We start from the raw sequence: 70,512 nt of genomic DNA, 5'->3' as shown, positions 1-70,512 counted from the left end.
ACGATGGCGGGGAGCAAGCAGAGAGTTTCCCCAACCCATCCAGGGGGAGCAAGTATGCCTCGTCCCTTTCTTGCTGAGGGGCCTCGGATTTCCAATCCATCCGTTCCTCCGTGGGCTCCTGGAGCACTACGACCTCCTGCTGCATAACTTCACTCATGCTTCCCTACTGCACATCGCAGGTTATGTCGCCCTTTGCGAGCTATTTCTGGGCTGCGAAGCTCATTTCAAGCTATGGAAGAGGCTATTTTGCCTCGTCCCTCGCAATCAGGAGGGATCAATATACCAAGTTGGCGGAGCCGAAGTATGGTGCATCGCCGGAACCGGATACCTATCCGGCACCCTGAAGAAGACATCCAAAGACTGGCCTTCAGAGTGGTTTTATATAGAGGACGTCCCCCTTCCGGACCTTATCCGGGTAGGCCTTCCCGAGTTTGCCAATGCCCCACTGAAGAAATGCCGTAGCTGGCATCCTCGGAGCCCCTAGGAGGAAGATAACAAAGAGGTCCTTTATCTGATGGGCCAGATAAAAACGCTGGCCAAATCAGGATTGACAATAATCGAGGTTATGTCAATATGCATAATGTGGGGGGTACAGCCACTTCAGTATCGGGGGAAAACCCATGTGGCACTTCAACGGAGAAGACGATGCCACCCGCTGCGGTCGTAAAGGTCCGGACTCCACCACCGCTCTGGCTAAAATACTGTCCTATTTGTATAAAGGAGAAGAAGAGGAGTTTCTCCGCATTAAGCCGCAGGATGGATTTTCCATGTACAACCCCCCAAGATGGGTGAGCTGCTATGTTTTTCTTAACTCCATCCATTCCTGCATTCTTCATCACAAATATTTACCTCGCTAATTCATAGCAGGAACTACAAAAAGCTGTGAGGGAGGTGCACAGCCCGTCTCCACAGCCAGAGGACCCTGACCGGGCCCTCGACCCCAGACTCGAAGAAGATCCGGACATATTTGTGGAGCTCGTCGACAGGACGTTTTACTAGTTAAGCTGTGATGGTGCCTTAGTGGCCATCATAGCTGATTATCCCGGCCTAATCCTTGCATCACGTGTAAGTAAAACCGGAGTCCTAACCTCCGAGATGGATCCCTTCTTTGTGCCTTACCCACCACACATGTATTGTGTTTTACAGGGAAGGCCGTCAGGGCGCCATGCCGAACCCGCGGGGACTCATCAACAGGGGGCATTGAAGCTAGGTAGCTTAAAAGGAAGGCGGTCAGGACCGAGACGCCATCGCAGAGTTATGATTAAAAACCTGCTCCGTGATTGTCATTTTTAAAATATAATAATGTTCGTGGTCTCTGGCAGAAAAAACGCTCGCCGGACTGTGTCTAGAGAGCCTGCCGGCCACGCCTCCACCAGTCGGACTCCAGAGCCAGACTCAGGGGCGAAGGCTAATGTGGGGACAACGCCGGACGGTCCTCCTATAGAGGATGCAGATAGAATGTACGCTACGAATTCTGAAGTGGAGAGCGCCATGAATCACAGGCGTCGACGGGCCGTACTCCGCGACCCTAATTTCTCCGAAGAGGCGTTCAATGCCTTCAATTCAGGGGATGCGTACATCCGAGCTGCTCAAGGTGGCCTCGCTAGAGCCACGGACCAATATGTAAAGGATATACGGGTAAGAAAATCTGATAATTATGTATATCAGTAGCCCTTGAGACTTGAAACAGTTGACACAACTGATTTAAGGATCATTGTATGCATAGGTTCTTATGGAGAAGAATACCCAGTTGTCTCAAGAGCTGGAGGAGTGCAAAGCCCAGCTACGGGCCGCAGTTGCCAGAATGGAGGAGTCCAAGAAGGCCTCATCTGGTAATACTTGTCTTGATCGAAAAGAATGTAATGACATGTACCAGTTAGTATTCGGCAAGCATTCAAATCTAATAATAGATTCTGCAGACAATCCCAGAGGTAATCTGAAGATCATACCGGGGGATGAGAAACATGCTCAACGACAGCTAGAGGCTAGCGAGCGCGTGCTTACATGGGTTATTCGAGAGAAAAATGATCTCCAGGATGCCCCTACCCAGCTGGGCGTTGAACTGGGAGATGTTCGGGCCCAGCTTTCAGACTCCATGAAGGAGAACAAGAGGCTTCGATGCGGCATTTTTAGTATGTGCTCAATTGAACCTTTATACAGTTCGGCGAAGAAACGGGCTAACAGACTTATGTCTGTAGGTATGCTGATAGGTCGCCCCGAAGAGGAGATGCCCGGATCCGCAGGCGATCTTCTGCAAGAGCTTTCACAACTACACGAGCGAGCTCAGCAGGTGATGCAGGTATTGCCCAGGCCTTGTGGCCATCCGCCTCCCTGCTAGGAGGCATGGAGGAGCTTGTAGAGATGCTCAAGGGAGCGCGGCGGCGCTTCCGATTATGGAAGATATCGGCCTTCCGACAAGGTGCGAGGGAAGCCTGGGCCATGGTGAAAATGCGGTACACCAAGGTTGACCCGAATCACATGGCCGAGGTCGGACCTATAGGGCCAAATGGGAAAGAGATCCCCGTTAGTCTGGTATATGACCAGGTAGGTTTAGCCACAAAGTATTCCCAACAGGATTGTAGGCTAGACAACCTGTTGGATGGTATAGAAGAAGAATTTAGTCACTCTAAGTGACTGTGTACTTCAAATGACATATTTCGTCTCTAGCCGGATTGTAAATCATTTGTCATGGCGGACCTTTTCGCTTCAACCTCCGAACCCGACAGTCCGGAGTGTATCTGAATACCCACTCAGTTATGTAAAAACCGGGGTACACGTGGAAACCAGGCGTAGGGGTCATAAGTGCTTGAACAGACAAGTACCCAACTAGCTATGTTATCTTATATGGATAGTAAGAAACATCTTCCAGGGAGAATAGTTCCCTTAAGGGTTCCTTTCCCTGGGCATGCATGCATTAATGTGCATGTTCGAACTGCGAAAAGAGACGCAAATATAAACATCTGGAGGCATGTATTGTAATAGATAAGAAACATCTTTTGTTCACCGACCGAATATTCCCTTAAGAACGCTAGCTTTCGGCTTCACCCAGTCTGAGGTACACATCCAGCTGATCCGGCAGTAACAATAGCAGAGGTGCTCCCCTTATGCCCTAGCCGAACTAACGGGAACGTAGGGCATAAACACAGGAGCCTGGCAACCCAGCTTGGCCAAAACTTAAGTCATATCGATGCATATAATGGCGAAAAAGGTACATATGGAGAAGCGACACATATGTAATGGGCATAAAGCCCGGGAGATAATTATATTAAGCTTCTGTATAAGAAGCCCCCAGGTATAATGAGCGCGCAGGGCGCATCAAGATTGTGTAGTCAAGACACACTTTAAGCTTTTAAGGCCATAAAGAAAAAGGAAGAAAGAAAGAAAGAAAGCATATATAACTTAAAAAGGCAGAGGTAAGGAGACGAACACAGAGTCCGGCACTAGGCGTAGAATCTTCGGAGTCTGGCCGTGTTCCATGGGTTTGGCTCGAGTCGATTATCAGATGCATCACGCAGACGGTACGCTCCTCTGGTGAGAACTTTATCAATGATGAAGGGACCCTCCCATTTGGGCTTGATCTTGTCCTTTTTCTTCTCCAGTAGGCGTAGAACGAGTTCGCCAACGTTATAAGTTTTGGCCCGTATTTCTCTGCTTTGATACCTTCGAGCCTGTTGCTGATAGAATGCGGAGCGGGCTTTTGCGACATCACGCTCCTCCTCCTGGGCATCTAAACTGTCCTGCCGATCAAGCTCGGCTTCTCCCTCTTCGTACATGCGCACTCGAGGTGAGTCATGAATGATGTCGCAGGGCAATACCGCCTCTGCGCCATACACCATAAAAAATGGTGTGTATCCGGTAGTGCGATTCGGCATGGTCCGCAACCCCCATAGTACGGAGTCGAGCTCCTCAACCCAGTGCGTATCTGATTCCTTCAAGGATTCACTAGTCTGGGTTTGATGCCGCTCATAATAAGACCATTTGCTCGTTTGACTTGACCGTTTGTTTGGAGGTGATAGACGGAGGCGTAATCGAGCTTGATGCCCATGTTGCCGCACCAAGTTTTCACCTCGTCGGCTGTGAAGTTGGAGCCATTATCGGTGATGATGCTATGGGGGACACCGTAACGGTGTACGACCCCTGATATGAAGTCTATCACTGGTCCGGATTCGGCCGTTTTAACTGGTTTGGCTTCTATCCATTTGGTGAATTTATCCACCATGACCAACAAATATTTTTTCTTATGGCTTCCTCCTTTAAGGGGTCCAACCATATCGAGGCTCCAGACCGCAAAGGGCCAAGTTATGGGGATTGTTTGGAGAGCGGTAGGTGGCATATGGCTTTGATTTGCAAAAAGCTGGCAACCGACACAATGTTGGACGAGGTCCTGTGCGTCTGCTCGGGCTGTCGGCCAGTAGAAACCTGTACGGAAGGCCTTGCTTACAAGGGCCTGAGCTGCGTCGTGGTGGCCGCCGAGTCCAGCATGAATTTCAGCCAAAAGCCGTCGTCCTTCCTCTTCGGAGATGCACCTTTGGAGTACTCCGGTAGCGCTTTTCTTATAAAGATCTCCCTTGTGAACCTTGTAGGCTTTAGAGCGCCGCACAATGCAACGTGCCTCATTTTGGTCCTCAGGGAGTTCTTGCCTATTTAGGTAGGCTAAGAAGAGTTCTGTCCACGGGGCGATGACAGCCATAATCACGTGGGCCGAAGGTGTTATTTCGGTGGCGGAGCCTCCGATTATGTCAGAGTGTTCAGGATCTGGGGTTGTGGTCGGATCCGGACTGTTATTGCCGGTCTCCCCTTCCCACATGACGGATGGCTTGAACAGCCTTTCCAAGAAGATATTAGGTGGGACGGGGTCGCGCTTAGCGCCGATGTGGGCGAGGATATCCGCCGCTTGATTGTTTTCTCGGACCACATGGTGGAATTCGAGCCCCTCGAACCGAGCTGACATTTTGAGGACGACATTGTGGTAAGCCGCCATTTTTGGGTCCTTGGCGTCAAAGTCTCCATTTATTTGAGATATTGCAAGGTTCGAATCCCCACGCACTTCTAGGCATTGAATGCCCATGGAGACTGCCATCCGAAGACCATGCAACAGAGCCTCGTACCCGGCTGCATTGTTGGAGTCTGTGTATAATATTTGGAGTACGTATTGGACTGTGTCTCCAGTGGGGGATGTCAGGACAATGCTTGCTCCCAGACCAGTCGGCATCTTAGAGCCGTCAAAGTGCATGATCCAATTGGAGTACGCGTCGTACTCTTTAGGGAGTTCGGCTTCTGTCCATTCGGCGATGAAGTCAGCCAGTACTTGCGACTTAATGGCTCGCCGTGGTTTGTATATTATGTCAAACGGGAGGAGCCCGATAGCCCACTTAGCAATCCGGCCCGTGGCATCGCGGTTATTTATTATATCGTTGAGTGGTACTTCAGAGGCCACCGTGATTGAACACTCTTGAAAGTAGTGTCGTAGTTTCCGGGATGCCATGAAGACCGCGTATGCTATCTTCTGATAATGTGGGTACCGTGACTTGCATGGAGTGAGGACAGTGGATACGTAGTATACCGGCTTTTGAAGCGGGAACTTATGCCTGTCCATCTCTCGATCGACGACGAGCACTGCGCTTACAACCTGGTGTGTTGCAGCTATATATAACAGCATGGGTTCGCCGATATTTGGCGCGGCCAGGATTGGATTGCTGGCCAAGAGGGCCTTTATTTCTTCCAGTCCGGCCGTAGCCGCATCCGTCCACTCAAAGTGTTCGGTGCGTCGAAGAAGGCGATAAAGAGGTAGTGCCTTTTCTCCCAATCGGGAGATAAAGCGGCTTAGGGCAACCACACATCCAGTTAATTTCTTGATTTGCTTGAGGTCTGTTGGGGTAGCCAACTGTGACAGAGCTCGGATTTTAGCCGGATTTGCTTCAATTCCTCTATTGGAAACGATGACGGCCAAGAGCTTTCCGGCAGGCACGCCGAAAACGCATTTTTCCGGATTGAGCTTGATGTCATATGTTCGGAGATTGTCGAACGTAAGCCTCAAGTCGTCTATTAAAGATTCGACGTGTCTGGTTTTGATGACCACATCGTCTATGTATGCCTCCACTGTCTTGCCGATTTGTTTTTCCAGGCATGTCTGAATCATGCGTTGATAGGTTGCACTGGCCCTTTTGAGCCTGAAAGGCATGGTGTTAAAATAGAAGGGGGCTTATGGTGTGATGAATGTCATTGCGGCTTGATCGGACTCCGCCATCTTGATTTGATGGTATCCAGAGTATGCGTCGAGGAAGCACAATGAGTCGTGTCCTGCGGTAGCGTCGATGATTTGATCGATGCGGGGGAGGGGGAAGGGATCCTTGGGGAAAGCCTTATTGAGGTCCTTGAAATCGACACATAGGCGCCAGGATTTGTCCTTCTTTGGTACCATCACCAGGTTTGCTAGCCAGTCCAGATGTTTTATTTCTCTGATGAATCCTGCCTCGAGTAACTTGGCTAGCTCCTACCCCATGGCTTGTCGCTTAGGTTCTGAAAATCGCCGAAGAGTCTGCTTGACCGGTTTGTATCCCTTTAGTATGTTTAGGCTATGCTCGGCCAGCCTGCGTGGGATACCTGGCATGTCTGAAGGATGCCAGGCGAAGATGTCCCAATTCTCGCGCAAGAACTCTCGCAGTGGGCGTCTATTGTGGGGTTCAGCTGTGCCCCGATGGATGATGTTTTTGTAGGGTCCGTTGGGTGGACCTGGAATTTTACTATTTCATCCGCTGGTTTGAAAGAGGTGGACTTGGGTCGTTTGTCGGGTATCACGTCGTCCCTGTCCACTGTGGAGCGCAGCACAGTTAGTTCTTCGGCCGCGAGGGCTTCGGATAATGCCTCAAGGGCCAGTGCGGTGATTTTATTTCCGGTGCGGAGTGCTACATCCGGATCACTAGCTAGAGTGATGATTCCATTGGGCCCGGGCACCTTGAGCTTCATGTACCCGTAATGGGGTATAGCTGGAAGCTCGTGAATGCATCCCGCCCTAAAAGGGCGTGGTATCCGCTACTGAACGGGGCCACTTGGAATGTGATTTCTTCGGACATATAATTCTCCAGCGTGCCGAATACCACATCTAGTGTGATTTTTCCCGCACATCGTGCCTCCCGACTAGGGATGATTCCTCTGAAGGTCGTGCTGCTTTGCTCAATGCGGCTCTTGTCTATTTCTATTTTGTTGAGAGTTTCCTCATAGATGAGGTTTAATCCACCGCCGCCGTCCATGAGTACTTTAGTAAGCCGGAAGCCCTCCACAATTGGACTAAGGACCAAAGCGGCTGGTTCTCGGACTGTTCGGAATGGAGGTTCGTCACTGGCATTGAAGGTTATGGCCGTGTCGTTCCATGGATTTATTGCGACGACGTGGCAGACTTCAGCGAGGCTGCGGAGTGCTCGCTTGCACTTATTATTTGAGGCGAAAGTCTCGAAGACTGTCAATATTGTATTGTTATTTTCCGCGGGATGATGCTCTGCGGTATTGTTGATGAGGAGATTCTCGCCGCTCTTGGCCACCTGCCGGAGTATCCAACATGCTCTAAGGCTGTGTGTTGGTATGGTATCCGGTGTACTGTGAATTTTGCATGGCTCATTGAGCCATCCCTCCAAAACGGTTCCCCGCCCTGTAGTGGGCTTTGGTTTCTTTGTAATTGGATCGGGTGACTCGCGAGAGTGCACCCTTTTAGTTCGGACGAGGGGTTTAGTGAGAGCCGGAGGATCCTAGAATTTTGTTTGGGTTTTCCGAGCGCTTTCCATCGCAGAGTACTTCTATACTATGGCCGCCAAGTCAGCGAAGTGTGCTATGTCACGGCGAATTATGGCATTGAGGATTCCCTAGTCCATGCAATTTTTGCAAAAGAATGAGATTGCGTCTTCCTCGCAACAGTCCTTGACCTTGCTCATTACAAGGAGGAATCTGGCCCAGAAATGATGTACTGTCTCTTGGGGCTCTTGTCTAATGTGGGAAAGATCACTTGTATCTGGGTGGGTGGGATGATTTAAGTCCAAACCCTGACCTGATCTGAGACCCAAGGGCAGAGGAGCTTCCGAGCTTGGCAGTTCAGGCTCTGGGATGTTGCCCAATTTTTCTGGCCCGCTGTCTGATTCTAGGTTCGGAGCTTGTGCCATGTCCTCCCATAGATGGGTATCCGGCTCGGAGAACTCGGGAATCCGGACATAGTTCGTCCTCAAAATAGAGGAAGAATTGTTGCATTGCTCCTCCACCACCGCTATCTGATGGGTGACCGGCGGAGAGTTAATCTTCCTTTTGTCGGGTTTAAGCCCGATCCGATCATAGTCTATAGCGACTCCCAGGGCGGCGATGCAATCCAAGAGCTTGTTCAGGGAGGAGAGCTCCATTGAATTCATCTGATCGGTGAATTCCGAGTTGACGTGGAGGCTGTTTTTGATGACCTGAGAAGTCATCGTCGGCGCGGCGGCCGAACGGGCGGTCATGACGAAGCTGCCTAGTCGGAGAGTTTGGCCTACAACCAGGGCTCCCCCAGAGGTGACGTTGTCCTTGACAACAAGGCGAGACATCAAGCCTTACCGTGACGGTACAGTGGAACTCTCAATGAAAGCACCAATGTCGATGTCAAAACCGGCGGATCTCGGGCAGGGGGTCCCGAACTGTGCGTCTAAGGCTAATGGTGATAGGAGGCGGGGGACACAATGTTTACCCAAGTTTGGGCCCTCTCGATGGAGGTAATACCCTACTTACTGCTTGATTGATCTTGATGATATGAGTATTACAAGAGTTGATCTACCACGAGATCGTAGAGGCTAAACCCTAGAAGCTAGCCTATGATTATGATTGTCCTTGTCCTACGGACTAAACCCTCTGGTTTATATAGACACCGGAAGGGGTTAGGGTTACACAGAGTCGGTTACAGAGAGGGATATCTACATATCCAAATTGCCAAGCTTGCCTTCCACGCAAAGGAGAGTCCCACCCAGACACAGGACGAAGTCTTCAATCTTGTATCTTCATAGTCCAACAGTCCGTCACAAGTACATAGTCCGGCCGTCCGAGGACCCCCTAATCTAAGACTCCCTCAGTCCCCTAATTCCATGTCAAAATTAACACCTGGATAGAAAACATGACGTTTCATTTAGGCAGAAAATAAAGCTAAAATTAGCAAGGTGTCCGAACAGTGATAACTTTTATTTAGGGGTATTCGAACAGTGATAGCTAAAATTACAAAAAAAAGTGATAACTTTTTTTGAGACAATCACACGAAGCTCTTATTATGATGTCACAATGTTTACAGGGACGAACAAAAGATTTCTGAGGTGTCCTAACCAGACATGGCGACCCACCCCAAGAGCATGCTTTTCTGGATTTATGCTTCCAAAGGTGTAACTGGGATGGATCAAGTCCTATCTAAAGTAACCGTTAAAGTAACTCGACAGATGAACGATATTCTGCTAGCCCCATACACCAATGAAGAGGTGAAGACAACCCTTTTTCAGATGTTTCCGACGAAGGCACCGGGCCCGGACGGCTTCCTTGCTCACTTCTATCAGCGTCATTGGGATATTTTTGGAGAAGAGGTGACCCGGGTTGTGCTCAGAATAGACAGAGGGGAGGAAAGTGCGGCATGCATAAATGATACGGTTCTGGTACTTATTCCGAAGGTTTTGAATCCAACTCAACTTGCACAGTTTTGTCCTATTAGCCTTTGTAATGTTATTTATAAAATTGCTTCTAAGGTCGTTGCAAATAGGCTCAAGCAAATTCTTCCAGATATTATCTCTCGTGAGCAGTCAGCTTTTGTTCCCGACAGGCTAATTACAGATAATATAATATGTGCCTATGAGTGTCTACATTTCATGAAGCGGATCAAGGCCAAGTCCAACAGTTTCTGTGCACTGAAACTTGATATGATGAAAGCCTATGACAGGCTTGAATGGGACTATCTGCAGGCATGATGGAGAAATTGGGTTTTGCACAACCATGGGTTGACACAGTTATGAGTATGGTTCGGTCCGTATCTTTTTCATTCATGTTCAATGGAGAGAAGCTTGAGCATTTTATACCATCCAGAGGTATTCGGCAGGGAGATCCCATTTCCCCTTACCTTTTCTTAATTGCAGCAAAGGGCCTTTCGTGCCTGTTAAAATCCAGTTCTGAGTCATCGGATGTTGAGGGAATCAAGGTGACTCCTACAGCTCCGGTTGTGAATCATCTCCTTTTCGCCAATGATAGCCTGCTGCTTTTTAAGTCAAGTAATGAGGGTGCAATGGCGGTTTCAAGCCTGTTGGAGAAATATTGCAATGCATCGGGTCAGAGAATCAATCATGAGAAGTCATCTATCTTTTTTAGCAAGGGGTGCCCACAATAGAGAAGGGATAGTATCAAAAATATTCGGCATGTCCATAATGAGTCGCTAAGTGATAGATACTTAGGTATGCCCATGGATGTTGGACAATCCAAGATGGGAAATTTTAAATACCTAAGGGACAGAATATGGGAAAAGATAAGAGGATGGATGCAGAAGCTACTATCCGTTGCAGGAAAGCAGGTGTTAATAAAGTCGGTGGCCCAAGCTATACCAGTTTACTCAATGGCATGCTTCTGGCTACCGAGAGGACTGTGTGAGAACATAACCTCGATCATACGTCAGTTTTGGTGGGGGGGTAAGCAAGGGAAGCGGAAACCAACCTGGGTTTCTTGGGATGTGTTGACACACCCTAAACACTTGGGAGGCTTGGGTTTTCGAGATATGGAGATATTTAATCTGGCTTTGTTGGCTAGACAATCATGGAGGCTTCTGCAAGATCCCTCCTCTCTTAGTGTGCGACTTCTGAAAGCTGCTTACTACCCCCAAAGCTCGATCCTCAAAGCGGAGTTGGGCAATCATCCATCACAAATATGGAGAGCTATCATCGATGGACGGGATATTTTGAAGCAAGGGCTTATTCGTAGAATTGGCAATGGGGCTACGACGGACATCTGGGAGACCAACTGGATCCCCAGAACAGGCCCGATGAGGCCCATCACCTCGCTGGTTGCAAACCCTCCCACCCGGGTTGCTGAGTTAATTCATGTCACCACGGCCACTTGGAGGGAGCAGCTCATCCGTTCTGTCTTTGTATCTTTTGATGCAGATGCAATTCTAGCCATCCAACTATGCACGCGCAATATCGACGATTTTTGGGCCTGGAGCGGCGAACGCCGGGGTACTTTCTCAGTCAAATCAGCCTACCACATGGTGCTGAACACCAAATATCAGAGGGAGAATTGGATAGAAGAAAATGCTGGGATCTCAGAGTTGGCTTCGGAAGGAAAAGCATGGACGTCGTTGTGGCATACAAAGGTCCCATCGAAGTAGAAATTTTTTGCATGGCGTTTAGCCCAGCATTCAGTACCTACAGCCGACATTTTGCACCACCGTCACATGTCACAGTCTCCCCTATGTGCTCTGTGTGGAACCCCGGACTCGTGGAGGCATGCACTGTTGGACTGTACCATGTCAAGGTGCATTTGGGCACTATCGGATGAACACTCGGTGGAACAGATCAGTTTGAACACCGATGCAAATGCCAGACACTGGTTCTTCGCGATGCATGAGGCACTGTCACAACCAGAGTTTGTAAGACCGATCATAACACTCTGGGCTGTTTGGAGAGCGAGGAGGAAGGCAATATATGAAGATATTTTTACCAGCCCTATGTCCACTCACCAATTTATCAATGCTTATTTGGGTGATCTTCATGACATTGCAGCCCCAGTAAGGAATGCTCCTGTCCAGCCTGTTGTGAGGCCAACACAATGGCAACGCCCACCGGCGAGCCTGGCCAAAATCAATGTTGACGCAACAACTAGATGTACGCAGAGGAGGGGGGCGGTTGCTGCTCTTTGCCGGGACTATGATGGAAATTTCTTGGGGGCATCGGTGGTCAACTACGAAGGGATTGGGGATGCTGCAACACTAGAGGCGTTGGTTGTCAGGGAGGTTTTAGCACTCGCTTAGGATTTGAATGAACAAAGGATACATGTAGCTTCTGACTGCAAGGTGGTTGTGGACAACATCAAGCATCAAAGTATGACAAGTTACGGAGCGATTATACATGAAATCATAGAGTCTAGTAATACCTTTAGTATTTGTAATTTCGTCCAAAAAACAGTGATAACTAACAACGCGACTTTATCACCCTGTACTATAAAATGCACTCTGGCCCACACGCATCCCCATTACCGTCGTCGTCCGCAACGAATAACGGCTGATGCAAGGTCGGATCATCGTGCAACCGCGAGCGGCCGCGTGCTCCGTGGAGGATCGAAATTTCCACGTCCAGTCGACGCGCCTGTCGCCCCCAGCCTTAACACCCTCACTCGACTCTCACGCGTTACGATCGCGCCAGCTTAGTCGGCGCTCCTCCCCTACCTCCCCTTCTTGCTCATCCGCACCGCCGCGATGCCTCCCCTGCTCCTCCTCGCCGTCCTGCTCCTCTTCGCCGCGGCCAACGACTACCCATCCACCTGCGGCAATGCCACTTGCGGGGACCTGACCATCGCCTACCCGTTCTGGCTCAACTCGTCCTCGGCCTCCAGCTGCAGCTACCGCGGCCTCGGCCTTGCCTGCGAGGACAACACCACCCAGATCCTCCCCGCCCAGTCCCACCACCGGTACAGAGTATCGGGCATGGACTACGACATGCGCTCGGTCTTCCTCGTCGACGACGTCGAGGCCGAAGCCTTCAACACGGCCAGCTGCCCGTACCTCCACTTCAACTTCACCATCGACGCCGGCTCGGCACTGCAGCTCACGCCCTCGGACTCCAACGTCACCTTCTTCTACAACTGCAAGAAGAACGCCTCGTGGCCCTCCGTCGCGGAATTGATCGGTTGTCCAGATTACAACAAGAGTTCGTACGTGTCAACCGGCGATGATGGTTACACGGGTGAGGCCTACGAGTACGGGTGCGAGGCGGCGGGTGCCAGGCCCGCATCTACCATCGAGCAGTAGCTCGCGACACCGACATCGATGTCGCCGCGAAGGCTGCCGCCACTGCCGCCGTGTAGTGCGCGGCAGAGCCGACTCGTAGGTGGTTCACCCGGCGCTCGTGCCGGGGTCCGACGTGGTGTAAAGCGAGCAGGCGGCCGGAGCTCCCTTGTTTCCGTCTCATGCACAAGTGGTGTTTGTTGAAATGACAAAGAGAGAGAAAGGGAGTAAGAAGAAGGTTGACGATGACGTGTGGGTCCCACGTGTCATAACGGTTAACTTGACGGTCAAAATAAGCAGAGTTGACTTTGATGCAGGTCCCACATGTCATAAACAGGTTTAAAATCATAAAAACGGTCATCAACTCAAGTTGGTAGTTTTTGGTCACAAAATTAGTATTAATCTTGGAGTTTTCGGTCACTTTTCAAAATGTGGTAGTTCTGTGGGATGGATACGTGAAATGTGGTAGTTTTTGTCAATTACTCGATCTAAAATGTATAGTGCGTCGTTTTGGCCATATAATTTTGGATGTTGGTTAGCATAGGAAGTACCCAATTAGTTTATCAAGTTCACTGGAATACACTAAAGAAGGGATAAGGCAATCTTCTACCTAATTTAGCTTTTTTGGACACCAATTAAACAGAGTGACCGCCTTGGGATTGATTATTCGTTGTGTCAGTGGTCAAAAGGAGAAGTGGCAACAAGATAATAAGTCATTAATGTGTGCTAGATTTTGTTTCTCCCGTTGCAACCCACGGACACAATTACTAGTTATTCTTACGAACAACCGTTGTCAACAGCGATAACTAACAACGCGTCTTTATCATCCTGTACCGTAAAATGCATTCCGACCCTTCCCGCAGAAGAAAAAACATTGCATTCCGACCCACGACCATCCCTATCACCGGCGCGCGGTGCGGGCCCGTCGTCGTCCGCAATGATTAAAGGGTGATGCAAGGTCGAATCATCGTGCAACCGCGAGCTGCCGTCGAGGCTCGAAATTTCCACGTCCAGACTAGTCGTCTCCCCCAGCCCTCACTTGACGCTCACGCGCTACTCCTGCCAGTCCCAGTCCTCACCTCCCCTTGCCCATCCACACCGCCGCCATGCCTCCCCTGCTCCTCCTCCTCCTCGTCCCGCTCCTCTTCGCCGCGGCCAACGGCTACCCATCCACCTGCGTCAGCGCGACCTGCGGGGACCTGACCATCGCCTACCCGTTCTGGCTCAACTCGTCCTCGGCCTCCAGCTGCGGCTACCGCGGCCTCGGCCTTGCCTGCGAGGGCAACACCACCCTGATCCTTCCCGCCCAGTCCCACCACCGGTACAGAGTCGCGGACATCGACTACGACATGCGCTCGGTCTTCCTCGTCGACGACGCCGAGGCCCCCTTCAACACGACCGGCTGCCAGCACCTCCACTTCAACTTCACCACCGACGGCGGGCTGCAGCTCACGCAGTCGGACTCCAACATCACCTTCTTCTACAACTGCAAGAAGAACGCCTCATGGCCCTTCGCCGAGGAATTGATCGGCTGTCCGGACTACAACAAGAGTTCGTACGTGTCAACCGCCGATGATGGTTACACGGGTGAGGCCTACGAGTACGGGTGCGAGGCGGCGGTGGTGGCGCCGGTGCTGGACTCTCATAAGAAGGGCATGATGGATGTGCCTCGGGAGAGAAGATACGCTGAGGTGCTCAAGGGCGGGTTCGAGCTGAGGTACAGCCCGCACTCCGTGCAGTGCGGCGCATGCGAGCGCTCCGGCGGATGGTGCGGCTACCGGCAAAACCTGGCGCACGGCGGGGTGGGGTTCGTCTGCTACTGCGATGGCGAGCCCACGGCGGATCAGTGCGGTAGCGGTACGTACGTATGACTTTTCTATCGCTCACTATATAGTCATTACTTTTGTTTGAACGAGTCCGTGATGTGGGCGCGTGGACGTGATGACTGATGATCGAGCTCTTTGCACTTGCGCCACACATCTTGTGGTGTGGCGCAAACAAGAGGGCACTTACGGAGACGTACCAGTCTCCCTGCTGATTGATGCATCACCGGTACACGCCAGGCTATACACGGCCATATTCGTCAGAACCAAAAGCGTGCAGGATCTCAGAGCTAAAACAGTAAAAAAAAATTTGAAGCAAACAGTCTGGTTTGTGTACATGTAGCTTTTTTTTTTTAAACAAGCGTGTACGTGTAGCTTTGTCCGACGCCCATTCTGTCCAGCGCCTTGCCTTTTACTGTACTGATCCCCGGAGATTGGGTAGCTGCGTACCCGAACCCCGGGAAGTTATGCTCAACGCACCAACCACACCAGGCGCGCAGAACCCGGCCTCGAGCCAACCAGAGAAGAAACTGGCCATGTCTCTCCACTACCGCCGCATCATCGTCCTCCTCCTCGTCCTCTTCGCCGCAGCTTCCCGTGGCGATCCAGCCGGTGGCGCATACGACCGCCCGACGTGCCAGCTCGAGCCTTCCACCTGCGGCCATGTCAGCGTCCGGTACCCGTTCCATCTTTACAACGGAACAGATGAGGCAGTGCCGGAGCACTCGTCGCACTGCGGCTACCCCGACCTGGCCATCATCTGCGACGACGACAAGCCCGTCATACGCCTCGGGGGCCACGACTACACGGTCTCGGACATCGACTACACCAACCTCACCTTCTCCCTCGTCGACGCCGATGTCGGCGGCAACTGCACTTGCCCCATGGACCATGGTCGATCACAACGTCACCGTCCCGAAGCAGTTCCATCTGCCCACCTCCACCGTCGCTTACCTCTTCTTCTTCGTCAACTGCACCTTCCTGTAAGAGGCCGATTTCGCTCCCAAACCATTACGCAAGCCGCCGAGCATCCAGCCAGTCACCTGCGGGAGCTCTGGGCAAGAGCCTGCCATGTCCTTCGTACTGCCGGAACGCGAGATCCCTCCCAAGGACTGGTGGCAGGCATGCCGGTCAGTCTACACAGCCCCGGTGCTCAAGGACGCCCTCCCGGCCGACGCAAAGGACCCTGGATGGAGAGAGGGCGGGTACGCGAAGGCTCTCCGCGGCGGCTTCCAGGTGAGCACGGACCGGAGCTCCGGTCCGTGCAGCCTGTGCGAGCAATCCAGCGGCAAGTGCGGCTACAACCGCACCGGCGAGTTCTCAGGCTGCTTCTGCGCCAATGGCGTCCTGGTGGGCAACGACGGACGCAGTGAGATATCTGACACCACCGCGCCACTCCCCGCCGGTAAGCCGTTCTGATGGAACTGTCGCAACTCTTCTGGACAACTAAAAATCCGGACACACTCTGGCTAACTTCGCTTGGCAATTTTGAACTAAAACGCCGTCACCTATTTCGAGTATTACTTTGGAGTCAATTACACCATTGATGCTTAAACTTGGCTAGAAAAGTCACTTCAGTGCTAAAACTTGTGGCGTGCATTGAACGAGTGCCAGAACTTGGCTCGGACGTCCATATACGGTGCAAATCCTGGTCATATACGCACGCGGTGCTGACATGGCACTGTATATATCTACTCTGCCAACGTGGCAGTGATTCGGTCCCACTTGTCAGCTAGCAGTACGAATTATTAATATAATTGCCTGTGTGGCATCGGCTGGGTCCCACCTGTCAGACAAAAAATACAAACAACAGGAAAAAGTAAACATACTATATACACCGTCAAGGTTCGAACTTGTGAACTCGGCGTTACGAGCGAGGGCCAATAGCCAACCAGCCAAGTAAATTTCATTAACTAACAAAATGCGCATCCTTCTTATCTTTCCAGAATCAAACGGGCTACTTCCATTGCCGCCCATTTTGTACCCGTTATTTTCTTATAGAAATTTGTAAAACATATGTAAATTATGATAGTGTGTTACAAATACTATATACGTAAATAAAATATATTACATAATAAATATTCATATTAATTTAAAAATTATTCTGTCACATATGAAATATGCATATAATTAAATTATGAATTAAAAAACTTTAACAATTTGCATGTTTAATAAAAATATTAAAGTATTTTTTATTTTTTTATCTATCTAAATAAATTACCATATGAGTTTAAAAATATTCACTGTTTTAATAATATAATAATGTACTCCCTCCGTTCCTAAATATAAGTCTTTGTAGAGATTCCACTATGGACTACATACGAAGCAAAATGAATGAATCTACACTTAAATGCATCTACATACACCCGTATGTGATTCATAGTGGAATCTCTCCAAAGACTTATATTTAGGAACGGAGGAAGTAGTGCACAAAAGTGTTCAACCTTTAAGAATTTTTATGTTGCTTTAAAAAGTGTTCACATGTTTTTATAAAGTTAATGTGTTTTTATAAAGAACAATATTTTGTTTAATTAAAAATAAATATGAGCCTAGTGTGCGCACAAATTGCGGATCGTCAATTAAATTTTGTTACCTTTTAATAATTCATATTTTTTATGTTAAATGAATATGTTTTCAAATAATATGTGATTATTTTAATGTATGCTAGTTCCTTATTCTTTGGATAACAATTTCAATGTAGGATGTTTGGTTGAAAGGATATAAAACATATGTATGCACTGATATTAAAATATCAAAATTTATTGGTCATGTAGCTCTTAGAAAAAGAGTTATTTGTCTTGTTGGGTAGCTATGCGCACTGGGAAAGTTTTGTTATGGTTCGAACGGCCGCTACTTACTTTTCCTTTGGATTAAACATATGAAGGCTCTGCGTCCAGTTATGATAACTAAGGTCGTTTGCCCAGTCGGCTAGACTTGAGTGCATGTAAGGCCAAGGTTGCTGGTTCGAAACAGGAGAACACAGTATTTTTTTTTCTTGTTAATATTATATACGCTCTTTGACTCACAGGTGTGACCCAATCACTGCCACGTGGGCAAAGTATAGATGTACAAAGCCATGTCAGCGCCGCGCGCGTATACGAGCGAGATTTGCACCGTATGTGCACGCGCCAACCAAGTTTTAGCACCCGTTCAATGTATGCCGCAAGTTTTAGCACTAAAGTGATTTTTCATGTCAAGTTTAAGTACCGGTGGTGTAATTGACTCATTACTTTGCATTTCATAACTGAATCCATAGGCTCAAAGCTGGCTTTTTTATCGAATCATGCACAGAGCTGCATGCGATAATTAGATAGGAGTAGAAAGAAAAGTCCACGCCAGGTCTATATACGGCCACATTCGTCATAACCAAACGCGTGCATAATCAGAGTTTAAACAGTCAGATTTGTCTGTCTCCTGACTCTCGTCTCGCCATTCGCCAATGGCTCGCCTACCACCACACTTGCTCGTCCTCCTCTTCCTCGCCGTCCATGTCTTCGTCGCCTGCCATGGCTCCCCTCTTCCGCCATCTAGTGCCTACAATGATTCTGTGTGCTGGGAGTCGTTCAGGTGTGGCGGCGTTGACATAAGATATCCATTCTATCTGTCAAACGCGACTCAAGCAACACCCGATTACACATCCCAGTACGCATGCGGGTACACCGATTTGAAGATCTTCTGCCAAGGCGAGGGGGCAACCGCGATCCCAATCCTTCAGCTCGGCCAAGACGCGTTACACAACTACACCGTTCGGAACATCATCTACGAAAATCACGCCATCATTCTCAGGGACACTGAAGCCCTCATTAGCGGCGGCAAGTGCCCCACGGTCGCCCACAACGTGACATTCGACAGGGAGTGGCTGAACTACACCGAGTCCTTGGAGGAGCTCACCTTCTTCTTCGGCTGCCACTCCCCGGAGAGCGATCACCCGGCTCCGCTAGAGAAGTTCGAGATCGACTGCAAAGGGTTCAATCCGCCTCCAGGCAGTGGAGACGGTGTTTCCTTCGTCTTCACCTCCGAGGAAGGCAACGTTTCTCGGGAGCACGAACTGGTTGAGTACTGCAGGCAGAAGGTCATCGCGCCGGTACTCCAGGAATATGCTCTGAGAAGTGATCCGCCCGTGTTGTTGCCGAAGGATTACGGTGCCGTGCTTGGGCAGGGCTTCGAGTTGGAATGGAAGCAGAGCAAGGATCAGCAATGCGACCTGTGCGAGAAATCTTATGAACGCTGCGCCTACAGCGAGAAGAAGGAATTCCTTGCTTGCTTGTGCTCCGGCGGGTACTGCGGCAGCAGCAGCGGCGCCACCACTGCGTATCCGAATCCAAACCCTCCATCAGGTAAATCCTTCACAACTGGTCCTTCAATTTTATTCCATCTGAAAGCAAACGGCCAATAGCATCCCTCGCTTGCCAATTGCCGTTTCGCCGGAAGACAAACCTAATTGTCTACATCAATTAAAGTTGTGCAAAACTTATCTTGTCTACAAACACAACGTTTTTTTAGTTGTTAAATAAGTTGTGATACGTCAGTAACAGGAGGCTAGCAGTGGCTCTTGAGCCTTTGAAGCTGTGGTTCGGCCCCCTAAAAAAACTGTGGTTCGACTGGTTTGTTTTGGAGTTTTGAACCTGGGCTCGTTTATGATTTCCGTCGGGGACACCCTTTTCAGAAAGAAAATTTGTCTCAAAAAAATGAAAGAAAATAAAAACTGTAAAAAAACACCAATTAAAAGCTCATTTGCCGCATCCTGCTCTCGGCACTTATTTTCAAATCTTGTTTTAGCATGCTAAGGTTAGTCGGAGTGTGTCGCTTATATGTATGCACTTGGCAAATCCAAAATACGTAGATAATTTTCATTGGGAATGGAAGGAAATGCCAGTCTCAGGAAATTATTATGTGGGTGTAAATCAGTCAAATTATCCCTCGCAAAAAAAAATCAGTCAAATTATACACGCGCACTAGTCTCAACTCTCAACAGAACAAACTCGAGAGATAGAGATGGTAGACGACTGACTAGTCTGGCGCAGAGATACGGATGACCGGCAAGATCATGCCCATTCTTCCCCGAAACTTCTATCCAGGACCAAGAGCCCTCGCAACATGTGAACGAAGGCATGGGGGTAGGCAGCAAACCACCAGTTTAAACTTTAAAGATCAAAGCAAAGAATGGAACACTACTGCTGACTTAGCTAGCTAGCCAAGCAGACATGCCTCTCTTGCTAAGCCACCACCACCTGCTGCTGCTTCTCCTCTTGGTTGCCGTTGCCGCCTCCCATGGCGATTCATCTGATGATGGTGCTTACGACCTCTCCATGTGCCTGAATCAAAATTACACCTGCGGAGGCGTGAACATCACCTACCCGTTCTATCTCGCCGGGGAGACAAAAGATGTCAAGGGCAACGCCAACTCCTACTGCGGCTACCCTGGCCTGGGGATCCTCTGCGACGACGAGAAGCCCATCCTGCAGCTCAACGGCGCCGCCAACTACACGGTGACGAGCTTCGACGACGCGCTCGCAACGCTCACTCTAGCCGATCCGGAAGTCGAAGACGGCAAGCCCTGCCCGAGACCAAGAATCAACCGCAACATCACTTTTCAAGAGGGATCGCTGCTGTTCTTTCCTGACAGCGCGGTCGATTACCTTATCTTCTTCATCGGCTGCAACTTCAACTTTACCTTCTACAAACCGAGTAGCATCTACCCGATCAGCTGCGAAAGCTTTGACGATGGTCCTGGTCCTGGGCTATCGTTTGTGCTTCCGGATGATGCAGTGCCCGCCGGCAACTGGGTGCAAGCGTGCAACCAAGTCATACAATTGCCTGTGCACAAATACGGCGAGATCAACCTTACTGACCCTGGATGGACAAACGGGAGTAGATATGCCAGTGTTCTTCGTCAGGAATTCCAGCTGGGATGGAACGAGAGCGCGAAGCCCCCAGCATGTACCCAGTGCGAGGGATCCAATTCCAGGGCAAGGTGTGGTCACAGCCGGACCGGGGATTTCATCGGCTGCTTGTGCCCTGACGGCCGAGTACACTCCGATAATAATTGCAATAAAGCCCGTAAGTTCTTTGAATATGAAGCTTTCTCTTTCTAAGAAGGGTCTGTCTAGGACACATCTAGATGTGACATAGTATCAGATATGGTATCAACATGGTATCAGATACTAGGTTAGCCCCTTCCCCCTGCACGCCGCAACTCCGTGCGCCCCTTCCCTAGTCCGGCCGCCCCCGTCTCCGGCCATCTCCGACCATCTCCGGCCGTCACCCGTCCGGCCTGGACGACGCCCCGGTCCCCAGGCGCTGGACTCCTCGTCCCCGCTCCTTCCAGCGCCGCTCTACTTCAGGCCCGGCCGCCCCCGACCTCTCCTCCTCGCCTACGCTAGCCGCGCACCATCCGCGCCCCACGCCGCGCGCCTCCTCCTCAACGGCGCCACCCCGCTCCTCCTCTGCTTCGGTCGCGTGCGAGGCTGCTTCTCCTCTGCTTCGGTCGCGTGCGGGAGCCCCTGGCCCTCGAGCGCTGCCGCCCCATCTTCAGATCGGGCCTCGCTCGATCCAGATCGGGCCTCTCCGATCTCGCGAGCGCTGCCTGTTCCTGCCCCGGATCGGGCCCTGCTTGATCCCCCGCTCGCTCTCTGGCCTCGCGAGCGGTTGTGCCTGCTCCAGATCGGGCCTACAGTAGCAGTTGACTCCAAAAAAAAAAGAGAGAGAAAGAAAGGCAGCAACTTCCTCATGTCTTCTTCGGGTTATATTGTTGTTCCTCGGTGCTCAGTGATCTTCGATGGCACCAACTATGCTGAGTTTGTGGGTTTCATGCGCATCCATATGCGGGGTCTCCTTCTGTGGGGTGTTATCTCTGGCGAGGTTCCCTGTCCGCCCTGCCCGGTTGCTCCAGTGGCTCCTGTTCCACCGGTTCCGCCGGTGCTTGCTAATGATGCTTCTCAGGCTGATCGGGATGCAGCCAAGGCTCTTGATGATGCGGCAGTTGATGCTTATGATCAACAGGTATCTGCATATTCGGATGCTCTTTCTGTCTACCGGGATGATCTGTCTGCTTATACTCAGTGGTGCAATGATGATGCTCGAGCTGCTGCAGTTCTTACTGCAAGTGTCCTACCTCAGTTTGCTTCGGAGTTCATGGGCCTCGGCACTATTGCAGCGATGTGGTCCTATCTTTGTCAGCGCTATCAGCCCTCTAGTGATGCTCTATACCTCTCTGTGGTGCGTCAGGAGCATGCTCTTCAGTAGGGTGACTCGTCTGTGGATGAGTTCTATTCCCAGTGCTCTGCCATCTGGCGTCAGCTTGACTCACTGAGGACAGTTGTTTGTGGCACTTGTTGTTGTTGCCAGACTACGAGGTCTGACTTGGAGTTTCAGAGGGTCCATGAGTTCTTATCTCGTCTCCGCTCTGAGTTTGAACCTCGCCGTGCTCACTTGCTTGCTCGTGGTCGTGTTCCTATCTCAGAGATACTTGCGGAGCTTCGTGCCGAGGAGACCCGTCTTCGCTCTGCTGGGCTGCTTCTGGTTCCGTCAGTTTTGGTTTCTCGGGCTCCTGTGTCGTCTGCTCGCCTCACTGCTCCGCCGCTCCTGCCCACTCCTTCAGGGGGGGTGAGCCGTCCTCCTTATGCTGAGAAGGGCACGTCGCGCCGTGACACCGTCTGTGGTTACTGCTCCCGGCCAGGTCACCCAGAGTCTGATTGTCGCCAGCAGAAGCGAGACCAGAGGCGCTCCTCCTCCAGCGGGCCTCCTGTGTCTTCCTCGGCTCCGTCACTCACTGACCAGGACATTGTTCGCCTCAAGCGTCTTCTTGCTTCCTCAGGCTCCTCGTCAACTGGCTCTGCTGCTGCTGTGACTGCATCCTCCTCCTCATCATCACAGGCACCTACACAGTCAGGTACATCTTCGTGGGTTCTGGATTCTGGAGCCTCCTTTCATATGACTTCTGATTCTTCCGCGTTGTCTTCTCTCCGACCTCTTGATTCGCCTGTTAATGTTTTTACTGCTGATGGCACATCTCTTCCTGTTGCTAGTCGTGGTATTCTTTCCACTCCATCCTTTTCTGTTCCAAGTGTTTCACATGTTCCTCGCCTTACCATGAATCTTTTTTCCGCTGCCCAACTTACTGATTCTGGTTGTCGGGTCATTCTTGACACCGACTCTTGTTCCATTCAGGATCATCGCGCCAAGGCTTTGGTTGGTGCTGGCCCTCGGCGCCGTGAGTCAGAGGGCCTTTGGGAGGTTGACTGGCTTTGTGTTCCTTCCGCTGCCATCACTTCTGCCAGCTCTCATGCTCTTGCCGCCTCTTCGTCTGCGTCCTTCCAGCAGTGGCATCATCGCCTTGGTCACATCTGTGGCTCTCGCTTGTCTTCTTTAGTTCGTCAGGGCCTCTTAGGGTCTGTATCTGGAGATGTCTCCTTACATTGTAATGGTTGCAGACTTGGCAAACAGACTCAGTTACCTTATCCTACCAGTGAGTCTGTATCTCAGCGTCCTTTTGACTTAGTTCATTCTGATGTCTGGGGTCCTGCTCCCTTTGATTCGAAAGGTGATCATCGCTATTATGTTTTGTTTATTGATGATTTCTCTCGCTACACTTGGCTCTACTTCATGAAATCTCGTAGCGAGGTTCTCCCTATATACAAACGTTTTGCTGCCATGGTTCGCACCCAGTTTGCCACGCCCATTCGCACTTTTCGTGCTGACTCCGCTGGAGAGTATATCTCTCAGCTGTTGCGTGGTTTTCTCGCGGAACAGGGTACTCTTGCCCAGTTCTCGTATCCTGGTGCTCATGCTCAGAATGGCGTTGCCAAACGAAAGCATCGTCATTTGCTTGAGACGACTCGTGCGTTGATGATTGTTGCTTCCCTCCCACCCCATTTTTGGGCTGAGGCTGTTTCTGCATCCACCTTTCTCATCAACATTCAGCCCTCGTCTGCTCTGCAGGGTGGTATTCCTATGGAGTGTCTCACTGGTCGCTCTCCTGACTACTCTGCTCTTCGTATGTTTGGCTGCGTGTGCTATGTGCTTCTTGCCCCCCGAGAACGCACCAAACTGGCTGCTCAGTCGGTTGAGTGTGTTTTCCTTGGCTACAGTGATGAGCACAAGGGATATCGATGTTGGGATCCTGTGGGTCGTCGCTTGCGCATCTCGCGTGATGTGACTTTTGACGAGTCTCGTTCTTACTACCCACGTTCTTCCTCCTCGAGTTTCTCGGTGGACAACCTTTCTTTCCTTCTCCTTCCCGATACACCCTGCTATGTGCCTCATATGTCACCTCTTCCTCTGGCACCTCTCCTCCCTTCTCCCTCACCACCGACCCCATCCTCTCCATCCTCCTCCTCTACCTCTCCACCATCATCTCCAGTCCGTCGCCCTCTCTCACCGTTTCCTCTCCACTATACTCGTCGCCCTCCTACTGAGGATGTCTCCCCTGATGAGCCTTCCACCTCTGGTGCTTCTCCCTTCACATCTCCCCCGGTTCATAATCTCCGTGCTTGGCCTCGCCCCCCGCCTGATCGCTACTCCCCTGATCGGTACGGTCTCTCTGCCATTGCTGAGCCCACTTCCTATCGGACTGCAATGACTCAGCCTGAGTGGCAGCTTGCGATGGCCGAAGAGCTTGCTGCCCTTGAGCGCTCTGGCACTTGGGATCTGGTTCCCCTCCCTTTCGGAGTTCGTCCCATCACCTGCAAGTGGGTCTACAAAGTTAAGACTCGCTCCGATGGTTCTCTTGAACGCTACAAAGCTCGTCTTGTAGCCCGTGGTTTCCAACAGGAGCAGGGACGCGATTATGATGAGACATTCACTCCTGTGGCCCACATGACCACTGTTCGCACTCTTCTTGCAGTGGCTTCTTTTCGTCAGTGGTCTATCTCTCAACTTGATGTCCAGAACGCCTTTCTCAATGGTGAGTTGCGTGAGGAGGTTTATATGCAGCCACCACCGGGGTACTATGCTCCTGATGGTATGGTCTGTAGGCTTCGCCGCTCCCTCTACGGTCTTAAACAGGCCCCTCGTGCCTGGTTTGAGCGCTTCGCCTCTGTGGTTACTGCCGCTGGTTTCTGCCCAGTGACCATGACCCTGCGCTATTTGTCCACACGTCTTCTCGTGGTCGGACTCTTCTCCTTCTCTATGTTGATGACATGATCATTACTGGTGACGACTCTGAGTACATTGCCTTTGTTAAGGCTCGTCTTCGCGACCAGTTCCTCATGACTGATCTTGGTCCTCTTCGCTATTTTCTTGGGATTGAGATCTCCTCGACCTCTGATGGCTTCTACATCTCCCAAGAAAAATATATTCAGGATCTTCTTGCTCGCGCTGCTCTTGGTGATGAGCGCACAGTTGTGACTCCTATGGAGCTCAACTTTCAGCTTCGTGCCTTTGATGGTGACCCTCTTCCTAATCCCACTCGCTATCGCCACCTCGTTGGCAGCCTTGTCTATCTGGCTGTTACACGCCCTGACATCTCCTATCCTGTCCACATCCTGAGTCAGTTTGTTTCAGCCCCCACCTCTGTCCACTATAGTCACCTCCTCCGTGTTCTACGATATCTTCGTGGCACGATCTCTCAGCGCCTTTTCTTTCCCCGCTCCAGCTCTCTTGAGCTCTAGGCCTACTCTGATGCTACCTGGGCTAGTGATCCCTCTGATCGACGCTCGCTGTCTGCTTACTGTGTCTTCCTTGGTGGCTCTCTTATTGCCTGGAAGACAAAGAAGCAGACTGCAGTTTCTCGCTCGAGTACAGAGGCTGAGTTGCGAGCCATGGCTATGTTGACGGCTGAGGTGATCTGGTTACGGTGGTTACTTGAGGATTTTGGTGTGTCTGCTACTACCTCAACTCCTCTCCTGTCTGACAGCACAGGTGCTATCAGTATTGCGCGTGACCCGGTGAAGCATGAGCTTACCAAGCACATCGGTGTGGATGCCCACTTTGTGCGTGCTGCTGTGCAGGATCAGACTCTTGCTCTTCACTATGTGCCCTCGGAGTTACAGTTGACTGACTTCTTCACGAAGGCCCAAACTCGGGCACAACATGGGTTTTTCCTCTCCAAACTCAGTGTTGTTGATCCACCATGAGTTTGAGGGGGGGTGTTAGATGTGTATAGTTCATTATGTACATCCCTATTGTATAAGGGGTCTTTCCGCACTTTACCAACATCTGTATATGTACTGGCCATTTGTCCTCAGTAAAGCTCAGTTGCCATTTCTCCAACAGATCATATATATCAAAAAATATATAAACATCTAAAACATCAAATATATATAGTATGCAAATTTATTTTGTGATATATCTAATGGAACTAATTTGGTGTTGTAGATATTGCTATATTTTTCAATAGACTTGATCAAACTTAAAATGTTGGAGTTAAGATAAACCTAGAACTTTTAAGTATTTTGAAATGGAGGAAATATATTTCATTGATCAAACTGATTATAAATAGTACACATGTGGTTACCGATGGACCTCCTCAACCTCTCTCCAACGGACATGGCACCAGCCTCGGCTACAGAGGTACCAATGGTGGCGTTTACAGCCTCCTCCTCGGCATCAGCCTCGGGAAGGGTGTGTTTTGTGAGCTCCCAAAAATCTTTTGGGATTTAGACATGTGTTTGGGATGGGTTAGATGGGCTCAACTCCCCAAAATTGCAGTTTTTTGGGGGAGTTCACGAAATTATTGGGGATGGATTAGAGTTGATCGTATTGTCTTTGGGCATCGTTTTTGGATGATTAGTACTGAGAAAAAAATCAAAAGTGCATCATCGCCATTTTCTCATGTGCAAAAATAATTACTGCCTCCGATCCGAATTAATTGACGCAGCCTCTGTACAACCTTTATACAATATTGAATAAAGGCTGAGTCAATTAATGTGGATCGGAGGGAGTAAATCATTTTCTCACTTGGCAATATTCACTTACACATTGACATTAGTATCTGCACTGAAATGCAGAGGACATGTGGTATGTGGACAATTAACAGTTACACCATTTTGATCTCAAAAAAATCCATCACCATTGATCCTAAAATTGTTAAGAGACTTCACCATAGGTCCAGACTTTATGGCTAGGAAGTAAGATCAACTTCAAGTGACAATTTTTCTTTTCTTTTGGAAACTAAAGAAATGACTGTTACATAGAAATGTTAAAACTATCTCTGTCAAAGTTTGTACATAGAAATGATGATCATTTTTATTCTTGGGAAATGAGGACTAGTTGTTCCTGCAATAAAATTACTAATAATGTTACCTTCCTTTCAAATTCGTATGGTAAACTAATTGTTGTATCAGTTGTGAAGTGTGAAGTTTATATTTTGTAAATAAATGCATCTTCCATCTACTCATAGGAACTCATGTTCAAATTTTGCAGGTCGTCAATACTCGAAGAAAAGAATGACAATATGTAAGAAATATCTCTCAACCACATGATAAATTGTTTTGCATATTGCATCTGTAACAAACCCTGCTTCATATGTATGTACTAAGCAACCGTGTCCAGTTTATCTGAAAAGTGGCACTAGTTCATGACATGCAGACTAATTCAGAGTTTATGATGCAAATATAATATACCTAGACTTTTAGAATATACACTACAGTAGGTTTGTCAACAATGGCCTTCAATAACTCGAGGTTCTCTGTACTGCGTGACACTAGATATTGTGTTCTTCTATAGTTGCACTGATTTTATGCCTCTACTGTGATGCAGTAAACAGAATGCAAATAAACCAGGTTTTAACTAGAAGATCGTCTAAGTTGCTTCCCCTTTTGATGGCTTTCTCCCTCCAAATGCAGATACAATAGCAGGCAGCTCAATGTGCCTACTCTTCTTTGCATTCTGGTTGGGCTACAAGAAGTACAAATCCAAAGGGAAATCAAAGGAGACAGCAAGGATTGAGTCCTTCCTACAAAAGAATGGAACGGTCCATCCGAAAAGGTACACTTATGCACAAGTGAAAAGAATGACGAGATCTTTTGCTGAAAAGCTAGGTCAAGGTGGATTTGGTGCTGTTTACAGAGGCGACCTCTCTGATGGTCATCAGATAGCAGTCAAGATGCTAAAGGACTTCAAGACTGATGGCGAGGATTTCATCAATGAGTTAGCTAGCATTAGCAGAACTTCTCATGTCAACGTTGTTACTCTCTTAGGATTTTGCTTGGAAGGATCCAAAAGGGCACTAATTTATGACTACATGCCTAATGGTTCGCTTGAAAGGTATGCTTTCAAAGATGGCTCTCAAGGTGGAAATACTTTAGGTTGGGAGAAATTATTTGAAATAGCAGTGGGAATCGCTCGAGGACTCGAATATCTGCACAGAGGATGCAATACTCGCATTGTGCATTTTGATATCAAGCCCCACAACATTCTGTTGGATCAAAACTTCTGTCCAAAGATCTCTGATTTTGGACTGGCCAAGCTGTGCCTCAATAAAGAAAGTGTCATTTCCATTGGTGGTGCAAGAGGAACAATCGGCTATATTGCCCCGGAGGTTTATTCGAAGCAATTTGGAGCAGTAAGTAGCAAGTCTGATGTGTACAGCTATGGAATGATGGTTCTTGAGATGGTTGGGGCAAGGGACAAGAATATCAGTCCAAATACTGAATCTAGCAGCCAATATTTCCCGCAATGGATTTATGAACACTTGGACGAATATTGTATTAGTGCTTCTGAGATTAATGGAGAGATCACCGAGGTTGTAAGGAAGATGATAGTGGTTGGGCTGTGGTGCATTCAGTTAAGTTCTGCAGATCGTCCAACAATGACTAAAGTCGTCGAGATGCTTGAGGGGAGCACAACCGGCCTTGAATTGCCACCAAAAGTGCTCTTGAGTTGATAGGGTTTATATTGTTCTCGCACACTTGATCCAGTGTTGCATAATCTGTAAAACAGTTTGAATACTTCATATGTCCGCTGCGATTGGGACAAACAGAGCAGCTTCCATATGTCCGCTGGTCTCCTGATTATTCCATGCACAGGAGATAACACGACAATCCTGTCATTTGCAGCATCCCTATTCTTTATCCTAAAATAACCACACCATTCCTTCCACGTATGCTTGCTGGATGTATGTCGTATATATAAGCACACGCCACAAAAGACATTCGCCATCGTTAACAATGCCCGGGAAGCCCTGCACTCTCACGATCTTGCTCTTGGCGGCGTCCGCCCTCGCCGCGGCGGCGGCGGCGGAGTCCGCCAACATCGCCATCTACTGGGGTCAGAACGCCACCGAGGGCACGCTCAGGGACACATGCGGCACCGGGCTCTACGCGTACGTCAACCTCGCGTTCCTCTCCATCTTCGGCGCCGGCCGTGCTCCGGTCCTCAACCTCGCTGACCACTGCGACCCCCCTTCGGGGACTTGCGCGTCTCTCGCCGCTGACATCGCGTCATGCCAGTCCGCCGGCGTGAAGGTGCTGCTCAGCATGGGCGGCGGCGCGCTCGGGTACAACCTGTCCTCGCCCTCCGACGCGCAGGACGTGGCAACCTACCTATGGGACAACTTCCTCGGCGGCACCGTCGCCGGCGCCGCCGCGCCCCGCCCGCTCGGCGACGCGGTGCTGGACGGTGTCGACTTCGACATAGAGGCCCCGTCTCTGTACTACGACGACCTCGCCAGGAGCCTGACGTCGCTGTACAAGGGCGACACCGGCGGCAAGAAGTACATGCTCACCGCGGCGCCGCAGTGCCCGTTCCCGGACACGTCTCTCAAGACCGCGCTCGCCACGGGGCTGTTCGACCGCGTGTGGGTGCAGTTCTACAACAACCCGCCGTGCCAGTTCGCGCACGGAGACGCGGGCACGCTGCAGAGCGCGTGGGGGCAGTGGACGGCGGCTCTGCCGTCGGCGAGCGTATACCTCGGCCTGCCGGCGTCGCGGGATGCCGCCAGCAGCGGGTTCGTCGACGCGGACACGCTCGTGTCGCAGGTGCTGCCGCTGGTGGAAGGCGCGCCCAATTACGGCGGGGTCATGCTGTGGAGCCGCTCCTACGACAAGGACTCCGGCTTTAGCGTCAAGCTGCAGAGCAACTTGCAAAACCAGAACAAAAACACAGGTAGTACCTTCTGCTTTCAGGCTTACACCGATCTGATAACAATTTTTTCAATTGAGAATTGTTTTGCCGTCGTTTATTCTAAATTTTATGAGCTAATGTTTTGTTTGACAAAATTACAGGGAACGGCGCATCGTCAGATTACAAAAGGAGAATATGTAAGTTGTTACTTTTTTTTTCTGACTATGTTTCCTTACCCCATAGAGTGACAGTACATACATAGACTAGCTCAAGAGTTTGCAAGTTGGTGATTTCCTTGCCATTTCATTTCAATGCATTGCATTTTAAACCCCCTGTTGTTTATACAGATATAATAGTAGGAGTCATTGGTGGCATCTTCCTGCTGCTCCTGCTTCTTACCACTTGTTTCATCTGCCATAAGAAATACCGTGGCTTGTCGCCTCCTGTGGAGGGATCGACCACCCCTCCAAGCAAAGAGCCATCTGAGCCAAAACTGGGAGCTCATCATCCAAAAAGATACACTTATTCTGAAGTGGAAAGGATGACAAAGACCTTTGCTCACAGGCTCGGCCAAGGCAGCCATGGCGATGTCTACAGAGGCAACCTCCGCGATGCGCGGCAGATCACAGTGAAGGTGCTGAAGAACTGCAAAGGCGGCAGCAAGGACTTCGTGAAGGAGGTCGAGAGCATCGGCGCAATATCTCACGCCAACGTCGCTCCTCTGCTAGGGTTTTGCTTGCAGGGGCCAACGAGGGCCCTGATATACGAGTACATGCCCAACGGCTCCCTGGAAAGCTATGCTCTCAGCAGCGACGATTCCGTAGATGAGAACTACTCGCTATGGCTGTACTGGGAGAAACTGTTCGACATCGCCATCGGTGTGGCGCGAGGTCTTGACCATCTCCACGGCGATGAGAGTGCTAACGGCATGCACATCAGCATCAAACCCCGGAACATTCTGCTGGATCAGGAGCTATGCCCCAAGATATCTGATGTTGGTGTGGCAAACCTATGCGAAACATCTACTCGTGGTGTGAGGGAGAGAGATGACTACGACGCACCTGAGGTGGTGTCCAGGAGATTCGGACCGATCACTAGCAAGTCCGACGTGTACAGCTACGGCGTGATGGTCCTGGAGATGGTCAGGGCAAAGAGACACGTCAAGGTTGGTGCTGACACGACCAGCAAGTATTTCGCCCAGTGGCTCTACGAGCACCTGGATGAGTTCTGCAACAGCGTTTCGGACGTCAACGGCGACACCAGAGAGCTTGTGAGGAAGATGATCATAGTCGGGCTGTGGTGCTCTCAGACCGCGCCGGCGAGTCGGCCGTCGATGAGCGCAGTCGTCGAGATGCTGGAGAGAAGCAGCGCGGAGCTGGAATTGCCGAGAAGAACCTCATGAAGCGTAAAAGACATAGGTGTACTTGTAAATGCTGTTCAGGGGACTGCGGCTGCTTCTGGATTTTTGTCGTGTAATAAATTTCAGGAGAGCACATGAGCATTTCGCTTCGTTGTTGTCAGAATAGGACTTGTTTCAGTGTCAGATAACTTGATCTTGCAACCATATGTTGAAAACAAACAAACAGTAAGACACGATCACCACACGCACATTTGATGGCATGACACACAAAGCACTGCTAATAGCTAGCATGTCAGAAACGGAGACGGCCAAGACGAACACAGCATAATAGCAGGCGCTAACACAACCACGCCGCGCGTGTATTCCTAGCTAGCCTAGCACATAGGAACCCGCACGCGACACGCAGCCGCGACCTCCTTGCTGGTCTGGGAGTTGATGTATTTGCCCAGGTAGGGGTCCCTGGCGTACGTGCACAGGCACCGCCTCTGCTCCCGGAGCCTGGCGCAGCACGCGCTGGACGGGGGCGCGCTCCAGAGGATCACCGGGGCGCACGGCCGCAGCGCCCATGGGTCGCACTCCGAGCGCGCTGCCATGGACGCCCCGCGCACCACCGCACCGGACGCGGCGAGCATGGCTACGAGGAACAGCACCGCGCAGGGCTTCATGGCTTCTTTGCAGTGGACTCTGTCTGGTTTTGGGAGCACAAGAGAGGGTTGGCATACTATTTGTAGCAAGAGAACAGCTCACCCGGCACCCGCGCCATGCTCTATCTGGAACCGTGCTGCGAAAACTTACTAAAAGCTTTTGCATTGCACGGTTGCGTAAACGGTAGAGCACGGGCATTCCCATGAGTGCTTGGGACTCCGGCACTGCTCCGGAGCTCGGGTAGCGTGAAGCACGCTGCTGCTGCTGCGTAGCAAGACATGTCCAAGGTTTGCTGTGCAGATTACGTTTGCTAATTGAAGTGGGGTGACCGCGGAGCACACCGATAAAAGTGTCTGGTCTATAAACACTCAACCAAGCGTTGATAACACAGGTGTTGAACAGATTTTCCGACGTTGAGCAATGGCGAAATGGCGATGGTTGTTTCTGGGGTAAGGAGGCTAAGAAGCAACACGGCTGCCGGCTGGGACGAGCACCGTGAGAAATGCGGAGTAAGAAAGACGGCATCTTCATCACCGGGTCACAAAAGCTCTCCACTTGAGTAGGAGACAGCGAGTGCAGTCGCGAGTTCACATTGATGCGTGTCACGGCCACAACCCCATTGATGTTGACAGAATATCAAGATGCAGTTCCGGCAAGCTTCTGGCATAAACTACTGGCAAACAGCTAAACTTGCTTCTAGTCTGGGCTCTGACGAAGAAAACATCTGGTTCAAGGAAACCCTTGCCCTGCATCCGTTTATTCCCCTCCCTCAATGGCTCATCCTCCTATAGGCCAAGCTATCCTTTCCTTGTCAACATGGGCTTACCCTTTAGAGCTCATACTAGCATTTAGGTGCCTATAAAGACGCAATTTATGCAAGATCAGACATAACAAATCAATCAGGTGGACATCCCAAACGCGTGAAGCCATGCCGCCACATTTTCCCAGCAATCCTGACCACGGGCCACACGTCGTGAGGCCGTTCCACAGGCACAAATCGATCCACCGGATCCTGGGCGGAGGGAAAGGTACGCCGTTCTTGTTCTGTTTCTAGGCAATTACTCTGCATTACCATAGTTTTCTCTCCAAGTCGTGGGAGTAGTTACGAACACCGGTGTTGGGCTTTGATTGCAGCTGCGGACATTCTGCTGTGGAAGAACAGGAAAGTGTCTGCTGGGGTTCTCGCTGGGGCCACGTTGACATGGTTCCTGTTCGACGTGGTTGAATACAATGCAGTTCCGCTCCTTTGCCAGATCGCCATCTTCGCTATGCTTGCCATCTTCATTGCCTCAAATGCTGCGCCGCTCTTCGACAGGCATGGCTTCTTTTCTTTCCACAGAGAGGAGATATCCCAGTATTTATTTTTCGAGTAATTGCCCCAGTATTTAGCTTTAAAGAATTTCAAAAGGTCGGCTGACCAATTTAAAATCGCAGGGCCCCGCCAAAGATACCACAAGTCGTCGTCTCTGAACACGCCTTCAGAGAAATGGCCATGACCATTCACCACAAACTGGAATATGCTGCATCTCTTCTTTATGATATCGCATGTGGAAAGGATCTGAAGAAATTTCTCATGGTACGAAATTCTCTTATTTGCTATCTTCGTCAAGATAAGACAAACCATGTGACAAGTCTTGTTCCAGACCGATATTATGGATTAATACAGAAACACTTAAGAGATCTGAATCAACCAGATTAGACATGACACGACACTCAAAACAACGTTTAGCCAATATAATTCACAACGTTATTTTGCTATTGCTCAACTTAAACTTGTACTGACATTCAAATTGTTTCTATTGTTATAAGGTGGTAGGATCCCTGCTGTTATTGTCAGTGATTGGAGGTTCTTGCAGCTTCACAAGCCTACTCTACCTTGGTAAGTAGAACAGAAATAGTAACGTTCAACAAAACCAAATACAGAAGGTAGAACTAACTAGTAACTACAGAAAGGATGCTAGGAGAACACATAAACTAATGCAGTCTCACAGAAAAATGTAAAACTGAAATTTCTAAATAGTATAACAAGTAGTATGAGTTTCTTACTTTCACAGGATTCTTGTGTGCCCACACTTTGCCAGTGTTGTACCAACATTACGAGACAGAAGTGGACCATCTCGTTGCAAGGGGTGGCCAAGACATCAAGAAGTTCTATGAGAAGGTTGATTCCAATTTGCTCAACAAAATACCAAGAGGCCCTGTCAAGACGAAATTCAGATAAAATAAACTCCATGAAGCTGTCAGGACATAATAATAATTCCTACCAAGATACTGGAGTAGATTTCAAGAAAAATGAACCTGCTATAAGAAAATATGATTGCACGAACCAAGTCCCAGATAAGCGAAGTTGATGAAACACCAGTTGAGTTCAGACCTGACTGCTAGCATCCAGATGTACGGTACCTATTAATGTATACAAGCATACTCCATCAGCGAAGCAATCTATGTGAGAATACCTCTGATGCTATAATCTCAAAAACAGTATCCACTGTGACACCGATGAGTCTGTACATGTATGACACATGAAGTGTCCAATAACAGCATACCCAAAAAGACAAACAGAAAGATTACATGGCTTTCAAGAAAAAAAACTGGGCTATCATCGCCTTCTGACATCTGTAGTACTAATGGAATGTGTTTTTGCTTTTACTAATACAAACATAACAGTTATTATTTGCATGGCAAAACTATGAAATCAAACACTGCCATGACTATTTGCAAAGCTTCGCCCAAGAGACAAACATCTTGAATCTGGTGTAGGATAGGACCAAGTGTTCGAGACATCAGAGCCCTTGTTTTTTTCTTAATTCAGTAGATGAAATGTCTATGCGGAACTTCTCCTCTGGTATAGAGATAAACATGTCCTTCAACTCTGTTGGAATATTTAATTCTTCAAGGACCTTCAAAACAAATAGTGAAGTACGTGAGCAGACAAAGAATTTCAGTGCATGTAAAACAAAACATCAAGGCCATTTCATACCTTGAATACTCCTTCAATCTCTCGACCACCAACCAGAAATGTTGTGCCAGTGCTTTTACATTCAAGAAGAATCTCCAGCATTCTGTTGTAGTCACCTCCATAATACTTAGGCTGCCATGAGTAAACTTCATTTAGTTTGAAAAATAAAACACTCAATTGTCGAACATCCATTCTAAGATAGCATTCAATAACTGAATTCGAGAATTATATGACTCAGCCAAATATATCCTGAATAACAAATCATTTTATGTTTATAACTTACAATAATGGCATCTAAATCAGCTGCACATGAAATTTCACTTTTTACAATTATACTAAATGCTGCAGTGATGCTAGGTGCCTAGCTGAAAAGATTTGCTTGCGTAGGAAAAGGCTTCCTTTTGGAATTGGATATATCATTTTACTAACATGTTTGGTAGGGGTGTGTCCATTCGTAGAAACCAATGCAGAAATGCAATCTGGGCTTAACACAGCTCAATACTGTAAATGCTGAGTTGAGCAGTTTTTTTTTCACTTATAACCATGTCAGTAGACGCTGAGTTTTTCTTTCACATGACTAAATGGCATATCACACTTCATATTCAGAAGTAAGCATTAAGCTGATAAGAAACAAAAAGAATGCCACAAAGCATTTCATTATTAATTATGTATACAAAAAATCTGAGGAACCGGCAGGAGCACTGCCTTTTCATTTAGAAGAATGCCACAAAGCATTTGATTATTAATTATATCTAATGAAAAAGGGAACAGTTGTTAAGCTAATCTCAGAAAACAAACTAACTGCTCTGTGATTTACGGTCAGCTCCAGCAAACTTACATTTACAAGCCTAGCTGCAGTGTCTGCACCAATTATAAAAGCACTGCCTGGGAAAAGTTCTGCTTTCTTATAAAAGTATGGTTGGTTAGATATGATCACATTCTTCCCTGCATCAGAAAGAATCAAAGACTCCCATAATCACTCATTAATTGGATGAGTTTTCCCTTGCAGACAAACATAGTTTTATCTTGCCACACAAAGCCAAAGAAACAGAGGTAGTAGATGGTGATTGGTGAAACAGAGTAAGAAACATGTCTGGACACATCTGGGTCCCAGAATCACTGTTAAACGATATATCAGCAAAGATGACTACATATGAGTGAATGCAAAATTATATATCTCTGTAAACTCAAACTAAAGCACATTCATTAGATTCATAGTAATCAAATAAGAGCACTAGGAATATAGCAAAATAGCAGGCCGCGTGATAAATAGTTCGAAAGAAAATCCAAGTATGACTGTAGTACTTTGCACTACAGCAGTTAGTCATATGCATACCTGCTTTTCTGAATTGCTCAACACGGTGCTTAATTTCTGCAATAGACAGGGGGGGTTTGTCGGCATTTATTGCTGATATCTCAAAGCACGGAAACCCATCATCACACATGCTGCAAGAGGGCATTCATGAAAAAAAAAAATACTGTTTGTGATCTTCAACAAGCGAAAGGTTTTAATAAAACGATGTAGATATTTGCTACACAAACAGCTATATTGAAATGCTATTACATTATCAGTTTTCCATTAAGTCATCGATGTAAAAAAACATTCCAGCTTAACAGAGTACATTTTACACCACATTACTCCGTACCCATTTTTATATATTTTTACCTTGATAAATTTTAGGATGACAAAATTCAATTGTACAAATAGTTAATTTCATTTTATCTCACCTTCCAATTTAGCAGAGAAAATTTTAACCACATTACTTTGTATAATTTTAATATATTTCGCCTTGCTAATTTTTAGAATGACATAATCCAGCTGTGCAAATGTTTGATTTGATTACATCTCACCTTGATGCAACTTCTAACAACCTAAGGTGGCCATCATGCAAGGGATTGAATGAACCAGGTAGAATTAGTTTCCTGTCGAAGTTCTTTTCCGTTGGATCTACAAATGACGAATAATAATATGATTAAGAATGAAAATGAAACAATTCTAGTACGAAAAAGAGAGCAATTTTGAGTGTCCGGGTATACCAGCAAAGTGGTAAACTTTCATGCAGACTTGACCATCAATAACTTGCTGGAGCTCTTGGTCTTCATCAAATTGTTCCACACTTTCTTTTGGAATTTCAGGTTCTTGAACGTCTGACTGAATGGTTGCAGAAACTCTGCATGCATCTGCAATTGCCTGGAGAGCAGTAGATTTTTATAAGGGAGAGCTAACTGGGAATATCGTTTAAGGAAAAGTACTGTTAGTCCTGACACGATGATCACACTCTCAGGATTGGTTGCTCCTATTCGCTAATCTGATGCCCAATCAACTGTTACCAGTGAGAACTAGTATATATAACAAACCTTAAGCACAAAACAGCTTGAGACCTTGTCTTCTTCCTCTCTGCTCCGTAAACCCTACACAAAAATGCTAGTCTCAAAAAAGTACTGTAAATGCCAGGATGCAAAAATTGCCCAGAAACAAAGCATAATCATGACATTGACTCCAGGAGAAATGCTTTATTAAGAGTAAAGAGTTTTGGTAGTACCTTCGACAATGTTACATGTGATGTCCTGAGGCAATTTTGTGTGCGCGTTGACACATAAAACCTATTTGAACATGAGTTTCAAATATCATATAGTGCAGAAAGACGCAGACTTAACAAACTTAGATGCCCTGCCACCCCAAAAGCTGGGAATTTTGTGTAAACATCATGTATGCAGGCTCCTATGCCATAGAAACTAGAGAAAGAAAGCTCTAAATGACATAGGCACATTAAAAAAATTGTAAGCAAGAAGTTCGTTCGTCTCAATAACAGGTTAGCTTATGTATGATTATATCACATGTTATGTCGACATGCTAGTATAATCACTTCCCTAATTTGATGAGCACTTAATGTTTTAAACTTGTACTCGGCTAACTAACTAAATCTAATAACTTCTCGCAAAAAAAAAACTAACTCTAATGACTGATAAGCTTTGGGTTAGGTACTGTAAACATTTTTATTTTTTTGAGATGAGGTACTGTAAACATTACCTAAAAGTAGAACCACTCAAGGGATAACTTTAAAAGCTTTGGTGGTTTCCTTCTTCCTCAAATTATTGCTACTGTAAAGGGGAGTTAGCGAGGCAATACATGTGGTCACCATGTTTTGGGCGTGAGCTAGCGAGCGACCCAGTAAATCCAACACCCATTACTTGTAGACCTGCGAGTATTCTCACCCAATTACTTAAACTCATAGCAAACACAGATTATGTTGTGTGCAAACTGTAAGCTCATGTGCAGAATGATCTACAGATCCAGCGTTCTGAAGTTAAGAGGCAGAGACCTGGTCCAGAAAGCTTCAGGGCACGGTTGAACGCGGCCAGTGCCATGTCCTCTGCGGCCTGCTTGCTTGTGAATTGCAGGGGCAACTGGAAACCAAAGCATGGTCAGTCAGTCAGTCTGATGAGTGCCTAGCAAAGTCCGAAGGAGTTCGAGTTCGAGAGTATGCGGGTGCGTTTACCTTGCCGAGCAGCTGCGCCATGGAGGCCCTGGAGTAGGGCACGACGACCTCGAGGACGCTGCCAGAAGCGCCGGGCACGGACAGGAGCCAGCCGAGCGCCTGCGGCGGTCGAGGTTGTCGAACGGTTGGAATCTGGCGAGTACAAATTTACAGTAGAGCTGCCGCGGGGGAGCAGAGGAAGAGGGCGGTACCTGGGAGGCGCCGCCGGCGAGATAGATGACGGCTTGGGCTCGAGACGAGTGGATGGCCTCCACGACGGCGCGGACCCAGGCCTCCATCGCGATTCGGTCGGTCTTGTTCTCTCTGGGGATGCCGTTGCTATACCAAGAGACGACGGGGCAATTCGTCCGGTCAGTGTGGGTCTGTGGCACGGCAGCGAACCGTGGAGCCGTACCAACCGGCATCAAAGATCGAATCCTTGGTAGTAAATCTCACCAGGGCTCTTTTTTTGAAACGTCTCACCAGGTCAGTAATAAATTTTGAATCCGAATATCCAGCGAACGTCAGATTTTTAGGCATGTCAAAACGAACATTATTTCATGACAAATCGAACGTTAGTTTAGTTAGCGAATCCACTTCAGTTCATTTGTGTGCCAGACTCGCGTCAGTATAAATTGTCATGAAAAATGTTTGATTTGTCATGCCTAAAATCTGATGTCATATCTTTAGCATTTTCGTAAAAAATTTAGATTTTCAAATGGCCTTTTCTTGCAGCCCCTAGAAAAAACATCCCCAATGTGTGACATGACATATGGATCATCTATCTCACTCAAGACCACGGCGAAGAACCGAGTGCGACTATGCGAGGTGGTTGTGGCGGTGGCAGCGACAACAACTACGATGGCGACGACAATGGCGGCGCCGACGACAACAGCGATGGTGGTGACATTGATGGTAGCGGTGGTGGCTTGATGACGTGGCGTGGCCCCCGTGGTGTTTGGTGTTTTTTTGGTGATCACAAGAAATCATTGAGATCTTGAGATGGTGAAGGCTTCAATGAAGACATATGACTATTGTCAACGACTGGCGGGATGTCGATCACCTTCTTCCTTTCTTCTTCGCCCTCCCTTTCTTTGCTCCCTCCTGGCTCCTAAGTCGATCCGCCTAGTCTCTGATTGGTTCCTCCACCCAGTCTCCTCTCTATCGCCCGATACAACCCTCGACTCACCCACTCAGATCCCCTTCATACCTTTCCAGCCGGATTTGAAGCCCAATCCATCGCCTCCGTTCATCACCACATCGTCACCCCTACTCACCCGCCTCGCCCTCTCGATTTAAGATCCCGATGGTAATCGTATGGGGTGTCACATGAAGCTAGCTATCTAGATGGGATTCACGCGAGGCAAGTAAGACAGTGTCTCGGCTAAGGGGCCTCTCACCATGTCAACTCCCGGCTTGGTGGGCTGGACTGGGGAACCCCTTGTCGGTCCCGACCTAGGCCGCATTGGACGGTGAATGGCGTATAATCGAAAGGTTTCAGAAGACTTGACATACTCGACAAGATGCTGGATTCGTGGAGGACTCTGCCTCCCAGTACATAGTCGACTAGGATATTGTAACTCTAGGACCCCCCCCCCACCCTATACCTATATAAACCAAGGGGTCTGGCTTGTAAAACACACATTACAAATCTCTTGGTAGATACACGTACCATGTACTTACTCCAACGCAAAACACAAGCATGCCATAGGAATTATCTCCTCGGAGAGCCCAAACCCGGGTAAGATCCATATGTCTCCGTTACCCTCATTCCAAGACACCTAACTTAGGATCCCATACTTTGAGATCTGCCGGATTTAGCTGAAGGCACCGGTCTGCAACACATCTTCATGGCTAGCTAGCATGTGCGTTTTGTGGACTGAGCAGCCCACCTCTCTGTTCTGCTCAAGGTGTTCACCTCGCGCTGTCTAGCGTGTACATAACCCCGTGTAACACCAAACCCTTGTTCCCTTCACTTTATCTATCAACAGAGGAAGATACGTAAACTTTGCGTATGCGTGAAAAAAGTAGTTCTTCAGGAGGGGAGACCTTAGTTTTTTAGTGTTATTTTGCGGACCGTTGTTGCTCGGCTCCGGATCAAGTTTTTTGCTAGAATTCTCGTCCAACTTTATTAATTCAACAAAATATTCATAGGTGCATCGTTTGGATCATGAGGGTTCCTCAACCAAATATGATGACCTATGTCCAGATTACATGCGAACTTGGCGAGATTATGAGCTTCAAAATTGAAGTTCATATGATCGAAGATAAATTTACAATAATGAAAACCAACACTACGCTCATTAATTTCCTATAGAATTGCACCATGTCTTCCACTGCCTCTCTACTCGATATCCTTCACCACTCCCTGACAGTCGGTAGCCACACAAAAGTGTTGAGCTTGATCCCATATCATACGCAAGTGCCATAGCTTTTATTGCCCAAAATGCTTTGTGTTCTAACTCAAGAGGTAAATGACAAGCTTTTCCATAAACCATTTTATATGGAGACATACCCATAGGATTTTTGTAAGCTGTTCTATAAGCCCAAAGTGCATCTTCTAATTTATTAGACCAATTCTTCTGGGACCTATTAACAGTCTTTTGTAAGATTAGTTTTATTTCTCTATTGCTAAGTTCAACTTGACCACTAGACTGAGGATGATAAGGTGACGCAATTTTGTGATTAACATCATATTTAGCAAGCATCTTACGGAAAGCACCATGAATGAAGTGTGAACCACCATCAGTCATTAAATATCTAGGGACTCCAAACCTTGGAAAGATAACTTAAGCATTTTAATAGAGGTGTTGTGATCAGCACTACTGGTTGGAATAGCTTCTACCCATTTAGTAACATAATCAACAGCAACCAAAATATGTGTATACCCATTAAAGGAAGGAAAAGGTCTCATAAAGTCAAATCCCCAAACATCAAATGGTTCAACAGCAAGTGAATAATTCATAGGCATTTCTTGACGCTTACCGATATTACCTATTCTTTGCACTACAAAAAAAATACACTTCCATGATGATACGTGTTTGTCACAGTAGGTCACGTTCTCTGTCATGCATGTACATCCATGACAATTTTATAACAGAATCAAGATAGTCATAACCGTGTTGTCGTAGAAGTGTTCCATGACATTACCAAAATTATCATCATGGAAGTGTCCACTTCCATGATGATAAATTGCGTGTCATAGAAGTGCTTTCATCAAGGGTGACCGACACGTAGCATCCACCATAACGGCTCACCGTTAAGCTATCGGGTCCGGTTTTGGATCCGATAACCAGTTAAAAGGCCGGAGCAATGGTAATTTTCTACGTGTAAAATTCTCATTGGCCGGAGGAAACACGTGTCTGCTCCTCGATGGGCCAAATGTCGCCCATCCATTAGAGGAGACATGCCTATGATACTTCGACACGTGGTAGGACCCAACAGAGGCCCATATAGGTTAAAAAGGCCAGCCCAGTCATAGGCCCGTAGTACTTACTCAGGTACTAGTGGGCCAGCCCAATAACGACCTGTTTAATAAAGGCCCATTTACGGCCCGAAGCCAGATCTGGCCCATTAGTTATTCGCCGAATATTTCAGCCCAATTACAGCCCAGTGACTTTCAGCCTGTTAGAGGCCCGATGTAGACATGGGCTCATTTCAGCCCGGTGTGTCTTTCGGCCTTGGAATGGCACGTGCTGCCCATGGGCCATATATGGTCTGGCGCGACATCCGACCCACTAACGACCCGTGATAAAGGTGGCAATAGTTTAGCCTGACGTGACTTTGGGCCTGTCGTATAATTCGGCCCGTTGATGCCTGTACTAAGCTTTCGGTCTCTTAAATGCCCATGATATCAGTGGGCCAACTAAGGCCTGAGATATGTTTCGGCCTGGTAACGTCCCGTCATATAACTGGGCCAAAAAAGGCCTGATCTACATTTCAGCCTGCTGAAGGCCCGTCGACGACTAGTGAAAATTGAGGCCCAACATGCATTTCGGCCTGCTAAAGGCCCATGGTTTCTTCTGGGCTGTAACATGCCAGTAGAATATTCAGCCTGTTAATGGCCCAACGCTACCTGGGCCAAACTAAGCGCTGGGTCCATAAAAGGCCCAACTAAAATTTGGGCCGAATATAGGCCGAAGTAAGTTGTGGGCCTGGCGCAAAGTGTGAAGGCCCCAATCATTCGGTCCCAAGAAAGATGCAGGCCGGCCCAATTGTGGCCCACTAAAAACCAGGCCCGTTAGAGGTGAATGTTTCGGACCGATCAACTACATCAGATTTTTTTCAAATAGCGAATGATGGCAGTAACTAGTAGGAATTAAGAACAAACCTACTCTATAAAATAAAGAAATTATGGCATAGTAACTTAGAATAAACCTACACTATACAATAAAGGATTTATGGTATATTACATCCACTGGGCATCGAAGTTCGCCACCAGTGATCATAAAGCGCAACGAAGAAGCAGATTACAAAAACTAGGCACCATTGCAGCGTAACAAAATAATACTGAACCGAGACCACTTCTAAGACAGTTCAAGAAACGTTAGCCTTGCACGGGAACTGTTGCGCAAGCTGCTGAGCAAGGATGTGAGACCGTCCTAGCATGTCGGTCATAGCTTCCAGGTGTAGCTATTTAGCAATGAGGTTCTCATTGGTGTTCTCCGCAATCTTTCTTAGAGATAGGACTTCAAGTCGAAGTTGAGTTGCAGAATGCCTTTCTGCTAGAACTTGGGACTGAAGAAGTTGAACTGATTCAGACAACAAATTCTGTGAGCTTGTCTGACTGCTAGTCTCAAGTAACTTGAACACTGCATCAAGGCAAGACTTTGGGGTTGTCTCGCTATCTTTAAGATGTTTTGACTTCTTTGCTACAATATATGTTGGGTTTGTCTCACAGCCTTCAGCAGACTTGTGTATGCCATCAGGCATATCACCTTGAAACAAGCAGAGAGATGACAAGTTTTGCACGTGTATAAACAAAGATGATAACTGTGTTGTCAATTCCATCCAATTTCAAATTAGAAAATAAAGAGTAAGTTCAAAATATCAATAGCATAATTTGGCATTGTTCATAATGCGGGGAGCTTCACCACACTATTGGATTACCATGTCAACATAACAAGCATAGATGAAGGGCAAAGGCAATCCTTGTATCTATTTTGGTTAATGTGCATGGCATGTTGTTCATATCATCAACCACATTAGTGAGATAAACAGGAGATGACAAGGTGCAAACGTGGGCTGCTTCACCACACACTGGATTATAGATCCACAAAAACAAGCCTACATATAGGGAGTATTGAGTAATGTGCATGGTATGAATAAGGAATTTGGTTTTACAAGTAAAACTTGGAACTTACGGTTCTTGCGAACATGCATTTTGATAGAAATAGCAAATTAAACAACAGTAAACGATAGGGAGTATGAGCAAATTAAACAGCAGTTGAGGATAAAGGCTTTAGAAGGACTGACTTACATTAACAGTTAACACCGGCTTTATAATGCCCTTCTCCATGTCAAGGGAAGGATAGCTCAAGAATTTCAGCACATAATCTTCTTCATAAGCATTGCCTCTACTCTACATTTTGTAGAGAGTAATTATAGATATGATAATACTGGAAGCGACAGAGGATAATGAAGATAAGATGCAGATTGATGCTACATAATCAACTACCAATCCTTGGAAGTACAAGCGTTACAGGACAAAATGTACTGACAAGAGCAATGGGCTACATTTCTGCACTGGCATTGTCTGTATTCTACTTTTTGGTAAGATTAAATATAGATATGATCTTTTTTAGTAAATGGTGGGTGAGGGAGATAAGATGCAGAATGCTACACAATGAACCAATCCCTCTTCCCATAATAGAAGAGTGTTTTGAACACTGGTGTACTGTACAAAACGTTCTTATATTATGGGACGGAGGGAGTAGCTGTTAATGTAAGTACAATGATAGACGACGTTTAGTCCTTACAAGAGGAATGCAGAGCTAAACCTCTTCAAAAGCATTGGGTTGATTCTAAATTTATGTAAGAGTCCATACGGATCTTATAATGTCCACCAAATGGATGACAACGAGGCTAACATGTGCAGTAATGCTACATAATCAAACAGTTATGAAAGTAAGTATGGTCATACAGGGCAAGAGGTACTCACAAGAGCAATGCAGTGTGCAGTATAGTTGCGAGATTTTGTGGTTCCTTGAGAATGAATGTTCTTCTGCTAACAGTTTTCATACAAGTGAGACGTTAAGGCAAATGCAAAAATGTAGTTCAAATTGTGATGTGATATCATAGACAGTACCTTACGCTGCAGACTAGTCCAGTGTGTAACAAGATTATTACAGTCACTGTCGGATAAATGTAGCACCGGAGACTTTACAGAAATTTCGTTTAGAGGCTTGCCATCAAAGTGCGATTGCCTCAGGTAGGAACGATACTTCATCAATGAGTGATTGAAAAGCGCAACCAACCCTTGCTCGTCTTGGCAATCCAGTTTGGTCCTTGACTATTTAAAAGAATGAAATCTTGTGTCTTCTGTCAGTAGAAATATATGCAGTAATTACCATGAATAACATTAGTACATTACTTACGTGTAAGTTGCGGAGGAAGACTGGAAATTGTATAGTGTTTGCGGTATGTATTTCCATGAAGGAAAGATGCGCACAAAGTTCCTGACAACAATATAAGCTTTGTCTTCTAAACTGGGAAGAAATGGAACAGGGGTCCTATTTGCTGGAATTGGGGCTCTCTCTAGTTCGAAAAGTGATTTGGCAACTGGATTTGGTGTACTCTTTGCTGGAATGGGGGTTTTGCGTCATAGAGCTGGTTCTATGTCAACTGGCATCATCATACTGTTTGCTGCAGTTGGGGTCTGCTGAGTTGGGGCATTAGAAATGACCAGTGTAGTAGGGCTAGAGTCTGCTAGAGTTGGGGTGTTTTGTGGGTCAGGTGATATTGCAACTACACCTAATGGGCTATTTGATTTATCAGGTGTCACTACCTTTTCCAAATACTTTGCTTGTGCTCCTCCGTGATCAGCAATTGCCCTCTTCCTTTTGAACGTCTGATACACAAGAACAAGATTTGAATGGATAAATATGGTATGATGACAGATGGAATATGTACTGAAAATTGATAGGCAGGGCGTATTCACATACATGATGTGTAAAATAGGCTAATGGCAGTGCAACAAAGTAGAAGCAATGCAAAGCATCAGTTGCAAGGTATGTGCGACCAATATAACCTTGGAAAGTTAGAGCAAGCACCTTGATGGGTGAATAAGATAGGGCATCTGCCTATGACTCCTCCACTAGGGAGCTACGTTGACTTAGGTCTCCCTCTAGCTCAGAATCACTGTTAGGATCATATTATGAGCATGAATCTGTAGGTGGGGAGCGTTTGCATTGCATTGCATCTAGACTTGATTTCAGTCCCTTAATGCCAAGTTTAACAACCATGGCATTGTTCTTCTTTATTCTTTTCATGCGCGCAAGCTCATAATCATTATGATGTTGTTCAGAATCTGAGATTAATGAAAACATAAAAAGTAGTAAGATTATCTATGGAATGCATTGCGGATTCAACTCGAAGAGTGTCTCCCTGTAAACCCCTGCATATGCAAATTTCACCCCCCCCCAACCGTGCTGACCAGACCACACACAGAAATACAAACCCTTTATGTCTCTATAATAGGCAGACACACATTTCAAAACTGAAGTAGGAACATTATAATCATATCAAATTTGTATTTGAACAAATAAACTAAGGAATTATGAGTGGCATAATGTTTAGCTTCAAGGGTGGAGTGTTGGTAGTGCGACACAAAGCAAGTAGGCAGATTGTATTCCATGTAAATGATTGAAGCCTATGTAAAAGCTGGAAACGACACTTTCTTTCTATACAATGCAGTGTTCGTTGCCCACACATGATGGAAGAGATCACACAAAGAAATACTATTCACTCATGTCTATGGTTCCGGTATTTTGAAACAGGGTGGTCCACCCTAAAAGAATATTGACAACAAATATGACAAGGCAAGCATAGATGTAGTGAATCAATCATTTACTTGTGAGCTTACTAGGACAAGTATGCAGAATTGTAACTGCAGTAAGAGACCGTCCAAAATCCAAATCAAGAAGTTTTTCTAGCACTTATTGTTTGCAACTAATCGACGTGAATAATTAGATATCATATCAAATAAGAAAGAAAGACAAGTAAAATTGTCAACAAACCTGGCTTGCAGTAGTAATCTGGGTCAATGTCACTACGACCAACAATCCAAAATGACTAGTGTCCGTTCCTAGGGCCGGAATTTTGAAACACTCTGAACTTTACAGGTACTAAAGACTACTGAAATACATCTGAACCATTAAGTGTAGGTAGCACTCAGCACACAACAAACCCTAATGACAGTCCTGCCTAATGAGTAATGAATCAATTAGAAAATGGGTGATGAGGAGTGGCTGTTGAGTGTTGAGGACGTATCTCATAATAAATCAGGTTGGCTTAGTGGGTGCTGCACGCCTGAGCCCTAAACGGACTGGGAAGGTAGTCACGGCGGCGCACCCGGGCAGCGATGACATTGTTGGGCGAACGGCTCCTGACCTCCTGTTAGTCCGACGTCTCCTCCTAGAGTCATGCCATCCGGGGACGGCAAGTCGCTGGCGAGGCAGGCGGCTGGGGGCGAGTAGAGATCGGAAGCGCACAGCAGAACAAAGGGGAATCGGGGCCTGGGATGACCCAAAATCCCAGGGTGGGCCGTGGCCCACCATGGGCACCCTGTAGAGATACACACCCGAGCGGCGAACATGCATTTTCAAAACTAAATTAGGAACATTTTGCTGACCAATTAAACGACGCTATTTTAATAATATCAGATTCGTATTTGAACAACTAAGCTTGTTTAGCTTGATGGGTGGAGCAGTGCTATTATGACACGAAGCACGTATTCTGATCGTATAGTGATCATAAAAGGGAGAAACCCTAAGCATTTTTTTAGCAAAAGAGGGTTTCCCCTCCGATTTCTATTAAAGAAACCAGCACGGAACCAACATGATCAATTAAACCCTAAGAATGATCAATTAAATCGTACCATGGCAGATTTAAAGCTGCAAACCAGAGAAATGATATTTAGCATCCATTGTTTGCTTTGAACTAAGAACTAAATTCTAAGAGCTGAAAAGAAAGTAGAGTAACCAAGTTACGATCTATTTTCTGGCTGAGATCAAAAGGTTGAGGAGATATGAAGTACCACCTCTCTTGCGACACCGTGTATGCATCGAGGGTGCGATGGTTGTCGATGGCGTTGAAGCAGATCTACGACGGTAGACGGGTGCATCGAGGGATAAGTCCCATTGCGGTGGAAGAGAAGATCGTGTGAGCGGCCCCAACAAAGAGGACGACGACACCGATGAAGCAAGAGGACGTGATGCAAGGCTCTTGGTCAGTCGTCATGGATGAGAAACGTCCATCTCTAGCAGTGGACGAAGCGGTCTTGGTAGGCGCTCCGGCATGGTGGAGGACGGTGGCAATGGATGGGGTGGAGGACGGTGGCAATGGATGGGGTGGAGGACGACGGCGATGGATGGGGTGGCGGACGGAGGAGGCTGGTGTGGGGATGGTGTTCTAGTGCAGACGGTGTATGAACGGGAAAATGGAGGGAGAGGTATGGGGAACCATGTTTTTGGGACGCGCATGTCTGAAATATGGGAAAGTTATGAACTTAGCCCCCGTTTAAAATTTGGACGTCTTGTCGGTTGGGGATAGGACGGTAATCTCGCATCTCGCCAATATTTTCCCAGAGCGATTTCGGGCGAGGGAGGGTCTTTTGGCGCCCATGGTTGGCGCCCATGGTGTATGAACGGGGCTGACAGGTAGGGCAGTTGTGTCACGTCTGAGTGAAGTTACAAACCTGCCCCTATTGAAAATATTTGCCTACATCGATTTCGGCCGAGTCGAGTTTGTTTTGCCGCCCATCGTTATGAATGGGGAAATGGAGGGAGAAATAGAGGTCTTTCGGACGAGCTTGAATCAAATGCGTTCGCCCATGTTTGGCGCCCACCGTGTCGGAATGGGCTCAGAGGCGGTCGTGTCACGTCTAATTGGAGTTACTAACCTACCCCTATTGAAAGAAGTGGAAATCGGGCCGATGGATTGTCCGTGTGATGGGTAGATAGTAATTTCCATCTCTCAAACACTTGGCTTTGGGCAGCCAACATGGGAGTGGACATTTTGCCACTTCTTTCGAATTTTGGGATAATAAGCATCCACGTTTACCTTGGCAACTAAATTCGAATCCATTTTGTATTCCTATACAAATCTTTATAAATCATTCTATGTGTTTTTATATATCTTCAAGAGCACGACAAAGATGTATTCCACTGTCATATATGAATATGATCTACAAATGCCGATACTCAAATTCAGAAGCTAGAATCCAGTTTAAGGTGAATTTGAATATTTGGAACACTTTAAGTCCAACTCAAATGTCACACACAGCATAATGTGTACTCCCGTTTAGATATGTACACAAGCAATGTATCAAGACTCAAATACCGAGTCAATCAACCAAGAATGTACATAATTAACAGACATATAAACACTTATAGAGTATATGGCTCAATAATATCAACTAACATATATTAGCCAGGCCGTTGTACTTTTTTTTCTAGAACAACATCCTTTTTTTAGAGAAGCTACTACATTTTGGCCCTTTCCGATGCGTGCCACTTATGGTCCATCTATACTACTATTATTGTTGAATGCACATTCAGCCCGATTGGCATATTTTTAGGTCTGGCACAACAATCAAAATGAAATGTCTCCGAGTCTTATCAATTAATACAGAATTGTGCTCAAATAAAATTACAAACCAAAAAACAAAAAACAATTATTACATGATCTCTAAAATAAATGGTTTGATTGATTACATGAACAAACAACACAAAGGTTATTCAACGATGGAAAGAATATTTCACCTATGATTTACCAAGTGGGAATTTAATTTCCTTTTTTCCTTCAGGACCTAAACAATGCGGTCAGTCTCAGCTTGCTTCGTTCTGAAATCCACCAAATTTTTAATGGTTATCTTGAGTACTGCTTGTGATTGTGCTATTTGCTTCCTCAACATGTCAACTTCATCTCTAAGTGCAGAAGCAGAATCTCTTTCTACCACTAGTTTAGCCTCTAGAGCATCAGGTGTTGGCAATTCATAATGCACGATTGGGCCGGTGCCACTGCTGTGGGATGATACAACATCCATGGGGACCTTGCTCTTTGATCTCGGGCTAACCTGTTTTGCCATTAAAGTTCTGATTGGATTTCAAAAATTTGAAGTTAGCAAATTATCTCAACTGGGAGTTATAACAGCAAACCAGTTAAACAAACAAGGAATTAAAGAGTTTCAATTGGATGCTGAAAAATAGTTATTAACATCATTGTAACTGGTTGTTGCAACAACAAACCATTTAAACAAACAGGGTATCAAAACGTAAATTACACGTGAATTCTGCTGCACCCTACAAGTGCATATGACCAGCTATCTACGTGCTTAAGTAGCTATTTAAGTTCAGGCAAATAGGTAATTTTTAACAGTAAGTATCAAAAACATAGATAGGCGCAGTCTATAATAGGATTAACAGGCTATGGCATTATGTAATCAGTAGCATAGCAAACTAAATTAAGCCAAGCAACATAAATTGAACAATTTTGCAATAATTGGCTAGCTAAAATTCCGAGAAGCAGGTAACTAAACTTACGCTAGCTCTTTGTACAGGCACACTGCAACTTCTTTTTCGCTTACAAGGTTCTACGAAGGAGTCCATGGCATCAATTGCTTGGATACACAGTCCCAATACTTCTTTCTTCCCACACTGCATTGGTAAGTCGAATGGTTAATCTGGTAAGATGGTGCATCCTTTATATGTTATATGAGGACGTGTAGTCAGACTAGTTGTAGCCACACACATCACACTGGCTTTTACTGTATATTTCATGCGATTACATTTGGCATATCGAGATCTAAGCAATCTACAATAGGATGAAAAGACTGGCATCCTTCACATTATTGGCGAACTCAGTTCATAGAAACAAGCAATTCAACCATTCTGTGGGTAAATCAAAAGTGCCATTGGAATATTTTTCATTACCCCAATCATACACGCAAAAAGGGGTGACGCCACCATAGGGGCTGGTATGGGCGGCCGCCTCGGGTGGCTGGAAAGTGTGCAGCTAGTTTGAGTCGTCCAGGTTGGCCCAGGCTAGTTTTGTTCGTCCCAACGCACGAGCAGGCAATGTAAAAAATGAAGAAAAATGTTTCAATTTGGATGGGACAATAACATAAGTGCAAGGCAGGCCCTATAGCAGGCTCGCGGCCCAAACGAGCGCCTCCCATATCCATCGACAACAGGAAAAATCCCAATTCGTTTGCTCCAGCCTCTAGTCTGGTTCGCTCCTAACCTAGCCGCCGCTGGATAGACCAACACAACACTTCCTCGTGCGCCCGTTGGAGGGCGGTTGCCGGGCTTCAAGCGAACGAAAGGACAAGAAGATGAAGATCCAACCCTGGGTGTAGCTTGCGTGGGAGGCAGCGGCGGCAGCACGGGCATGCCATCGAGCTTGCGCAAATGAACAGTTGTAGCTTGCAAGAGTAGCATGCGCAACGAGCAGGTACATCACATCCCTGATTATATCTAATTCAACTGTTCAATTTCTGGCCAATAGTTAAACCTGGCGGTGTTGTAAAACTGCTTGTATGTAGGGAATCTATGAGAAAATGAAACCAATTTCTGCTTATTTTATAACTCCCCCAATCAAAACTGAACTGACTGAATCTGATGTATCTAATCAAGTTTCCGGTGCTAACATACAAACTCATGTTGTTCTTGAGCCTGAAGTGTCTAATGAACAGACTACTAATGAAGGATTTGATGCAAACATTTTACATGCTCCTGGTGATGAACATATAGTGTCTAATGAGGGGTCTAATGCAAGCATTTTGCAAGCTCCCATTGAAGGATTTAGTGTCTAATGATGATCTGCTATGTTGAGAGAGACATAGAGATTTGCAGGCATTGATGACAAACAAATTATAGTACATTTTCATGGCTTGAGGAAAGGTCGAGGCCATCTACCAGAAAGTCCCAGTATCATGATAACGTAGCATAAATACTTTTCTAATCTGTTGTTTGAAACTATTGGCATACTTGTGCAGGATAGATATATTGATATGCAGTTTGCGCATTCGTTATAGGTGCAACTACACTTTGATATTTCCAGCCAGAGAACGAATAATTCAAGTAGGTACAGACCATGTTAGTAGTCCTTGTACACCATGTTGCATTTTGTGTTTTTTTGGTGTTTGCATCATATAGTGTTTTATAATCTGAACTACTTTGGATCATTAGCTCGTTTTCAAAGTGCAGGTAGCTTCACATTTCTCAAGTTATGTTGATTTCCGGAGTGCAAGTGCCTTCGTATTTTTTAAGTTAAATGTTCGCCTCTGGTAACTTGAATTCGTGGGTCCGCCACTGCACACAATAATACATGCGTGCCAGTACGAATTAAATGAAATGCAGGGACTTACGCTAGCTCGTTGTATAGGCTCACTTCAGCTCTGCTTGCGCTTGGGATGTTTCATGTACAAGTCCATGCTACCACTTGCTTGGATGTGCAGGCCTTGTGCTCCTTGCATCCCCCTCTGCATTTTTGACACGGTGAATGGTTGATCAAATAAGAGGAATCGACCTTGCTGTTGTACCGGAGACAGATACTTACAAGGTTATACGGGTTTGCAGGATATGTACCAGATCCCGTAGCGTCATCATGCTTCGCTAAGAAATGGTTTTGCTTGTTTTAGATGATATCTCCAGAAGAAATAAGAGTTAAAGTCAGAGTTGCATAGGCATGTAAGCTAAGAGAGCAGTGAAAGGATATCCAAACATCATTGGAATAGTGCACAAGGGAGTGATGTGTGGATACCTAGTTCGGGCCGGCGTTTGGGCATGCTCGCCTAGCTAGAGTGCGGGTCACTTCAGAGCCATTGAGGATGATGCGCTGGCGTTGGCTGGCCGCGCATGGATGCAGATCTTGAGTGGTAGCGGAGCTCTACGATGCGGTGGACAAGACCATTGGTGAAGCCCGACGGCCTCGGGGAGGGGGAGGTGCGACGATGTGCTTGATGAAGTAGCCCTGGTGAGGTGGGAGACGGTGTCGGTGAAGCGCACCTGATGTGGTGGAAGTCGGTGTCTATGAGGCACGTCGGTTGCGGCGGCCGACGTTGTCGGTGGACCACCCGGTGCGGTGGACGAGGGCGTAGATGACGTAGCTCCGGTGCGGTGGACGAGGGCGTAGATGAGGTAGCTCCGGTGCGGTGGTGAAGCGCGACCGTCGTCTTCATCGTCGTTGTTTGGCACAGAGGTGGGGAAAGAGACGAGACGAGGGGCGATTCAAACTTTGCTTGGGTTGGCGGCGAAATTAGGGATTTGAGCAATCTGGGCGCGAAAGGGGATGGTGGAGAAGGGAGATTTTGTAGGGCTGGAATTAGGGCCGCCAGATATTTCAATACTAAACATGGAAGCGCGAACTTATTTTGTCGTCGTCCTTTTAGGGGGGGGGGAAGGGAGGGAGGGGGTGGGTGGCTGGGTGCTAAGCGTCCGTCCAACACACGCGACCACCACGACACGACCCTAGTCTGCCTGGTGCGCCTACATTTGAGAATGCAAACAAATCTTCTTTCATTTGCAAGCGAATCTGTATGTATTACCATGCCCGTGTTTTCCTTGCAAATAATTAGTCATTTGAAACTAGATACTATAAATTAATTAATGAGGATTTATTTGAAAAAAATCAAAATGGTATCCACGCTAACATGGATTAGAGTGTGTGTCACATAATTAGTTATCTGAATTAGAGTGTGTGTCACATAGCGATCTCCAATTCTAATGTGGATTTCACATTTCACTGTATCCATGCTACTTTTTTAATACAAATTCATATGTATATGATGAACACCATGTTAGTGAGAAAACGTTTGGATGGATTCAAACATATGACCTACAAAATAGCACAACAATCGAGTCCATGTCAACTTTTCCAAACCTAGTATGGCACAAATTCTAAATAATTACCCATATACACGGTCCTCAGTTCAAATCTTACAATGTACACCGAATTGAAACATCGATATTAAGTCTTGTACTATCTACATTCAAATGTTGTTTTTAGCCCCCCCCGGCACACACGCTACATACTTCATGTATCGGTCAATCTTCCTCTCCTAACCACCTTAGGAAGCTATCGGTTTCTGACACATGTTCATTCTTTCTCTCCATGTTTCGATCTCTAACTCTCTCAACTACACAACCCCCCTTTTCAAATCTGTTACCAAATGTATTTACCTCACACACCCGCCATTGCACCCCATGCCGAGCTCTCTCTCTCTCCCTCCCACCCTCTCGCGCTAGATACATGCATTGCCTATCTAGCCCCCCAACCTCTCGTGCGCACACACACGCACGTTGTCTATCTAGGTCACTCCCTCGAGACTGTCTCACTCTTTCTTCCGCACGGCGGGCCACACTCGCTCAATTTCGATCTCTTTATCTGAGTCTCGATTAACCTCGTTTTCTTTCACACACAAATGATATATCTCCCTGTTCGGGCCTCGATCGACACACTCTATACTCTCTCACCCAGATTGTGTATCTAGGTCAGTCCATCCAAGCCGCCCCCACTATTTCGACCTGATGGCGGGCCATGCTCACTCAATCTCTCTCTCCCTCCCTCTCCCTCTCCCTCCCTCTCTCTCTCTCTCCCTCTCTCTCTTTGTATGTCTTGATTGACCTTGCTGTTTCTCGGACACAAACGATATATCTCCATGTTTGAGCCCAATTCGACATATTCATATTGTATACTCTCTCACGCACATTGTCTATCTAGGTCTTTCGATCGCACGACAACCCACACTCGCTCAATCTCTCTCCCTTTATATATGTAATCGATTGACCTTGCTTCCTCCCACGCACAAAATATATCTACATGTCTGTGACTGGATCATCTCTCAAGCTCTATCTTACAGCCCTGACCCTTCCCAAAAGCTCAATCGGACAATATCTCTCCAGAGCATATATATTTTCAATGAATGTCGGACCACACTCACTTTGTCTCTCTATCTATATGTCTCTCGATTGACCTCGCTTTCTCACGTCGTATCTTCCACACACTGAAGGTACCTCTCCATCCCTCGCAAAGCCGGAGCTATTTACATTGCGAGGGGGACTCCAACCTTGGATTAATTTGTGTAGGCATTTTTTTGGTGGGTTTAGATTATATTTTCGTAGCATTCGGCCCACAACTACTCCAAACACCGTTGCAACCCCCGCACCTCCCCCAGTTGATTTCCCTCTGGCTCGGTCATTGCTCTCTCACACGTCCTTTCTCGCCTTCAACGTTGTACCATGGTATTATTGCAAAAAACTCTATTGTTTTATTTAATTATTACAAATAAGCTACAAAACTACACATCGATAGTCCACTTAGAATGGAACAAATTTCGACCCACAAATTAAAGTGCTACAAACTACACACCGAGGGGCCCACCTGTCATGAAACAAATTTGGACCCATATACAAATTAAAGAAATAAAGGACGAGGATCGAACATGCGACCAGGCCTTCAAGCCGCATGTCAATAGGCAACATACAGAACAATAGTGTTTGTTGTACCCCCTTTGTTCATATAATGTTTTTATATTACCATAACCATTTAATGGATAACATGTAATATTATTTTGAGTAAATTAGTGGGACCGGCTCGTTAGCACATACTATTTGCCTTCACTTACTGGTGGGTTCCATGTGTGCTCTCTCTCTCTCCTCCCCTTCTGCGTTTAGACGCATGGGTAAGCACGAAGAACTCGCGGGCGATGTTGCCGTTGACCATATCTGGATGCGTTCACAAGTTACAGCACCAGTTTCACATACTAGTAGCACTAGTCAATGTGTACGTGCAATGCACGTTAATTTGAAAGTATATTAAGTGCATGCGGATATTAAGTAGGATATTATTTGCGTGTTATTATGTGATTAGCACTATTTTTGGCATGAAATTAACTGCACACTAAACGTGTTGAGCGCTCGACATTGAAGCAGTCTAGATCGTTGGATGAGAAGGAATACGTGTGGCCTGATGACAGTTTATATTTAATTTGATATGGCTCTAGCAGAACATTCAATCAATCAAACCATAGATTTCATTCAGTCTGACTCCGACTTTACATTCAGATGATGATCGATCTAAAATAAACAGAAATGATAAACGTTCGGATTTTAAGCATGGCAATCTGAACGTTTTTCATGGCAAATTTATATTATGCGGCGGCAGGGGGGGGTCTTGCAGTGGGAAGCGGCTCCTATGCCGTGCTTCGTGTCTTGTCAGGCCACTGGCCGACGGCGACGGTGACGGCGGCATCTTGCGCCATTGTTGGCGTACTCCTGGACGTTGGCCCTAGCTTCAAGGAAGGCAACAATATTCCGGACTTCGGTCTCCAGGAGCGAGTCAACTGGCAGGAGGAGGCGACTGGCATTGGTGCAAGGAAGCGGTCAACGGCGGCCATCCATGCCGCTGAGGAGGGTACTGGCACCGGCGCGGGGACAGGCGCTGGCAATGGCATGGCGGAGACATTCGTGTGCACAGGCACCGGCACGGGCGCGCATGTCAGTGCATGTGCAGGCGCTGCACTGGCAGGTACATGGGCACCGGCACGGGCGTGCGTGTCAGTGCACGCGCATGCGCATGCGCTGGCAGGTGCACAGGCGCGTTAAAGTCGGCGGGGACCTTGTGGAACCCCATGGCATCAAGCTCGGTGACAATGTGCGGCTCCCAGCCCATCAATGCTACGGGGATGGGCGATGGCGTAGTCGGGGCGACGGGAGCTGGAACGGGAGCGGGGACAGGCGTGGCGTCTTCCCGCAAGGCTGGTTCAAGCTCGTCCCAAAGCGCCGTATGTTCTTGAGACTCTGGCTGGGTGTCTTCCTCAGGAAACTGGAAGACTAAGGGCAGACCATTGTGATGCGGCATGTCGTACATTTAGGTCAGGCTGGTTGGAGGTAGACGACAAGAGAATCGGAGAGGAAGAGAGAAGATTGTAGTGATATCGGGTAGTGCGGGGTTGATTTTAAACTGCGGCATCGGCGACATTAAAAGTGGGAGCAGTTGGGATGAAGGTGGGCGGCAGAGCCTGGTCAAAGGGCTCGCCTCCTAGTGAGCCTGCGCAGCGGTCTGCTCGCACGCCTCCCTGTCAGCCGGCGCCATGGTCTGCTCGCACGCCTCCCATCGACTCACACGCTTGCTCGGACGGCACCTGCCGATGAGAAGCGGGACTCATGGTGGCACGTAAACGCCCACGGTTTCAATAGTGAAAGCATCCGCCTTAACGTGATAGGTCTTTGTTCCAAAATACCTTGGCTCTTCATTTGTGCAACTTGTCATAAGCAGCTTGTCTCAAATTGAAGAAAAAAATTACGAAGGAATATTTATGCCATATCACATGACCATGCTCAGTTTCATGAATTTCTGGTCACTTTTGGATTTTCTAAAATTTAAAATCCAGGATTCGAAACAATATCATAACCTGCATCATGCAATAAATTTTCAAGTGATACATCTGTCCTATTGTATTTCTTAAGAAAAGATTTGGTCAAATATTTTGTTTAGTTAGACTTCAGACAAGTTATATATGCAGAGTAAAAGGATAATCCCTTTGTACCAATGCATTGCCTGATATATTAACTCAAGTACTAGACACGAACAAACGGGCTCAATTATGTGCTCATCCTGGTGTAGTAGTAGTAGTACTAGGCAATGCAGTTGATGGGTGACCTTGGGGAGCGGCGACCGAGGGAATTGAACCGTGCTCGGCACGGTAGGTAACATTGTCTAGTTACTAAAGCATCCCTCCATTGTTTATCAGTAGTCATTATGGACCGGGGACATGAGGGGAATTTCCTAGGGCTGGAATTCTGTCCGCTAGATATTTCGACTTGAAACGCAGAGGCTCGACTGGTTGGGGTTGCCTAATGTGCGTACCACGCAGGCCACCAGAAGGACACGAGCCCGATTTTTTTTAGGATCAACACGAGCCAAGGTCTTGCTGGTACGCCGTTGGGTCCTACCATTCGAGAATATGAAAGGAATCTTTTAAATTGCCGAACTAATCTATGTGTATTACAATGCCCGTATTTTCCTTGCAAATAGTAATCTCAACGTGGTAATTGATTTATGACGAGTTCTTGAATTATAGTGAGTTTGTGATATAGTGATCTCAATGTGGATTTCACATTTCATGGTATCCCTAGTGAGTTTTTCATTGCAAATTCAAATTTAAAAGATGAACAATATGGTGGTGAGAAAACTTTGTATGTGTCAAGCATGACCACATGCGCGCGCGCGCACACATACACACACACACACGAACACAACAACAATCCAATAAGTAGAGTGCATCTATTTTTTCAAACCATGCATGTATGACATGAATTCAAAAATACTCCTTCTGTTCCTAAATATTAGTCTTTTAGAGATTTCAACAAGTGACCACATACAAAGTAAAATGAGTGAATTTACACTCTGAAATATGTCTATATACATCCGTATGTGCCAGTCCATTTGAAATATCTAAAAACACTAATATTTAGGAATGAAGGGAGTAAAATGTAAGACATGCATGGTCCTCAATTCAATATTTAAAATGAACAGGAAACTGAAACATGAATATTAAGTCTAGTACTACAAGTACATGCAAATGTTGTGTTTAGGCGGAGCTATGTAGATTGTCGGGGGTTAACCCCTCGACCTTAGATAAAATTGTGAAGCTCTGTTTAGGATTGTTTAGATTATATTTGTCCCCACCTCCCAAACACCGATTGGTTGTGAACCCCCCCTCCCCAGGAGAATATCATGTGCCCCCACACCTTAGATGTTATATGCTGATACGAGTTGCTTCGAGCTTGTAGATTTGAGGTATAGCAGCTCACAGGATGTCTTAATATTTTTACAGGAAACCTTAATGAGTTTGAGAATTGCACACAATTTATACAAAAACTACTCATATGCCCTTGGCTCTCATATCCAACGACCTCGAAGCTCATATCACCGTAGCATCTAACACTAAAAAAAATATACACTTCCGTGATGATACGTGTTTGTCACAGTAGGTCACGTTTTCTGTCATGCATGTACATCCATAACGATTTTATGATAGAATCAAGATAGTCATACCTTGCTATCATAGAAGTGTTCCACGACATTACCAAAATTATCATCACGAAAGTGTCCACTTCCATGACGATAAATCACGCGTCATAGAAATGCTTTCGTCAAGGGTGACCGACACATGGCATCCACCGTAACGGGACGTCGTTAAGCGCTGTTAAGCTATCGGGTCCGGTTTTGGATCCGATAACCCGCTAACAGCCATGACCAATGCCGATTTTCCACGTGTAAAATTCTCATTGGCCGACGGAACCACACGTCAGCTCCGCGTTGGCACATGTGTCACTCATCCAATGGTCGAGATGGGCCTATGATATGTTGACACGTGGACGGGCCCAAAAGTGGCCCATAAAGTTTAAATGGGCTGTCCCAACTAAAGGCCCACAAGATTTAGCGGACCATAATGGGCCGGCCCAGCTAAAGGCCCACAAGATTTTATAGACCATAATGGGCTGGCCTAGCTAAAGGCCCACAAGATTTAGCGGACCACAATGGGCCGGCCCAGCTAAAGGCCCACAAGATTTTGTAGACCATAATGGGCTGGCCCAGCTAAAGGCGGCCCAACATTCTCAGTTAAGGCCCGTACGGCTAGTGTCAAATCGGCCCATCAACGGACTATCCTAAACTTGTCATCATCGCGGCCCATGGTCACTTCTGGCCCATTAACAGTCTGCTAAGTATTTGGGCTGAATTACGGCCCGGTGTATTTCTGGCCTGTTAAAGGTCCTGCTTCATTTGGGCCCATTTACAGGCCATTGAAACTTTCGGCCCGTAAATGACTGTGAAGGATTTGGGTCATATTCGGCCATGTCTGACACTCGGCCTGTTAGAGGCCCACTATAGATTTGGGCCACTTTCGGCCTATTGTAATTTTCGGCCTGTTAACGTCAGACGAAATCCATGGGCCATATGTGGCCCAACGTCACATCGGGCCCACTAACGACCCATATAAAAATGACGCTAATCAAGCCCGACCGAACTTTCGGCCTATTAAAGTCACGTGTATTAGGTCGGCGCATTTACGGTCCGTCCGAATTTCGGCCTTTGAAAGATCTGCATCGTAAATGGGCCACCATTTCGGCCTGCTAAGACCAGTGGGTTATTTGGCACAATCAGGGCCCAATCTCACTTTCGGCCTATTAAAGGCCCATGTTTTTTATGGGCTTGAGATATTTACACCTGTAAATGGCCTATTGTTACTGAGGGCCCAAATTATGTTTAGGCCTGTTAAAGGCCCACTATGGGCACATGCCTACCAAAAAATATGAAAGCTTATGCTGATTTAGGCCCAAATATTTTTAGTGGGCTACATGCAAATTTCGGCCCATAATCATTTTTAGCCCAATTGGAATGGGCCCGACGAATGTTGGCATGTTGGGCTCCTACGAAGCTTTCGGCCGAATACATTACTAAGATAAACCTACACTATACAAAAATAGCGTCGTAATTACTGCAGCCTTTGGCGGCATCATAAATGGTGTATCACAACAAAATAAATTCCAACCATACAACTAAAGGCCTGTTGGCATAAAGTTTACAGTCCTTGCAGATAAAAGCACCATCAGATGTATAGAAGCACAGATCATTTGACCTGAGTGCTAATGTTTCAGGCTGTAGAATCTGATGGAGCAACACGATCTTCACCTTTTTTCCACCATTGCTCTTGAACAACGAAGCGAATGTCTGATAGTCTAGTTTCAAAACCATTCATATCTTATCGACATTTCTCAACCACTATTCTTGTTTCCAAAATGACGTCCATCAGGGATTGGACTTGTGTGTGGAGCACAGATATATCACTCTGTCTAGCCGGAAGATTTTGTTCAGTAGGCGATTTGGACGAGGTTACCTTGACAACCAACCCAGAATTTCGTAGGAAGGTGCTTTTTGCACTGTTAGTGGAGAGATACTGACGCACTGCAACAAGAGGTGACATTGTGCCTGTGGTAGCCTCATCACCTTCAGGTGGTTGTGGCTGTTCAATCATTTGTTCCATAGCTTGCTGAAAGTTTGAACTTGTAGATTAGTGTACCAGATAAGTTACTAATGAGACAAAAACAAACAAAGTAGGTTACACGTTTATACATAACTTATTTTGATGAACTACTGTAATACATTAGCATGTATTGTAGTGCCAACTACATAATAAAATCACTTTCAGAATGTCCATGTAGCATGCCTACTGTATTGTCTATTTCCTCACATTTGTTGATATCTAAGGATAAAGATACATGGTTTAAAGTAGGATGAACATAGTATGACATCATTCATATCATGGGCAAATAGATATAAAACAAATATGCTATTTTATCATTGTGTGCACACATGAACATAACAACTAGATTATAGATCAAGACCAAAAGAATATCCTTCATCTCTTTTAAACCATGTAAGGTGAAATGATACGTTAAGACAACTGTGTATAAAAGTGAACAGAGTAACTGACATTGGCTGCAAACCAAGTAGTTAAATGAACACATCACAGTACCAATCAGTTCAAAGGCAGGAGGAGTAAGGACTTACAACAACGGCTTGAACTGGTGTGCTCATGCCCTTCATCTTGCTGGTGTGGCAATCCTTGAAGATTTACACTGCATTCGGTTCAGGTTCTTTTTGATCCGCACGAGCTTTCCTCTGTATTTGGAACAAGTCAATATAGATACGATAATATGGCACAGAAAAAAGAAGGAAGTAGCGGTTATTTACAAGAGCCTCGCAGTGTGCAATATAGCTACGAGATCCTGTTGTCTGTTGGAATTTCACTTCAGAACGGGTTGTCTTGTTCTTTAAACAGTTAGCCTAGAAGAAGATACACTTGTAAGGCACATACATAAATACAAGTTCAATATGTGGTCTGATCAAATACATATAGCGTACCTGATACTTTGGATCAGACAAGTGTTTAACGAGGGTTGTCCAGTCTTCATCTGTAATATATTCCACTTGAGATGTTTGGGCGATTTTGTTGTTAGCCTTACCTTCAAAGTGAGATAAGGTGGTACTGATACTATCTCAGAGCAGACTGAAAAACATGAGTGCATGCTTGTTTAGTTGCATCATCTTTCGGATCCAACTTGAACCTCATCTGTTGAAAAAAGAATGTGAGTCTTATTAGGAGGAAGCTAGAAAGTATGGGACATAGCAAGACAATATTACTAATTGATATGAATAACATTACTTACGGATAAATGGTCAAGGAAGGTGTTAAACTGGGTATTGTCTTTCTCATTCCTGTACTGGATCCACGTTGGGGGGATACGTGCATGACACCTAACGGCAACGACTGCCTCTGATACTAACTTGGCTGACTCTGTAGCATCACGTGGCCTTTTTAAACCTGCCTCAAAATGGATCTCCATTCTTCCTCCTTTAGATTTTGTTAATCTGTCAAGCATTATCCCTGATGTCTATTTCCGCTTGCGCCGTGGTGCTAGTTCAACAACGAATATGGAAAGTGTTAGTGTACATCAAACTGTGAGAGTACATATAAAGGAGCATGCAACTGCAACTTGACTCGGTCAGGTACCGTCTTGGTGTTGACGCTCATGAGGTTCATCTGATCTTGCCAAGTCCTGTTGTGTCAGCAGTGCTTCAGAAGTAGTGTTAGGTGTGAAGGCAGCTTGGGAACTGGCCAGTTCCGGAGCAAACGAATGAGTAACTCATTGAGATGCTGGTACAGTTGAAGCGAATGCTGCAGCTGGTGGAGCAGGTGATACTATGTTTGTAGATTTAGCTGGTGGCCTTGGACCTTCTATTGCACTATAAGTACCAGCAGAATCTCGACGGCAGATCCTTTTCCGTTTCACCCGACGAGTAACACCACTCCCTACTATATTATTTTCCTTGCTCTTTTTTGACTTTGCCATGTCAAGCCGTACCCACAACACAATAGAATAAAATCACTCTTCAGAACTCACTGATGCATGATACAGACAAGCAATACTTTGATGTGAGACAACCGTATGAGGATGGAATATGTAAGAAAAACAGGACGACATGACATATTCACAGCTAAGATGTGTAAACTAAGCAGAAGGATTTTCAAGAAAATAGAAGTAATGCAAGCTAGACACCATATGAAAGATGGAACCAATATTACTCTGCCAAGTTAAAAGTGTCTTGTCATAAGTGGCAATTCGAAAAATTAGAAGCAATACAACATAGAAATCAATGCAAGATGCAACCACTATCAAACTGCCATGTTAAAAGCGTCCAATCATGAGTGAATGATGCAGGATACACAACAACAGTACTTTGATGTAAGGACATGGTATGATAGATAGATGCAGTGTATTCTAGACACAGAAAGCCATGTCATATGCACATGTATAACGTATAAACTCAGCAGGTGCAATTTAATCAAAATAGAAGAAATACAGGCTAGACAACATATGTAACATGAAACCAATTATCACACTGTCAACTCAGAGCAAGCACCTGCGATGGTGGAGTACGGGAGATGAACTATCATGTAGACTTGGGACTTTAACTTCATTAGCAGTAGTAGTGGCAAATCTAGAGAGTCTCTGTTTGCGTTGGTGCGGAGGACCACCAACATCCCCTAACTTACTCTTTTCCTTCCTATTTTTTGATATTGCCTTATGAAGTCAAAACCACAAGAAGATGAATAAAATTAGCTCTGCATAACTGGTTGATGCATGATACAAACGAACACTACTTTGATGTAAGGCAAGCGCAGGATAGGAGGATGGAATATATACAAAAAAGACAGTGTTGCATATTCACATGTACGATAGGAGGATGGAATATGTATGAAAAAACAGTAAGCGGAAGGCGTTTCAACAAAATTAGAAGAAATGAAAGCTAGGCACCATATGAACATGCAACTAATATCACTCTATCGGGTAAAAAGTGTCTCGTCGTAAGTGCCATTTCAAGAAATTAGAAGCAGTACAAGCTAGAAGACAATGCAAGATGCAACCTACATCATAGTCCCAAGTTAAATGTGTCTTATGGGTAAGTGATCGTTGCATGTATAAGTTGTAAGCTAAGCAGATGCAATTCAACATAATCAGAAGCAATACAAACTAGACATCATACGGAAAACGCAACCACATATAACAGTTCCAAGCTAGAGCAAGCACCTATGATGGTGGAGTAGGGGAGATGTGCTCATCATGTACACGTATGTTCTAAAAACAGGAACACGTGTCATATCCACAGGCATTATGTGTAAAGTAAGCATATGCAATTAAACAAAGTTAGAAGCAATACAAGCTAGACATCATACACAACATGCAACCACATATAATAGTGCCAAGTTAGAGCAAGCACCTATGATGGTGGAGTAGGGGAGATGTGCTCATCATCTACACAGCTACGTTGACTGTCTAGCCTTGTGTTGTCTTGCAAATCTTGTTGGGAGGATGGAGGAGTAGAATCTGTAGAGACCCCCTGATTGAGTTACTCCGAAGGACCACCATCATCCACTGCCGAATTAATTTCCTTAAGCTGTAATGATTTTGCATTGTGAAGTCAAACCGATAAGAAAAAAGGAATAAAATTCACTCTTCAGAACTCATTCATCCATGATATTGACGAACACTACTCGGATGAAAGGCAAACACATGATGCGAGGATGGAATATGTATGAAAAATAGGATGGCGTGACATATTCACACCTATGATGTGGTAACTAAGCAGAATGTATTTCCACAAATTAGAAGCATTGCAAGCTAGACACCATATGAAAGATGCAACCAATATCACTTTGCCAAGTTCAAACTGTATGGCGGTTCAAAAAATTAGAAGTAGTACATGCTAGAAATCATATGCAAGACACAACCAATATCACAATGGCGACTTAAAGGTGCCTTATCATAAGTGACTGATGCAGGATATACAAGAACAGTAGTCTGATGTAAGAACATGGTGTGATCAGATATAGTATGTTCTAGAAATAGGAACACATGTCATATTCACAGGCATTATGTGTAAAGTAAGCAGATGTAATTCAACAAAGTTAGAAGCAATACAAGCTAGACATCATACGCAACATGCAACCACATATAATAGTACGAAGTTAGAGCAAGCACCTGTGATGGTGGAGTAGGGGAGATGTGCTCATCATCTACACAGCTACGTTGACTGTCTAGCCTTGCGTTGTCTTGTGAATCTTGTTGGCAGGATGGCGGAGTAGAATCTATAGAGAACCTCCATTTCAGTTGCTCGGAAGGACCACCATCATCCAATGCCTTGCCAATTTCCTTCGGCTTTATTGATTTTGCATTGTGAGGTCAAACCAACAAGAAAAAGGAATATAATTCGCTCTTCAGAACTCATTCATGCATGATACTGACGAACACTACTCTGATGAAAGGCAAAGTCATGATACGAGGATGGAATATGTACGAAAAACTGGACTGCTTGACATATTCACACCTATGATGTGGTAACTAAGCAGAAGGCACTTCAACAAATTAGAAGCACTACAAGCTAGACACCATATGGAAGGTGCAATCAATATCACTCTGCCAAGTTAAAACTGTCTCGTCATAGGTGGCGTTCATCAAACTAGAAGCAATAGATGCTAGAAATCATATTCAAGACACGAACCAATATCACATTGCCAACTTAAAGGTGTCCCATCATAAGTGACGGATGCACGATACACAAGAAGAGTAGTTTCTTGTAAGAACATGGTGTGATAGACAGGTATAGTATGTACCAAAAATAGGAAAGCGTGTCATATTCACATGTATCATGTGTAAGCTAAGAAGATGCAATTTACACTAATTAGGATCTATACAAGCTAGAGACCATATGCAACATGCAACCAGATATCACACTGCCAAGTTAGAGCAAGCACCTTGTATGGTGGAGTAGGGGAGCGGAAACTTGGACCTTGTAACGCACTAGCAGTACAAGGAGAATCGGTACAGATGCTCCGTTTACATTGCTGCAGAGGACCAGCATCATCGCCTTCCTTACTCTTTTCCTTCCTCTTTCTTGATTTTGCCTTGTCAAGTCAAACCCACAAGAAAAAAGAATAAAATTTGCTCTTTAGAACTCATTGATGCATGATACTGACGAAAACTACTTTCATGTAAGACAGCGGCATGGTAGGAGGATGGAATATGTACGAAAAATAGGACGGCGTGACATATTGACATGTATGATGTATAAAGTGTAAACTAAGCACAAGGTGTTTGAACTTATTAGAATCAATGCAAGCTAGAAACCATATGAAAGATGAAACCAATATCCCTCTGCCAAATTAAAAGGGTGCCCTAACAAATGTATTTGACCAAATTAGAAGCAATACATGGCAACAGGCTAGAAATAATATGCAATATGCAACGAATAAAAGTGACTCATCGTAAGTGATTGATGTAGGATACAGAAGAGAGGTAGTTTCATGTAAGAACAAGGTTAACACATAGATGTAGTGTGTACCAAAAATAGGAAGGCATGTCATATTAACAGGTATAATGTGTAAACTAAGCAGATGCAATTTACCCTAATTAGAAGCATTACAAGCTAGACACCATATACAACATGCAACCACATATCACACTGCGAAGTTAGAGCAAGCACCTGTGATGCTGGTGTAGGGGAAGTGCGGTCTTCAAGTACAGAGCTACGTTCAATATTTTCATTTAGGTTTGCTGTTTCTTGAAAATCATGTGGAGAGGATGAAACTGCATTCTTTATAAGAGTAGCGCGTCTCATACTAACCCACGGGCATGATTGTCTCATCATAAGCGATAGATGCAGGATACACAAGAACAGTAGTTTGATGTAAGAACATGGTGTGATAGGCAGATGTAGTATGTACCAAAAATAGGAAGGCGTGTCATACTCACATGTATAATGTGTGAGCTAAGGAGATGAAATTTAACAAATTAGGAGCAATACAAGCTAGGCACCATATGCAACATGCAACCAGATATCACACTGCCATGTTAGAGAAAGCACCTTGAGTTGTGGAGTAGGGGAGATGAGATTTGGAACTTGCACTGCAGTACGAGTAGCAGGAGAATCTGCAGAGATCATCTATTTCGGTTGCTCCAGAGGACCACCATCATTCCGTGCCTTCGTCCTTTCAGATTTTGCCTTGTCAAGTAAACACACAAGAAAAAGGAATGAAATTCGCACTTCCAAATTCGTTGATGCATGATACTGACGAACACAACTTTTATTTATGGCAACCACATTGTAGGAGGATGGAATATGTATGAAAAACGCTAAGCAGAAGACATTTCAACAAATTGGAAGCAATGCAATCTAGACACCATATGAAAGATCCAACCAAAATCACTCTACCAAGTTAGATGTGTCTCATTATAAGTGGCACTTCAAAAAATTAGAGGCAATACATGTTTGAAATGATATGCAAGATGCAACCAATATTACACTGTCAACTTGAAGGTGTATTGTCAGAAGTGATTGATGAGGTATACACAAGAAAAGTAGTTTGATGTAAGAACATGGTTAATAGAAAGACGTAGTATGTACCAAAAACAGGAAGGCATGTCATATTCACAGGTATAATGTGTTAACTAAGCAGATGCAATTTACCCTAATTAGAAGCATTACAAGGTAGACACCATATGCAACATGCAACCACATATCACACTGCCAAGTAAGAGCAAGCACCTGCGATGGTGGTGTGGGGGAATTGCGGTCATCAACTAGAGAGCTATGTTGACTATCTTCATTTAGCCTTGCCGTTTCTTAAGAATCATGTGGGGAGGATGACACTGCACTCTTTAATCGAGTAAGGCGTCTCACAGTAACCCACTGGGGTGACTGTCTCATCATAAGTGATTGATGAGGTTTACAAAAGAGCATTAGTTTGATGTACGAACATGGTTAATAGACATATGTAGTATGTATCAAAAACAGGAAGGCATGTCATTATCAAAGGTATAATGTGTAAAGTAAGCAGACGCAATTTAACCAAATTGGAAGCAATACAAGCTAGACACCGTCGATGTCAAAACCGGCAGATCTTGGGTAGGGGGTCCCGAACTATGCGTCTAAGGCTGATGGTAACAGGAGGCGAGGGACACGATGTTTACCCAGGTTTGGGCCCTCTCTACGGACTAACCCCTCTGGTTTATATAGACATTGGAAGGGACTAGGGTTCTACAAAGTCGGTTACAAAGAAAGGAATCTACATATCCGAATCGCTAAGCTTGCCTTCCACGCCAAGGAGAGTCCCATCCGGACACGGGAAGAAGTCTTCTGTCTTGCATCTTCACAGCCCAACAATCCGACCCATATTAATAGTCTGGCCATCCGAGGACCCCTTAATCCAAGACTCCCTCAGTAGCCCCTGAACCAGGCTTCACTGACGAGGTGTCTGGCGTGCAGATTGTTTTCGGCATTGCAAGGCGGGTTCCTCCTCTGAATACTCCAAAATAATGTTCAAACACATAAAATGTGTCCGGCTCTGCAAAACAAATCCCACAGACAACCGTAGAGAATATAATATTTCACGAGTCCAATCCGCTGACAACTTTTTGATAACGTGACATCCCTTCACCGCCCAGCCATTATTTGAACCATTTTTTAGCCTGCCGCTCCATATTTCGAGATGCGATTTCATTGGCACGTCTTGTCAAAGCAGAGATCATGTCCCCTTATTGCAGGATTCTCACCAATACGGGCATGGGTAACCCAACCGTGCCATCTGCATGGCCCTTGGGGAATAGGAGAGTTTTAAGGCGAGTGGGGAGGCGCTTGATATTCATTGCCTTTATAAAGAGATAAGGATTCACCTTTTTTTCACCCACACCTTCTCTTTCTCTGCCTATCCATTCTCGAGCTCTAGCGCCCAAGCTCTCATCTCTACCGCCAAAAAATCACTCCCACCATGTTCGGATCTGGAGCGCAGGGCAAGTGGATGGCCTCCTCGGTCAAGGAGAAGGACATTAGAAGCTCCGGGAGCCCGGGTACTTGGCCAAGGAAATCGCCCATCGGCTTCCGGCCAAGGGACAGATTGTCCCCACCCCGGAGCCCCATGAGAGGGTGGTGTTCATCTCCCACTTTGTCCGAGGGCTGGGATTCCCTCTCCACCCATTCTTCCATGGACTCATGTTCTACTACGGGCTGGACTTCCATGATCTGGCCCCCAACTCCATCCTCAACATCTCGGCATTTATTGTCGTGTGCGAGGCCTTCCTGCGCATCCCACCTCACTTTGAATTATGGCTGAAGACCTTCAATGTGAAGCCGAAGGTGGTGAGTGGTCAACATACAGGCTCCTTCGTGGAGACTGTCAAAGGGTGGCAGTCAAAGTGGTTCTACGTCACAGAGCCGCGCGGCACCAACTGGGCCGCGGCTCCCGCATTCCGGTCCAGAGCCCCGATGCGGCTCACCTCCTGGCCAGAGAAGGGCCTGAACTGGTCTTCGGTGGACGAGCTGACAACGCTTCAAACGCGCATTCAGAACATGATAAACAAGAGAATCAAGCTCGTCAATGTGATCCAGGTGATGCTTATTTGCCGGATCCTTCTGTGCCAGCGCCGGACTTGTCATTTGTGGGAGTATGATCCGGCCAAGCAGCAGACCTTGCTGCAGCTCTTCGACACCACGCACAAAGGCATCTGGAAGGTGCTCTTCAAGGCCAATGAGGTGCGGCCGGCCATGACCGAGGACCGCGGGCACAACTTAACCCATCCCGCTAGCCCGGTAAGTTCTTTCATGTTTTCAAGGTATATTCTTTACTTGCATACTCGAGGAAGAAGCCTAAGCCTCCCTATTAATTTTCTCAGGGCTGGACAAATAAGGCAGAGCAGATTCACTGTCCGGCTCCACTGCCCGAAGACCCAGAAATCCCTCTTTTAACGAAGATGCTGGTTCCGACGCCTTATCAAGCACCGGAGAAGAAGGCTAAGGGGACCAGAGGTGGTCTTCGTCGCAAGGGCACTTCAGACGTGACGTCTGAAGACGCCAAGACTCACACCTCCACCGCCGAGGACGACGAGAAAGACTAGGAGGAAGAAGAAAGCATTCCCCCTCTAAGGGGGGGAAGAAAGAAAAGGACGGCATCCACGCGTCTGGAGGCCGAGGCGTCCAAGAAGGGGAAAGCTTCCCTTTCGGACAGCTCCACCGTGGCCACCGACAGCAGCTCAGAGTGGCAGCCCAGGGAGAAGTCCCTGGCCAAACCGTGAGTATCCGGACACATTCATATATCTGGTCTCTCTACTTCATTGTTTTAACATGTTGAATCATGTATTCGTTGTCTGGCTTGGTCCAACCTCGAGCGGTCCTTATCTTTGGAGGATTCGCTGGACCCGGAGGTGATGGACAGCGGGACCCTTCCGGCGGCCTCCTCTCCTAAGGACATGGATGGCACCAAGGCGTCGTCCCAAAGGATCCTGGGCGAGGGAGAGATGTAGGAGGCCGTCCGGGAGGTGCCAAAGGGTGAAGCCTCGGCTTCCGGACACATGGGGGAGCAAACCCCCATGGATGCTAACGATGGGGCCATATCCAATTCGGCCCCCAGCCGGATACAATTCCGGAGACCCATATGGCTCCGGAATCAGGCCAGCCACCTCTTTCGAAAGAAGGAGGTGTGCCTATTCCACCTATGACCCCTATCTATCCAGAGGCACCGGATAATTTGCTGGAAGCGCTGCGAGGCGCTTCCATTGTTGAGGAACACCGTACACTTATGGGTACGGTGATTGAGAGGATCCAGTCCGCGAAGAGCGTACTGACTGGAGCCTGCACAAGCCTTCTAACAGGCTTTGAGGTAAGCAACACGATTATAAAAAGAATGTCACAGTGTAGACATTAGCCCCTGAGACTTTGTCCGGTGTTCGGAAAGAAAAGCCGAATAGAGGATCAAATACTTTCGTAGGAGACTAACCTAACATGTCTATGTGAACAAGTAGGCATTGCTGCTGCCTGCGACCTCTCATACTACTGAGGTCTCCGGACTGACGCAAAGTCTGGAGCGGACCGAGGAGGAACTCGGCCGTGTGAAGAAGCAGCTAGAAGACAATGAAGGTATGTAGTAACCATGT

The 70,512-nt window shown here is 46.5% G+C and overlaps 5 protein-coding genes across 9 annotated transcripts; 3 read left to right on the top strand and 2 right to left on the bottom strand.

Moving 5' to 3' along the window:
• The first annotated feature begins 13,963 nt into the window (after positions 1-13,963).
• On the top strand, positions 13,964-28,727 carry LOC119276711 (LEAF RUST 10 DISEASE-RESISTANCE LOCUS RECEPTOR-LIKE PROTEIN KINASE-like 2.1). 4 transcript variants are annotated; one of them, XM_037557843.1, is made up of 4 exons: positions 17,643-19,130; positions 27,157-27,189; positions 27,579-27,720; positions 27,802-28,727. In XM_037557843.1, exons 1-4 carry the CDS (start codon positions 18,233-18,235, stop codon positions 28,616-28,618), a joined length of 1,890 nt encoding a protein of 629 aa, XP_037413740.1. In that variant the 5' UTR covers positions 17,643-18,232; the 3' UTR covers positions 28,619-28,727. The 4 variants fall into 4 exon arrangements, with proteins under 4 accessions (XP_037413741.1, XP_037413740.1, XP_037413737.1 ...); XM_037557844.1 differs by lacking the exon at positions 17,643-19,130 and adding an exon at positions 13,964-14,827 and having other exon boundaries at positions 27,579-28,727; XM_037557840.1 differs by having other exon boundaries at positions 27,579-28,727.
• A 94-nt stretch (positions 28,728-28,821) lies between these two features.
• LOC119276710 (PR5-like receptor kinase) lies at positions 28,822-31,234 on the top strand. The gene is made up of 3 exons (XM_037557839.1): positions 28,822-29,838; positions 29,958-29,993; positions 30,144-31,234. Exons 1-3 carry the CDS (start codon positions 28,848-28,850, stop codon positions 31,196-31,198), a joined length of 2,082 nt encoding a protein of 693 aa, XP_037413736.1. The 5' UTR covers positions 28,822-28,847; the 3' UTR covers positions 31,199-31,234.
• A 270-nt stretch (positions 31,235-31,504) lies between these two features.
• LOC119276714 (non-specific lipid-transfer protein 2-like) lies at positions 31,505-32,562 on the bottom strand. Its single transcript, XM_037557848.1, has one exon. It carries the CDS (start codon positions 31,819-31,821, stop codon positions 31,531-31,533), a length of 291 nt encoding a protein of 96 aa, XP_037413745.1. The 5' UTR covers positions 31,822-32,562; the 3' UTR covers positions 31,505-31,530.
• Positions 32,563-32,596: 34 nt separating this feature from the next.
• LOC119276713 (reticulon-like protein B9) lies at positions 32,597-34,105 on the top strand. Its single transcript, XM_037557847.1, has 5 exons — positions 32,597-32,829; positions 32,936-33,116; positions 33,236-33,377; positions 33,611-33,680; positions 33,856-34,105. Exons 1-5 carry the CDS (start codon positions 32,730-32,732, stop codon positions 34,020-34,022), a joined length of 660 nt encoding a protein of 219 aa, XP_037413744.1. The 5' UTR covers positions 32,597-32,729; the 3' UTR covers positions 34,023-34,105.
• LOC119276712 lies at positions 34,099-38,615 on the bottom strand. 2 transcript variants are annotated; one of them, XM_037557846.1, is made up of 13 exons: positions 38,452-38,615; positions 38,261-38,359; positions 38,084-38,168; positions 37,891-37,960; positions 37,304-37,364; positions 37,119-37,172; positions 36,798-36,951; positions 36,612-36,708; positions 36,097-36,206; positions 35,599-35,705; positions 34,782-34,892; positions 34,544-34,701; positions 34,099-34,204 (listed from the first exon to the last, which is right to left on the bottom strand). In XM_037557846.1, the coding sequence occupies exons 1-12, from the start codon at positions 38,536-38,538 to the stop codon at positions 34,585-34,587; spliced, it is 1,152 nt and encodes a 383-aa protein (XP_037413743.1). In that variant the 5' UTR covers positions 38,539-38,615; the 3' UTR covers positions 34,099-34,204; positions 34,544-34,584. The 2 variants fall into 2 exon arrangements, with proteins under 2 accessions (XP_037413743.1, XP_037413742.1); XM_037557845.1 differs by lacking the exon at positions 34,099-34,204 and having other exon boundaries at positions 34,274-34,701.
• Positions 38,616-70,512: the final 31,897 nt, after the last annotated feature.

Source organism: Triticum dicoccoides, chromosome 3B (assembly GCF_002162155.2).
Source record: "Triticum dicoccoides isolate Atlit2015 ecotype Zavitan chromosome 3B, WEW_v2.0, whole genome shotgun sequence".
Classification (NCBI taxonomy): Eukaryota; Viridiplantae; Streptophyta; class Magnoliopsida; order Poales; family Poaceae; genus Triticum; species Triticum dicoccoides.
Note: the sequence above shows the minus strand (reverse complement) of the source record. Positions and strands in the feature narration are given on the sequence as shown.

What these genes read in the sequence shown, in the direction of transcription:
- LOC119276711 (XM_037557840.1), top strand. Translation starts at nt 18,233, where the DNA reads ATGGCTCGCCTACCACCACACTTGCTCGTCCTCCTCTTCCTCGCCGTC. An exon ending in GAATCCAAACCCTCCATCAG is followed by an intron (nt 19,131 to 27,156) that starts GTAAATCCTTCA and finishes CAAATTTTGCAG; the next exon opens with GTCGTCAATACTCGAAGAAA. An exon ending in GAAGAAAAGAATGACAATAT is followed by an intron (nt 27,190 to 27,578) that starts GTAAGAAATATC and finishes CTCCAAATGCAG; the next exon opens with ATACAATAGCAGGCAGCTCA.
- LOC119276710 (XM_037557839.1), top strand. Translation starts at nt 28,848, where the DNA reads ATGTATGTCGTATATATAAGCACACGCCACAAAAGACATTCGCCATCG. An exon ending in AAACCAGAACAAAAACACAG is followed by an intron (nt 29,839 to 29,957) that starts GTAGTACCTTCT and finishes ACAAAATTACAG; the next exon opens with GGAACGGCGCATCGTCAGAT. An exon ending in AGATTACAAAAGGAGAATAT is followed by an intron (nt 29,994 to 30,143) that starts GTAAGTTGTTAC and finishes TTGTTTATACAG; the next exon opens with ATATAATAGTAGGAGTCATT.
- LOC119276714 (XM_037557848.1), bottom strand. Translation starts at nt 31,821, where the DNA reads ATGAAGCCCTGCGCGGTGCTGTTCCTCGTAGCCATGCTCGCCGCGTCC.
- LOC119276713 (XM_037557847.1), top strand. Translation starts at nt 32,730, where the DNA reads ATGCCGCCACATTTTCCCAGCAATCCTGACCACGGGCCACACGTCGTG. An exon ending in GCTGCGCCGCTCTTCGACAG is followed by an intron (nt 33,117 to 33,235) that starts GCATGGCTTCTT and finishes TTAAAATCGCAG; the next exon opens with GGCCCCGCCAAAGATACCAC. An exon ending in ATCTGAAGAAATTTCTCATG is followed by an intron (nt 33,378 to 33,610) that starts GTACGAAATTCT and finishes TATTGTTATAAG; the next exon opens with GTGGTAGGATCCCTGCTGTT.
- LOC119276712 (XM_037557846.1), bottom strand. Translation starts at nt 38,538, where the DNA reads ATGGAGGCCTGGGTCCGCGCCGTCGTGGAGGCCATCCACTCGTCTCGA. An exon ending in TGGCGCAGCTGCTCGGCAAG is followed by an intron (nt 38,169 to 38,260) that starts GTAAACGCACCC and finishes TTTGGTTTCCAG; the next exon opens with TTGCCCCTGCAATTCACAAG. An exon ending in TTGTTAGAAGTTGCATCAAG is followed by an intron (nt 36,207 to 36,611) that starts GTGAGATGTAAT and finishes GCCCTCTTGCAG; the next exon opens with CATGTGTGATGATGGGTTTC.